Source organism: Eumetopias jubatus, unplaced genomic scaffold (assembly GCF_037043125.1).
Source record: "Eumetopias jubatus isolate StellerSeaLion01/CBP00866 unplaced genomic scaffold, mEumJub1_p1.0 scaffold_1, whole genome shotgun sequence".
Lineage (NCBI taxonomy): Eukaryota > Metazoa > Chordata > Mammalia > Carnivora > Otariidae > Eumetopias > Eumetopias jubatus.
In genome coordinates this window covers 114,647,716-114,719,804 of record NW_028274807.1, presented here as the reverse complement: position 1 = coordinate 114,719,804, position 72,089 = coordinate 114,647,716, and the positions used below count along the sequence as shown (strand labels likewise).

Genomic DNA, 72,089 nt, shown 5'->3' with positions numbered 1-72,089 from the left:
CAGTGTAAAGGTTTTCACCTCCTCAGCTAAATTTATTCCTAAGTATTTTGTTGTTCTTGATGCCATTATAAGTGAGATTGCCCTCTTAATTTCTCTTTCAAATAGTTCCTTATTAGTGTATAGAAACCACTGATTTCTGTGTGTTGATTTTATATTCTGCAACTTTACTGAATTTGTCAATTAGTTCTAACAGTTTTTTATAGGAGTTTGTAGAATCTTCTATATATAGGATTATGTCATCTACAAACAGAGACAGTTTTACTTGTTTTTTTTCCCCCAGTATGAATGCCTTTTATATCTTTTTCTTGCCTAACTACTGTAGTTATTAGTTCAAATATTATGTTGAATAGGACTGGTGAAACTGGGCTCTCCTGTCTTATTCCTGATCTTAGAGGAAAAGCTTTCAACTGTTCTGTTGAGTGTGATGTTAGCTATGGGCTTGTCATATATGGTTTTTAAAATGTTGAGCTACATTCCTTCTATACCTAATTAGTTGAGAGTTTTTATCATGAAAGTATGTCAAATTTTGTCAAATGCTTTTTCTGCATCTTTTGAATGATCATATGATTTTTTATTTTTATTTTACTAATGTGGTATATCACATATATTGATTTGCACATGTTGAAGCACCCTTCCATCTCTGAGATGAATTCTATTTGATTATTTTAATATATGTTTCATTTGGTTTGTTAATATCTTGTTGAAGATTTTTGCATCTATATTCATCAGAGATGTTGACCCATAATTTTCTTTGTTTGTAGTGTCCTTAGCCTGGTTTTGGTATCAGGATAATGCTGGCCTTATGAAATGAGTTTGGGAGTGTTCCCTGCTCTTCAAATTTTTGGAAGTTTGAGGAGGATTGTCATTAAGTTTTTTAAATGTTTGGCAGAATTTACCAGTGAAACCATCTGATTCTGAGCTTTTCTTTGTTGGAATTTGTTTGATTACTGATTCAATCTCCTTACTAGAAATTGTTTAATTCAAATTTTCTATTTCATCATTATTCAGTCTTGGTAGGGGTTGCATGTTTCTAGGAATTTATCCATTTTAGGTTATCTAACTGATAGCATATCATCATTCCTGGTAGTCTCTTATGATTCTCTGAATTTCTGTGGTATCAATTATAATGTTTCCTTCATTTCTGATTTGATGTATTTGTCTTCACTCTTTTTCCCTTAGTCTAGCTAAAAGTTTGTTGATTTTGTTTATCTATTGAAAAAGCCAGCCCAGTTTTATTGATATTTTCTATTGTTTCTCTGGTTTTATTTCACTTATTTCTTTCTGATCTTTGTTATTTCTTTCCTTCTTCTAATTTGGACTTTGTTTTTTTCTTAATTAATTTCTTTATGTGTATAGTGAGGATGTTTATTTGAGAGTTTTCTTTTTTTCTAATGTAGCTGTTTATTGCTATAAACTAGAACTGCTTTTGCTGCATCTCATAAGTTTTCGTATGCTGTATTTACAATTTCATTTATTTTAAGATATTTTTTGAACTCTTATTTTTTTGGCCCTTTGGTTATATAAAGTGTTTTGCTTAATTTTCATAAATTTGTAAAATTTCCAGTTTTCCTTCTGTATTGATTTCTATTTTCATACTTTTGTCATCAGAAAAGATATTTGGTATAGTTTCAATCTTCCTAAATTTGCTAAGAATTGTTTGTGACCTGACATATAATCCATTTGGAGAATGTTCCATGTGTACTTGCAAAGAATATGTATTCAGCTGCTGTTGGATGGAATGCTCTGTATATGCTTGTTAGATCCATTTGATTATAATTTAAATTCAGTGTTTCTTTTTTGATTTTATATGTGGATGACCTATTCAATGGTGAAAGTGGAGTATTGAAGTCTATTATTATTGTATTCGTCCCTTCAGATTTGTTTGTATTTGTTTGATATATTTAGCTGCTCTGATGTTGGGTTAATAGATATTTATAATTATTTTATCTTCTTCATTAACTGAACCCTTTATCATTATATAATTACCATCTGTCTCTTGTTTATGATCTTTGACTTAAAGTTTATTTTGTTAATATAAGTATTGCTATCTCTGCTCTCTTTTGATTTTCATGGAATATCTTTTTCTATCCCTTCACTTTGAGTCTAGGTGTGTCCTTAAACTTGAAGTGAGTTATTTATAGGCAGCATATAGTTGAGTTTTGTTTTGGTTCTCTCAGCCACTTGATGCCTTTTTCTTGGACACTTTAATCATTTACATTTATATTAATTATTGATAGATAAGGAATTTCTAATGCCATCTTATTGTTTTCTGGCTATTTTATACTTCTCCTCTTGCTGTCTTCCTTTGCAAATTGATGTTTCATAGTGCTCTGCTTTGATTTTCTTTTCTTTATCTTTTGTGTATCTACTGTAGGTTTTTGTTTTGTTGTTACTAGGAAGCTTACATAAAATAGCTTATGGCTATACCAGTCCATTTAGAACTGATAACAACTTAACTTCAATTGCATATAAAAACTCCATACTTTTATTTCCCTCCCTCAAGTTTTATGTTTATGAAGTCACAATTTACCTCTTTTCATATAGTCTAGCAAGTTATAGTTATTTTTAATCCTTTTGTCTTAACTTTTATACTAGAGTTAAGTGATTAATACACTATCATATTACAGTATGAGAATATTGTGAATTTGATTACATACTTACCTTTACCAGTGTGTTTTATATTTTCATAAGTTTTCATGTTACTAATTAGTGTTCTTTCATTTCTTTCACTGAAGAACTCCTTTTAGCATTTCTTGTAAGGCACGCCTACTGGTGATGAACTCCCTTAGCTTTTATTTTTTTGGGAAAGTCTTTATTTCTCCTTCATTTTTGAAGGACAAATTTTCCAGGTGAGGTATTCTAGGTTGGCAGTTTTTTCTTTCTGCATTTTGAATATATCATCCCACTCTCTCCTGGCTTGCAAAGTTTCTGCTGAAAAAGTTGCTGGTAACTTTATAGGGGGGGTTCCCTTGTATGTGAGTTTTTTCCTCCTGTTATTTTTATAATTATCTTAAAAAATTAGACAGTTTTATTGTAGTGTGTCTAGGAGAAAATATTCAGAATTGAAATTTTGGGGGAATCTATGAGCTTTATGAACCTGAAGTCCAAATCTATCCTCGGATTTGGGAAGTTCTTGGCCATTCTTTAAATAAGCACTATGCCCTCTTCTTCCTTTCTTATAGTTCTGTCAACCCAATTAGGGATTCTTAGGCTTTCTCAGACCTTTTCTATGGATGTGCCTGCTTCACATTTCTTGTTTCTTCTTGGTGGTAATCCTTAAGGTTGTATGCTTTCTCTTGATGCTACAAAGCCAGGCCATGTGCTGATAGCTTCCTGTTTGCTTTCCTTAGGTCAGAGCTGAATGCTCAAGTTTGTGTGATTCTTTTTCCGATTCCACATAGTTGTGCCTGTTTTCTTTGTGCTCACTAGCTATCTGGAAAAGTTCGCTTTTGCCAGTCTTGGGAGTATGCACAGGGAGATGGTCACGAGGAGGGGATGTGTGTGTGAGACACATGAAGCGTTGGGGGTACCTGTGGGCCAGTTGGGAGGATCTGTAGGGGAGCCATCCCTAGTGACTTGTGAATGGGCTATAGATGGAGTTTGTGACAGAGTTGGTGGGATTCATGTCCTTTGATACCCTCCTATAGCCCTAGATGCAGTTCTCCAAGTTGCCTCTTCATTGTTCTACTCAGCATTCGGGATAAGTGAGAAAGAAGTGGGTCTCTTTGGCACATCTGGGGAAGCTGGAAACTCACCTGTTCAACTTTCCCCTGTGCAGAAATCATGAGCCAAAAAGTTCTCTCTTGACAGTGAGCTCTGCTGCCTTGGGGGAAGGGTGATATGGGTAAAGTGAAGCTATTTCTCTTACCCTCTTCAGTGTGTCTAATCTCTGATACGTTTTTGCTCCAGAGGTGTGCCGGAGTATCTCTGCTGGACTCCAGGACTGAAAGCTCAGTGGGATCTCAAAGATTTGTCCTAAACCCAGGAAAACCCAGGCATCCTCTCCAAAAAGGCAGCCAGCTTTTCACTTATATGAGACTAGCAGTAATAACGCCTCTGCAAATTTTTAGATCATTTTGCCTAAAGATTATGGTTTTCTAACATAAGGTACAAAATCTCCATTAGATAGGCCACAAAGAGGACCATAGGCATTAAAAAGGGCAGAAGCTATTTATGGTGACTGAGAGTTGGAACACTTCAGTCTCTGGAAGCTCCATGTGAAATGGCTACCTGGGAGATGAATTAGACGAGGCTTGATCCTCTATCTGGCTCACATCCACAGCCTCTCAAAGTTGTAGTGAGGAAGGGATAGGATACCCAAGCAGCCATGGCAAAGAAACGTTCCATCCAGAACTTTGACGTTAGTTAGTTCTATGAATACTTCCATGTGTATTAGGATATAAAGCTAGTGATTCTCTGCCAGTCCTGGTCCCTCCACTCCCAATATTGGTTTACTTTTTTGCAGCTTGTGCAAGGGAATATTCTTGAGAAGTCCCCCTTCATAAGCCTTCAACCAAATTAGCACATTGAAAACCTCCCCATTTTCTGGACCAGGAAGGTGCAAATGAGCAATCCCAGAACTGTACCCTGTAGGCCCTAGCAACCTTGCATCATGGGTTGCAGAAAACAGAAATAAATGATTAAAAGGAATATAGAAACATTATGTTTTACTTAAATTCTAGTAGTTCCAGAATTTTGAAAGAGATGTTACCTCTTCACAAACCTCTTTATCCAAAGTTGCCCTCTTAATTTCCTTTTTTTCAGTCATTGAAAACAATAAGCTATGTTTCCTACTTATTCAAAATTATAAGGTATATAGAAACCTCAAAAACCAGAATTGTTAAAGGGTTATATTCATACCATGAGCTATATCTTAACCATCTTAAAAACATTATAGAGTCTCAATTTTCTTACCTATAAAATATACTTTCATGTTTCATCTAGTTATACAATTTTCTAGTTGTGCATATACTCTCAAATACTCCTTTTTGAACACTAAAGGAAATTCAAGTATTCCTGTTTTGGTATGTAGAAATCAGGCTGAATTAAAATTATGAGTTCACAATTTAAAACTTTAAGAAAACTAAAATTTGGAAAACAAAACTATTGAGTGTGTAAGTTGGTTAGTAAATAAATATACACACATATATAATTATTATTACCTGAATCATATATCAAAACCTAAACTTATGTCACAAATATGCATTGTAGTCTAAGAGAGGACTTCTTTCTTCAATGTGGAAAACACCAGCTATATCCAATGCTAAGAACAGATAAAATTATTCTTAAAAAAAAAAATAGTCTCTTAGAGCATTTTCAGCAACATCTGAAAGTCATTAAAAAATGCTTAGAGTGTAACATCATCTGAGTTGAGAATCGGTGCATTAACAATAAACATTATAGTAATGATAGTAAACAATGTTTATTTAATCCTAACAAAAACCTTAAAAAAGGAATTATTGACTTAGAGAAATAAATCAAAGCTTAGAGAGGTTTCATTAAGATTTTTATCCAAAAATCACACAGCTAGAAAATTCAGGAGCTGAAATTAAATCCTGATCATATTTTGATTTGATAAGCAAAATGCTATAGTTTTACCTATTTCTTACCTGCTCATTTGATTGAATTTAATTATCTACCAGTTACTCTTAATTCCTTAAGGCCACATGAAGTCAATTATTTTAAAGACTTCTATCAACTAATTCGCTAAATATCAACTCCATAAAACTGAAGAGGCATGGAGGTGAATCTGGCATGATTTCTTCAATTGAAAATTAGATCAGTTCCACCCTTCACAGATGGAGATTTGTGACAATCCAATAACACAGAAGAGTACAGAAAACCAAGCATAAAAAAAAGAGAGAGAAATAGACTCCTTATTAAATTGGGTTTTACAGATCTTTGTTACTTTAAGACTGAGACTTGAGTCTTAAGTGGTATCACCTGAGCTGGGAGATTGTCCGATCTTTTGACAGAATTCCAGAAGAATTTGTTCCATAATTTGACCCAAGGGAAGACTTACATCATTTTTTTGGTCTTTAGACCCTATATACATTAACAAAGAGTGATAAGAATCAACTCTTATCTTTTAAGTATGTGGTTTCTGTCTTTTCAGCAAGATAAGAAAAGGTAATAACATCAGTTATCAGTTTAGATCTGTTTCTATTGCTGGAAACATCCAGTTCTTCTTACTTCAAATCCTATTTCCCTCCTACATTCATAGAAAACATTATAAATACTGGCCACAAATATGCCAGTTTTGGTGAAACTAGAGTCAATACCCTGCATATAAGTACCAACTGCCACTTTTACAGCAGCGGGCAGAGCAATGTTTTTCAGTTTTATCCTGTGAATACAGGCACAGATTTAAATAAGCAAAACTCATTTACAAAATACAAGCTGACTATTGTTTCGATTGGCCTTCTTCTTCCTTAAATTATTTATCACTATGATGCAACTAATACTTATTAAAAATTCAACATTGCATATCTTAAAACACTTCATAATTTTTTTTTTCAAAAGGAATACCACTTTTCGAAAGACAATCCCAGAAAGTCTCATACGTACAAACACAAATCACATTTGGAAGCAAAAAAAAGTGTTTTTTATTTGTTGATTTTTTTTTTTAATTGGAGATGTACCAAGGAAGGGGAAAATGGGCATAGAGGAGGATATTCAGTGTACTTTCTTGCCCTGAATGAACAATGAAGACCTATCAGATAAGGACAAGTTGATTGGCTAGTCATTTTGAGAAAATAAAAATCCCACATTTATGAAATAATATACTTAAACCATTTTTTAAAGATTTTAATTTATTTATTTGACAGAGAGAGAGAGACAGCACAAGCAGGGGACCGGCAGGCAGAGGGAGAGGGAGAAGCAGGCTCCCGCTGAGCAGGGAGTCCGATGCGGGACTCGAACCCAGGATCCTGAGATCATGACCTGAGCTGAAGGCAGACACTTAACTGACAGAGTTACCCAGGCGCCCCGATTTTGATTCATTGTAAATGTTAAGTATGTGTTGTAAAATGGAGGATAACCAATGAAAGAACACCTTTGCTTCAGGTGCCCTGAAATAATATATTTAAAACACATTCTAACAATGGAATTTAACAATGGTAGAAATGTTAAATAAATGTTGAACATCCTAAATATGTGTACTTACATGATTCCCTTAAGTCTTACCTTTGGGGCGCCTGGGTGGCTCAGTTAAGCTGTCTGCCTTTGGCTCAGGTCATGACACCAGGGTCCCGGGATCTAGCCCTGCATCAGGCTCTCTGCTCAGCAGGGAGCCTGCTTCTCTTTCTCCCTCTGCCCCTCCCCCCATTCATTCTCTCTCTCTCAAATAAATAAAATCTTTAAAAAAATAAGTCTTACCTTTTAACAGCATAGTAAATGATGTTAACGAATTTATATGCCTATTAATTATATGTGTGTGTGTGTGTGTGTGTGTAGTTATGTGTGTTCACAGAGAGAAATATATTTGCTGTTTACGTTTTCAAATTTCTTTCCCCAAGAAATATTACATTTCATTTGCTAAGGCAATGGTTCTCAAGTCTGGTGCACAGATGAGGAGCATCAGTATCACCTTAGAAAGTGTTAGAATGCAAATTCTCAGGCAGTACCTGAGATCCACTAGTCAGAAATTCTGAGAATGGGCCCAGCAATTTGTATTTCATCAAACCTTCTCAGTAATTTTTATGCATGCTAATGTTTGACAATCACTGTGCCATAAGATCCTTAGCTGATGGGTTAGGTAGAATGGGTATGCTTGTTGCAAAGTGAAGTAGAAATTTTATTTTTAAGCACTTTTTTAAAAAGCAAAGCAATTGAATAATTTCAGGGAAAAATTGAACAATGTAAGTATGATAAATAATCTCAGATATCAAGCTAAAAATAGTATCTCACTTTAAAAGATAAATAATAATAGGTAACACCATTGTAGTGCTTACTATCAATGTGCCAGGCATGGTTCTAGGAACTTTTCATATAATAGCTCATTGAATCGTCACAACAACCCATTGGTGTGTATTGAGAGTATTTCAAGGTGTAGCCACAAGTGAATGAACTGGTCCCCCCTATTACTATGCCCACCGAAACATGTGAGACACTGAGACATAGAAACGTTATATGATTTGTCCAAAATACAGAACTGATAGAAGGAAACAAGTCACAGAGCAAACAAGTAGCAGACATGGGGTACTAATCTAACTGGAAATTGCCATATTCTCACTTTTTTTTTAAGTAGGCCCCATGCCCAGCATGGAGCCCAATGTGGGGCTTGAACTCACGACCCTGAGATCAAGACCTGAGGTTTTGGTGATGCATATTTATTAATTAATATTTGTTTTCTTCTTTAGTTTCTTTTTTCTGCTTTACTGAGATATAATTGACAACATTGTGAAGTTAAAGTTATGCAATGTGATCACTATATATATATATATTTATATATATATAAATGATTACAACAATATGGTTAGTTAACATATCCATCACCTCACAGTTACCATTTTGTGTGCGTGTGCGTGTGCGTGTGTGTGTGTGTGTGAGTGAGTGATAACATTTAAGTTCTACTCTCAGCAAATTTCAGTTAACTAGAGTCACCGTGATGTACATTGGATCTTCCCCCCATTCTTTTTTTAAGTATTTATACTAACTGAGACTCCCTGTTCTCCATCCACCAAACCCACAGGTGGCTGAAACTTCTGGTAATTACAGAAGGACAAGGGCAGCAATCTAATTAAAGCCTGCTGTGACTGCTCTTATCACAGTCATCAGGAAATATACACCTATTTCTCCCAGGCCTGGGTTTCCCCCTTTGGTAGAACAGACTAGACAACATGTCCCCATTTATTGCAACAGGCCCAAACAGTCATGCCCTACATGATTTGTTAACTACACTGATTCTGATCTGAGTCAGCAGGGGAAACAAGAGGCTTGAGATGCTTAGAAACCTGTGAGCCTGCAAGTCAGGGCACTTTGCATACTTCAAATACTTTCTCTGTCTCTCCCTTAATTTCTGAAACAATTTTCTCCTAAGACTTTCCCTTAGGAGGATACCAGTAAGTCCACATGTGACTACACCTCTAAATACTTGTGAACTTAGTGCACGTAGATTTCCCCTATTATAATGCCACCGTTACATGATGTGGTGGGTGCCCCATTGCCACGGTCAGGGGAGTGAAGCTTATGTAGATTCAGCATGACTGAGACCTTACCCCAGCATGGCCAGATTCCCACTACATTCTAACACTCCTGCAAGCATTCTTGGTACTGCCTCCTTTCTCTCTTTGTTCTGCCTCACTCTCTGGCTAATGATTATCCATTCTCATGCATAATGAACTTAATATTAACTTAGTTTAATTAATTTAATCTAACAGTAAGTAAAATAGATAGCTGTCCCTATTTTTATACAATAGCAGATTGTATAATCCATATAGTACCATTTGCATTAATAGTATCTCTAAAACATTACTTATTTAAAAAAAATAAAACATTACTTATTTAGGTTCCACTTATATAATGTGTGAATATAAAGTAAAAACTATTCTACAAGTCATAAAAAGCCATCATACATTAGGTCCACACAACATATACTTCAGCCTCAAAACTTCTACTTTCCATTATTTTTTCTAATAAAAACCCTCAATATCCAATGATTTAAAAATATGCACTGTGTATCCTAAAATATTTTACATAAAATTGATAATGTTGGAGTAGGTAACCTACTTAAATGACAAAATTTGACAAACTTCTAAAGTTTATTTTGACTACCATATTTCTTTCTTACCATGATTTAACTTGCTTACTTCCAAAGTAAAACCAAGAAAAAATGAACATAACTAATAGATACCTGGTAAACTACTAAAGACTAATTCATTTTAACAAGACATTAAATATCCTGCTGTGGCATGCTCTTCCCCATTGTCTGCTCTATGGTCCATGGTTAAAAAGCAGATATTTAAAGGGACCAAATCAAAATAATCTTCAAGAGAAAATACACTGTCAAGGAAATTTGAAGGGAATTACTGATATAAAAATATTGAGCATTTTTTCACACATATATGAATCAGGAGAGGAGGACAGGAAACAGAAAAACATCTGTGAAAGTTGATTCTGGTAAAGGTAAGTATCAGAAACCAGGGAAAAGATAACAATTTATTGATATTGGAGTGCTTATTTATGTAAAATAAAATTAGGTATCTCTCACACTATACCAAAAAAAAAAAAATCAGTTCCAAGTGGATTAATGCCCTATGAAATGCAAACCTGCAAAATAAAAACAAACACCTCAAAAATGCAAACCATGAAAACAGTAGATAAATATGGCTATTTAAATTTCTGCACAGGGGTGCCTGGGTGCCCTCAGTTGGTTAAGTGTCTGCCTTTAGCTCAAGTCATGTTCTCAGGGTCCTGGGATCAAGCCCTGCTCCAGGTTCTATGCTCAGCAGGGAGTCTGTTTCTCCCTCTCCCATGCCCCTCCTCCCCTGCTCTCTCTCTTTCTCTCAAACAAATAAATAAAATCCTTAAAAAAATAAATTTCTGCACAAAAAAGACATCACAAATAATGTGAAAGAAAAGCCACAATCTGGGAGAAAATATTTGCAAGGCATATAACTTATATATATTTTTTAAAGAATTTATTTATTTATTTATTTGAGAGAGAGAGAATGAGAGATAGAGAGCACGAGAGGGAAGAGGGTCACAGGGGGAAGCAGACTCCCTGCTGAGCAGAGAGCCCGATGTGGGACTCGATCTTGGGACTCCAGGATCATGACCTGAGCCGAAGGCAGTCGCTTAACCAACTGAGCCACCCAGGCGCCCAAGGTATATAACTTATAAAAGATTGGTAATCTGAAAAAGAACTGCAAATCAATAGGAAAAAAATTAGCAAACCAACAGAAAAAAAAAGATCCAAGTATGTAAAAAGGTAATTCGTATTAGAGGAAATATGAACATCCAACAAACAAATGAAAATATGTTCAAACTCACTAGAAATCTCAGAAATGCAAATTAAAACAATGAAATTTCTTTTAAAAATATCAGTTGACAAAAACTGAAAATATCAAGATGTGGGGGGTATGTAAAGCAATAGCAATGCTCATATGCTACTGTTGAAACAATAAATCAGCATAACTGATTTGGAGAGCAATGTTAACAATATCTCATGATAATGAAGATGCTCATAATTTTAGAACTAGCAATTCCAATAATAGGAATAGCTCTAGAGAACCTCTTCCATATGCATATAAGGAAACATGTATAGAAATATTCTGTAAGATTGATAATAGAGAAAAGTTAGTGTATTAGGATTCTCTAGAAAAATAGAATAAGGAAGAGGGATGGCAGAAGGGGAAGGTGAGAGGAGGGGAAGAGAAATTTTAAGGAAATTGGCTCACATGATTGTAGAGCCTGGCAAGTCCAAAATCTGTAGCGTAGGTCAACAAATTGGAGACCCAGGGAAGAGATGATGCTGCAGTCTGAGTCCAAAAGGAGTATTCGGCAGAATTCCCTTTTCTTTGAGGGAGGTCAATCATTTTTAGTAAAGGTCTTCAACTGATAAGATGTGGCCCACCAATGTTATGGAGGGTAACTGGCTTTAATCAAAGCCTACTTTAAATGGTAATCTCGTCTTAAAAATACTTTCACAGAATCATGTAGAATGTTTGACCAAATATCTGGGTACCTAGGCCTACCCAAATTAACATAATATTAACTATCATAGTTAGCAACAACGAAAATGCCCATCCAGAACAGAACAGGTAAATACATGGTATTATAGTCATAAAACAGAATACTATATATGACCATAAAAATGTACAAACCAGAGATACAAATATCAACATGGGCAAGGTACAAAAGAAAAAACAGTGAATGAAAAATTTCAATTGCAGAAGGTATATATAGGACGATGCCATTTATATCTTTTTAAAGCCCATGAAAAGTAATACTATATGTTATTTATGGATATTTATATGGAAATATGTATACATAAATATATACATATATTCACATGTATAATAAATATCCATACACACAATGGGAAGAATAATGGCCCCACAAAAATATCCATATTCTAAACCCTGTGTTATGTTACATAGCAAGGGTGAATTAAGTTGCATATAGAATTAAAGTTGCTAATCAAGTAACCTTAAAATAGGGACATTATTCCTGATTATCCATCATGGCCCAATGTTATCCCCAGGGTCCTTTAAATGTGGGAGAGAATGCAGAATTGGAGTCAGAGGTAGAAATGCTACAAAGGAAGCATTTGCTAGTTTTAGAGATGGAAAGAAGCTATAAGTCAAGGAATATAGGTGGCCTATGAAGATGGAAAAGGCAAGGGAAAGGATTGTACCCTAGTGCTTCCAGGAAGAATGAAACTCTTTCAATGTCTTGATTTTAATTTGGTATATTAGTCTGCTTAGGGTACCATAAGAAGATATCACAGACTAGAAGGCTTAAACACAGAAATTTGTTTTCTCACAGTCCTCAAGGTTGGAAGTTCAAGATCCAGTCGCCAGCATGATTGGTTTCAGATGAGAGCTCCCTTCCGATGACATGATTAAAGAGATAAACTGGCCAAGTCCCCACAGTCTCGGACTTCAGACTACATTGAATTGGGGTATGGCCTCACAAGATTTACAGTGTTTGCTTAAAACTGACCCTTAAACAGAACATCCCTACTCCCAGGCTAACAAGCACTGAGTGGAAAGAACAGTGAATTACAGCTGGTAATGCTCAAGTGACAGATTCTGAGGAGCAGACATTTAGTAAAACCCTCTGGCAAACTAATTCACATCTTGAATACTAGAAGAATTTGAAGCTTGAGGTGCACTGAGAATAAGCGTAACAACAAACTACAAACTAAGCCCATTTCATAACCAGATAAACACAAGTACTGGACAACAGGCATACCACAATGAAAGGTGAGCTCACTGAGCATTAAAAAAATTCCGTGAGCTCTCCCATATGACATAGATCCTGTGATGCTGCCTCTTACTGCTTCTGATCAGGTGTTACTCAATTGCACTTTGTCCCATTACTGATGATCACTTCAATCACTTGATTATGGTGGGAGCTGCTAGGTTTTGCTGTAAAATTACTCTTCCCCCCTTCAAATTAAAAGGACTTTGTGGGGGTAGTGATTTGATACTATAGGCCTCTTACTTCTCATCAAATTTTAATTTGCACATTTATTTCTAAGTGTATCTGTAGGGATGTGTGGTATCCTATTTGATTCAATAGGTAATAATGCCTCGCTATTAATATTTTGATGCTCAAATTGTCTTTAATTTTGCTGGTGAGAGCCCTTTCATGATCGTTCTTTCATCCTTTAGACATGGTCCATCAAGTACCTCCTTGCTTTTCCGTAAGTTGTTTGAGGTTTGTGTTGTTCTTTTCCCTGACACAACTCTGGGATCAACCATTTCTTCAAGGGCCCAGTTCAACTGCAGAGTGTATTTGGAAGCCAAAATTCAGAACTTGATGGACAGAATGACAGCCTGAGATGTGATGTTTTCCTTTGCTCTCTTCGGGGTAGAAGACAGGCAAAAAGGACCCCTGTTCTGAATGAGTCCATGACACTACATTTCTACAGGTCACATCATTCTGAGGGAAAGAATCTCTGAAATGGTATGGTCTCCACTTTAAAGCAGGCAAAGGAAAATGGGGGGACAAGGCCCCAAGTACCTTTATAGAATTTACTTTTTAGTCCCACATTCTTCTTCCTTTAAAAAATGCTTGTGATTAAAGAATACTGAATTGATTGAACCCTATTGGTGAAGTAAGGAAAAATGAACCAGACTGGCAACATCATAGAAGCTAGGCCACAGAAACCCTTCTACTACAGCTTAAGAATGTTTGCCATAGGACAGGCATGTGATAATTGTTTTATGAATAATCATAAATAGGTTATTTTGATTAATTTTGTCTGCTATGTAGTAAATCCATTCACCCAGAGACTACAGTCCATTTTGGTTGCAAATATATTTTCTTATATTTTTAAAGTATTCTCTTGGCCCCATCTGATTTCTGCTTTTGAAATTCCTGTTGTGTATCAATTAAAATTGATATATCTGTTCCTCAGGAATCACCTTTTCCCTCTACCCTTTGAGTTTGTCTGACTTCCTGGAGAATTTCTAAAATCCCTTTTACTTTATGTGTTATTCTTCTACTTTATGCCATCTATTGTTCCAGTGTCTCCATCAAATTTTTCAACATTAAAATTTTGTCTCACCAGAATGTTCCTTTTTCTCTACTGCCTTTTCCAGAAATAAATATGCAGCATTCCTTCAAATCTCATTGAAATTATAAACTTGTGTACAAATGTCAGGACATTTGTTGCAATTCCTGGTAATTTTCTCATTTAAATTTCTAACTTTTCATGTGTGATGATTTTTCTCTTTATTAATGTTTCATGATAATATATTTTTCTAGTATTTGAACTTAAATGAGTTCTGCAGAGTGTGTGGGTTTCTGCTCAACACTTCCTTGCACATCCTTGAGGAAGGAAAGAACTGTTTAGATCAGTTGTAGTTTTACTTTGCTTAACTAGAGTTCCTGAATCTTATGCAAAGAACGGGGAGGAGGAGTAGGAGAGCAGAGGGAAAATGAAAGTAAGATGTAGCCTCTAAGAAACAGCAATGAAAGTACCTTCACTTTATCTGGCATGCTGTCTGTACCAACTGTAAACTCAACACGAGTGTTTCAGTTACACCTCATTATTGGAATCTGGCATGGCGGGGGGGGGGGGCGGCTGTCTGGGCTAATGAAAGTTTGTTGCTTTCCCTGTAGCTCCCCTGCCATCCCAATGTTCTCAACACTAGGGGCTAAGTGGTGTTGCTGGAGTTCTGCTAAAGATGAACCAGAGTTTCTCCCCAAAGTCCTTATTTCCTAAACACACTTTTTTTTTGCATTAGTTAAATTGTGAGTTAGACATATCCTCTTTCCTACAAAATACAGTATATAAATTCCTTTATATTCTGACAGGTAGAAATATTACTTTACAGCACCGGTATGGATTTTAATAAAGATCATCATATGCTTTTGCTCCTTTTAAAGGAGATGTGAAAGGGAACAGGTGGTAAATGTGTAATGTTTAGAATACCATCGAAATTGACTAATCACAGTTTATTTAAATACCAAATATGCAACGAAATGTATCAATAATTTTTAAATCAGTTATTTGATTGTTGGTGTAAATAATCTAACAGACCATTACTGAAGTTTCTACTCAGATGAATATATATGTTCTATTTAATACCTGAGTGACCTCATAACTATTATGCTCTATGAATGATAAAATGAATACAGGAGCTAACCATTCATTCCATGTGTAAATAATTACTTCAAAAATTACAACAATGTTCTAGTTTTATAGTGAGTCTTTAAATGTGTTCTTCTTTAGGACATATCTTTTTCATTGGAAATCATTAAAACATCAGTAATTTACTGTCTTGTCAATATGAAAATCTTTTTATAGTAGCAGATTAGCTTATAAGAGAAATTAAATATACTGTAATTTGCTGAACAAAAAAATACACATTTTATGTTCCTTGGTAATATGAATATTAAGTATTATTTTGACATAATTGTAAAGGAAACTGAAATTATATTGATTTTTAACATGTGAATATATGGCATTTGCAAAGTAACAATAGTAGTTACACATGTGAAGTAAATTGGAACTATATTTAATAAAATCTAACTTTTTATATTAAAATTACTTCAATAAGGCTTTAAATAATTTTCTCTAAAAATTGAAAATAAAAGAGATTACAGTTCAAAACAATTTACCATGGGAAGTTTCATGATTAAATGTAAAAATTCCCATGTCCTTTCTCCAAAATACATAAAGAAAAAGAAAATGTATGAAATAAAAAATGCATAAAAACATTTATAAGTGATATAGAAAATAAACTCATAATTTGAAAAGTCATATATGACAGGAGCTTCAGGCATCACAGTATAATTCACATATGCTATAAGTCATTTCAGTAAAGAAAAAAAAAACAGTGAGCTTTTCTTTTACATAGTCCCAATCAATACACAGACTTCAAACTTTCTGAGGAGACTTTCATTAATCCACCATCACGCTCCTTTTATTCTCAGTTTCCACTGCTTTCAAAAAACATGAAGTCCTAGATAAAAACAAAAATACAGAAATGAGTTTTCAGCAACAAAGCAGGGAACATCTGGGAAAAGTTGAGAGCTTTCTAATATAATAACATATAAATCCTGTAATTCTATTCACTTACTGATTACCTGCATGAATTTAATTTATTCTCTGGTAATTCTTCTAAATTTCACTTTTTCTCATGCCACTCAGAATATTCCTATTTTTGATCTTTCTTCCTTAACTTTTTGTACTTCTTCTCTAGTAATACAACTTTTCTTAAGACTGGAATTCAATGTACAACTTTCAGATTTTCTCAGGAGAATGACAGCCATCTTAGGGGTAGCATGCATCTTAGATTTTTTGGTCCCAGTTTTATGATTTCTCTCGCAAACTTGTCCACTGTGTTCCCCAACTTGTCTCACTACATCAGTGTCTAACCAGACCCCCCTTCCCTATGACTTTCATCAAATCCTATGGATATTCTCTCACATCTATCATTTTCCTTTAGCTGTTTACACAGAAATAATTTAATCCTTACCATCATTTACTTGAAATTGCACTATTGTTAATTTTACCTCTCATCAATCCATTTCTTACATAGTCACCAGGATTTATCTTTCTGAGATTTGGATTTATAGCTTTTTATTTATACCTAGTTTAAAACCAACCAATTAACTAAATAATTTTCAGTGTCTTCCCCACATCTACAAGAAGTTGTCCAATCTTTAAAAGTCCTTTAGAAGAGGCCCAATGTGCACCATAGTCATTTCCTAATAACCCCACCACAACTCCCAACCCCATTTCTCATCTATCCAAACACCCCAGACTGTCCTCTCTTCCCTTTATACACCATATCTTTGGTTATTGTGTGTGTACCTCTGGTCAAATCATTTCCTAAGGTTAAGTCTAATTTTACTTTTCACGTGAAATAAACAGTGAAAACACCGTTTTTAAACCTAACTGTGGTTATATTTAGAACTTTATACAGAAAACATCGAGCCTATCCCAAATTAGATAGAATAGCAAAATAAAATCCTAATGGCCACTCACCAAGTTTTAATAATTATTAACATGACCAATCTTGGTTCATTAATTACTCTATCTCCTAAATCCCCCTTGCCCTCACCCTCATTATTTAAAAGCAAATCTGTGATATCCTACCATTTTATGCTGAAACACTTCAGTGTGTGCCCCTAAAAATTTGGACTCTCTTGTTTTTATATAAGCCCGATGTCATTAGCAAATTTTTAAAAATAATAATTTATTAATATCATCAAATAGCCAGTCAATGTTCAAATTTCTCTGAATTCCTTCTAAATGTCTTTTTATATTCATTTGTTCAAATCAGTATCTAAATACGGTCTACAAATAGCATTAAGTTGAGGTCTCTTAAGTTTCTCTCTCTTTTTATATTATTTTTATCTTTTCATTTTACTGACACTTATTTGTTGAAGTAACTGGATCCTTTTTCTGTATATTTTCTCACTTTTTAGTGTTTTTGGCATTGCATCCTCACGTCAGTGTTTAAGATGTTCATCTAGTGGCTCCAAACCTTCCTTGCATACTGGAATCACCTGATGCTCTAAACAGCTTGCAGGCTTGGTCCCACTTCAGATATTTTGATTTACTATCTGGTTGCAGTCTTGACAAAGGGAGTTTGATAGCTATCCAGGTGTTTATACTGAGCAGCTAGGGTTGGAAACTCTTGCTCTGTCCCAGGAGTCCTTGATTTTGGCTGCATATGGAGTCACCTGGGGAGCTATACAAACTTCTAATTCTGAGCCTCTAATTTAGTTAAATTGGCGTACAGCCTGATACTTGGTTTTTTTTTTAAAGTTCCCTGGCTGATTAAATGTGAAGATAAGTTCAGAATCACAGCTCTATCCCACGTAATTCCTTTCAAATGGCAGTTCTACTTAATGGCTTGATTGGATGTTTACTCTTATTACAGTTTGCACTCCTGTATTAGATGATTTAATTTAATAATGAATCAGGACAAAATCTTGTTTTACTGAGCCTATTCCATGTAAGCCCAAATTCAAACTCTTTTTCACAGTACTGACTTCAATTTTTAAATAAAAACCCCAAAGACCAGGGCCCCTCCTTAACACATGAGGTCTTTCTGTTACCAAATGAAACTGCATAGACTCTCCAGAGAAACTAGTCACCTGCAAACCCAGAATACCAGGAGATAATGAAATTTCAGAGCTAGAATTAAATGGGCCCCCTTGGAATAAAACCTATAAATTTAACAAGGTCATTTAAAAATGTACAACTTACTAAATCATTTCAGAATGATACTAGAAAAACCATCTAAACCCAAGATTAGCAAGAATAGACTCACAACGAGAAAACATGCACCGAGCATCACAGCTTTCATTTTCACATCAAGGTCTAAAGGGAACTGGATGCCAAAGTTATCAGCATCTGTAAATGCTTCTCTCATGAAACCAGTCCACTGCTTGGAAATCTTTCCAACCACATTTTCTTCATCAAGAGATCTAATCTAAAATGAAAAAAAAAACCATTCTTAATGAATTCTAGAAAACTAGTAACAAACTAAAAGTTGAAATAAAGTGAAATACTCTATCAAAATTATGTGCAATACTTAACTATGAACATTATATCACTCATTAAATGTATATAGATTCTTGTATCTACTTTTAGATGCATGAAAAAAGAAACCTGTTTCTTTGCTGCAGAGAACTGAACATGAAAGTAGTTTTGCTTAAATATTTAACATTTTCTATTCTACATTAAGATAGTAATAGATGAGTTGATCTAAAACAAAATATAAGCAGAAAAAAATACAAATATAAAATGTTTCTTTGGTGAAATTTCCAGAAGCCATCAGGAAGGTATTAAATTAATCCCCCATGCTGTAAGAGAAGCACAGAGAGTTTACATAAGCTGTGTTTAAATGTGATGGGAGGGTTCATTACCACCATCGGTAGGAAAATATGAAATGCAAAGAGCCTGGAAAAGAAGACTGGCAGTTTTGAGTAAAGGAAAATAACCAATAAGTAACTTGATGGGATGTCACAGGTCAAGAGTTGGGGTAAGACTGAACAGTGAGGTGGATGGACAGTGAACAACAAAAAGAAGGGCAGATGATAAAAAGAGCTCCAAAGTAAAATTTTCTAATTTTACAATTCTGCCTGAGGAAAGCCCAGGGCCATCTTAAAGAGTTGAACATTTTGTGGCTGGACAAATGCACCTCACCCAGTAGGTATGTGGGGGGATGAACGTAGCCCACACTTACCATGGTATGTGCATGCAGAGTTATGTCAAACCAGGAACAGAAGTGTCCTTTTCAAATGGGCACAAGGTACCACAAGTGCCAGCAACACCCACAGAAGCCCTAGCTCAGGCTGAGAACAGCAAAATAAATGTGGGGAAACCAGGGGTACCTAGGTGGCTCGGTCGGTTAAGTGTCTGCCTTTGGCTCAGGTCATGATCCCAGGGCCCTGGGATCAAGTCCCACATTGGGCTCCATTCTCAGCGGAAGCCTACTTCTCCCTCTCCCTCTGTTGCTCCCCCTGCTTGTGCTCTCTCTCTCTGACAAATAAATAAAATCTTTAAAAAAATGCGGGGAAACTAAAAACAGCTGACTCATTTTATTTTGGCATGGGTGGATGGGTTCTTTACAAATTTGAAATAAACTGCTAACTTGACTGTGATAGCATAGATTACTGTTCAGCAAATATTCATGCACTACCCTCCCCCGCCATTTGAAGGCCCAGTATATGTCCCTGTACACTGATATTTAGGGTTGGCCATATGACTTAATGACTAATGGAATGTTAGTAGATGTGACATGAACAGAGGCCTTAAACATGGTTAAGTAGTTTGGCCTGGCTCTTGCTCTCCAGTGATCAGCCACTAGAAATACATAATCCAGGTAGCTGCATTTGCTACAGTTCCAGATTGAATATACCTGGAGTAGACTTGAGGCCAACTTACAGCCCAAATCAGAGCCATCTAGCTTCAGCCTGGGTATATTCCCTGAGACACAATTGACCTGCATAGCCATTAGCATGAGAATAAATACCTGTAGTTTTAAGCCACTGAGCTTTAGGGGTTATTTGTTATGCAACATTATTGTGGCTAAACAAACTAATACAAATTCCTCTTGCATACCTGTGTTTTTTGTTTGCTTTTAAAGATTTATTGATTTATTTGAAAGAGAGAGAGCATAAGTGGGAGGGGCAGAAGGAGAGGGAGAGAGAATCTTAAGCAGACTCCACACTGAGCATGGAGCCTGAAACAGGGCTGGATCCCAGGACCCTGAGATCATGACCTGAGCTGAAACCAAGAGTCTGATACTTAACTGACTGTACCACCCAGGCACCCCTGTGTTTTATACATTAATAGCTGTCATCAGCATTTGAAGCTAGTAATAAAACATTATATTTATTTTTAAATTTAGTCATTTTTAATTTCTGAATTGTTTTTTAAATGAAATATACAAAAGATAATTTATAAGCCACCATAATCCTACGACTAGATTTAACCAATATTGACTTTTCTCCTTTTTATTCCTACAGTAAGAAATTTAAAAATTTACCAAAATTTATGTAAGAAGTAGAACATGTAATTTTTTATGAAAAGGCTCAGAAATGTGAATAATGATTTATAACTGAAAAGTAAATAGGATTAGATAATTTTTAGCTAAATTCTAGGTATTTAAAAATGGAAAATTTATACAATAAAATGATTGCAACTTCTAGAAATATTAAACTATTATATACCTATACATTTATACTGATGATAGTGGTATTCTAAAAATAAATCTATAGGCTCATTTATAATATAAATATAAATGCAAAAAATTCAAATAGAACATTAGTACCTAGAACCTAGGTAAGTAGTAAAAGAATATAGTGTAATAAATTGTATAATGCTAGGACATCATATAATTCAAAACATATTGGTATATCAGATGCTGAAAAAGTATTTTATTTATTAGCTAATTAAGCATTTATGTAACATTTAGCATATGCATAACATATAAATGCTTTATAAGTATCAGGTGATTTTTCCCCCCTCACAGTATCTTTACAAAATATGTACTATTATTAAACACAGTTTTCATATGGAAAAACTGAGGCAAGTAGAGGTTACATAATTTGTCTAAGTTCACATATAAGGAGTCATGGGGAGGACTTCAAACCCAGGCACTCTGTTCCAGAATCTATAAACATGACCACTATGATACCCTGCTTTTAGATACTTCGGTATCAATTCTTAATAAAAATCTAGGTAAGGGGTCAGCAAACAATGATCAGTGGGCCAAATCTAGCCTACCCACCTTTTTTGTAAAAAAGTCATACTAGGACACAGTTATATGCAGTATTTATATATTGTCTGTAAATATTTTCATGCAACAATGACAGACTTGAATAGTTGCACACAATGACCATATGACCCATAAAGTCTAAAATGTTTTCTATCTCATCTTTAAAATTTCTTTTTGCTAATTCTTACTCTAGGTAAAATAGGACTAGAAAAACAATATGAAAAATAATAGCCAATGTCTTTTTAAATTGTGAAACATTTCAATTGAAGTCATCAACTTGGCAGGTATTCTCACAATTGGCATTACTGTTCAGTTTTGCCACTCAAGTAGACTAGAAAAGAAAATGAGCTAATTGGTAAATAAACATGAGAAGTTAAAATGATTTCACTTTGCTCTGTAATTTTTAACTAGAAAAAACAAGTATAAATAAGCAAAAATGTTTCTTAAGTTAAATACCAGAATCCAGTCAGAAGAATGGATAAAAGGTAAAAAAATAGCCTTTTTCAATATTAAGAATAAGTATCTAATACATCTATATTCCTTCTTAATAGTGATAATGCCTATAAATTACTTAGGAAAATTTTAACAAAAAAAGATAGAGGTTCTATATAAAGAAAACCATTTGATCTTATGAAGAATATAAAATTAGATATGAATGAATAAAAAGACATAACACTTCTGGGATGAGACAGGTTTATCATCATAAAAATGCTACTTTTTGAAAAATAGTATACAGATTTAATACAACACCAATAGGATTCTAACTTTTGAAAAATTGCCTTAATATTCACAGGAAAGGAAAAATCTGATAGTAGCAAAAAATATGATAAAGAAGAATATAAGTGGCTGTTTGGCTATGACTAGATATAGAATACATCATTAAATTGCCATAATTGAATCATAAGGCACTGTTGTAAGAACAGATAATTAGATCAATGAAACAGAGGGGAATCTAGAAATAGATTCCATTATTTATGGGAATTTAATGTACAGTATTTCAATTCAGCAAGGAATGGCTACATAATAAATTGTCATGACATAGCTGTCTGGCCATCTGAAGGAAAAAAATGTTTGATTCTGTCTTCTACAAATAAAATTCCTGGTAAGTTAAAGATTTAAATATAAAAAGATTAAAGAAATAAATAAAATATAAAGTTGGGGATAACTTCATAATCAAGACAGGAGAATGAGAAGATATTAAAATAGACATATGCGACTATATATGACACATATTTGTATATAAATATAAAAATATAAATACATATATATATATAAATTCCACAAAGAAAGGGTAGATTTGTGGAAACTATTTGCAGGTCAGAGGACAGATGCAGGGTCAATGTCTTCAACATACAAATTACATTTATAAATTGACAAGAAAAAAGTAAACAACCCAATAAAAATATAGGCAACAGATATGAATAGACAATTCAAAGAGAGAAAACACAACTAGCCAGTAAACTTAGAGTAAAATGTTCATAATCCCTAACGTTCAAGGAATTACATATTAGAGATAACCTTCCCCCCCTCCCACTTCCTGATTTTAGGTTTCCCTTTTTAGTTTGAAGTTTGCAGTTCAAGTTGTATCTGAGTGTCATTTCTTCTAACTCAAAACTCCTTGTACTTTTTGAATCTGAGAAACCAGGGCATTAAGTCTGCATGATTTTATCCATTTATCTCTTTGAATATTATCTTGGTACATTCTCTGTATTCCCTTTTTCTGTGACTTCTTTTTGGCACATGCAAGAGTAGTTTATTCTAGCTTTCACAATTCTTTAAATTTTTTTGGTCCCTTCAAATTTATCTTTTCCCACCCTCCTATTTATTTTCCTCATATAGATCATCCAGTTCATTAATTCCCTCTTCACCTGTATCTAATTTTCAGCTCAACCCAAATTGGGGTTTCAGCTCAACCCTTCCAATGAGGTTTCATCAATGAGTGTTCCTTATTTCTGGAATTTCTATTTGGTTTGTTTTCAGATCCTCGTGTCCTTTTTCAAATAGTCTCATTTTCCCTTTATGACCTTTTTTTGTTTCTTCTTTAGCCTCTTTAATGTTTATTTAGATATTTCTTATATGATTGATTGCAGACTTTTGTATTATATGCAGTTTGTTGGTGGTGAACTAATTCTTAGAACATTATGTAATTTTTGATCTGTTCTTGTGAATATCAGCTTTTTCTATAGGAACAGAGTGTTTTGGTAATCAGTCTTTGGTGATCTCCTTCTAGTGTGCTTTTGCATTTAATTCCATCATCTGTCATCACCAGTCAGGATCAGTTTCTATGTTACGACGTTCCTCATCCATAACAGTGGTATGAATTCAGACTTCAGACTCATAGAGGGGACTATAATGTATTAGCAGTTTCATGGGTTTTTTTTTTCCCCCTACTAAAAGTCCTGGAAGTAGACAGATTCCCTTATTGCCTCCATGGGATAAAAAGTCTACTTGTCTTTCTTCTACTCACCCTTGGGACAATCTCATGGCTTCAACTACCATCTATATGCTGAACACATCCCAAACTTTTTCTCTACATACCAAAAATCCAACATAACTCAAATACAAATTATGAGGTTCTCACAAATCAACTGTTTCTTCTCCAAGTTTGTTAACCTGGCTAATGGCATCATTATCCATTCAGCTTCTTCTTCTCCTTTTTTTTTTTTTTTTTTAAGATTTTATTTATTTATTTGACAGAGAGAGACAGCGAGAGCAGGAACACAAGCAGGGGGAGTGGGAGAGGGAGAAGCAGGCTTCTCGCTGAGCAGGGAGCCCGATGTGGGACTCGATCCCAGGACCCTGGGATCATGACCTGAGCTGAAGGCAGACGCTTAATGACTGAGCCACCCAGGCACCCCTTTCTTTTTTTTTTTTTTTGAGAGAGAGAAAGAAAGGGATTGAGAGAGCAGGGCTGGGGGTGGGGACAGGGAGAGGGAGAGGGGGAGAGAGAATCTTAAGCAGGCTCCATGCCCAGTGTGGAGCCCATTGCAGGGCTCAGTCTCACGACCCTGAGATCATGACCTGAGCCGAAATCAAGAGTTGGATGCTTAACTGACAGCGCCATCCAGGTGCCCCTCATTGAGCTTCTTAAACATCAGATATTAGGACAATATGAATCAGAATCATCTCCAAATTTTCTTTCATGCTCAGCTGGCATCAAAGCCATGAATCAGTCCCACTTGGTATACTTATGAAATGTCTCCGAATTATTTCTCCCTTTAGGATGGTTCCTGCTCGTTTTGTTCAGGCCATTGTCTCTTTTCTACTCTGTTTCCATACCATCAACACTATGACGGAGTCCATGTTCCATAGTGGTTCCTCGTACTGATAATTCCTGCTTCCAAACTTTTCATTACCTAGCCTACAGAAAATGATTCAAGGGACTACTTTCTCAGCTCCCTCAAAGATGTTACCTAGTTAGCACCATTCTAGATGCACAGGAGAGTAGTTCATTCATTACATATAATGGATGCTTTAAGGCATCCACTGAGAAGGGTTGCTGGGAGATTTCTAAATTCCTTAGCATTAAATATTAAAGTTTCACAATCCAATTCTGCTTGTTCCACCAGTATTTTCACTTACTTTCTACAAATAAAGTATATGTCAGCAAAAATTCTATTAATATTCGCTGAAAGAACAATTACCTCTCAGTCCTCTGGCTCTTTCATAGGAATGGTAACTCCTACATAGAGAACTTTTATTATACAAAAACTATAAAGTCTTGGGGCGCCTGGGTGGCTCAGTCAGTTAAGCGTCTGCCTTTGGCTCAGGTCATGATCCCGGGGTCCTGGGATCGAGCCCCACATCGGGCTCCCTGCTCAGCAGAGAGCCTGTTTCTCCCTCTCCCTCTGCCTGCCACTCTGCCCACTTGTGCTCTCTGTCAAATAAAAAAAAAACAAAAACAAAACTATAAAGTTTTTACACATGCATAGTATACATCCCCTCAATTCCCCCCTTACACTATGTATATGACTTTGAAAGAGTCTTTATAAAGTCTCTATCACGTGTTTTCTTAGAATTGCCTCTCTCATTCAACTCTGAAGTCACTGAGGGGAAGGATTAATTTTTATATAATCAGGGTCTAACAGAGGAATTGGAAATCATATGATTAAGAGAAGCCAGGCAGATAATACCAAGAATGGAGCTGGACAGTGGAAAACTGTAGGAAGTCAGGGGACAGTGTCAGATTTCATACATCTTATCATAAGGGGGCAGCCCTGCTCAGTTTTAGATTTTTGTCCCTTTTTGTGGAAATGTTGGTCCAGCTTAATATATTTTATGATTTTCCAAGAGAATCATGAAATCAAGATTAAGTTAAAAAACCTCCCTATTTTTATACATTTGCAACTAAGTAATTTGGGCTACGAGGCTAGGCCATCTATGGAAAAACTGCTGTAATGAAATTCCTCCATGTAGTAAATACACAGATAAATTGTGGTTTACAGTGACCAAATTTAACACAAGGATAAAAAGAGGCATAATTGGGAAGTATATCTTACACTCTCTTTCTTAAAACTCTCTTTGCATAAGTGAGCTTTTTGTAGGAACTGGAAGATGTCAGAACTTCTGAAGAGAATCCAGAGCACTGGCAACCTGTATTTCAGACTAGGGAAGGATTCATATGCCTTGGCAATCAGACCTAGATGACGAGGTTCACATTTTATTTAAAATGGATAATATATGGAGCATCCATATAGACACCACCATGTTCAAATGTTGGATGTTTTGCTTCTATCTATTTATTTGACTACAAGTCTCTGCTTCTCTTTTTTTCCATTTAGTATAATCAACACTGATGCTTCATCAGAGCATTAATCACCTCTCTGCCCAAAGTTAAATATATAAGCACACTGTCTTCCTCTTGAAATATCAGGACACACAAATTTATTTTATTTGTAACATCCTCCCAAATTACATTACCCCTTACAAGGAAAGTAAGACGTGTAAACATCATCACATCTCTTACCTCAAAATCAACATCTGCACAACAGCTGCATAGAAGACATGGAGCAATAATTTTTAGTACATCCTCTCTCCTCTCATTTTGAATTGTAAACCTTGGCAGGCACGGATGCCAGATCTGTGTAACATAACCTATAGGTACACCAGGAGGAGCATAGATTGCTATCTATAAAAGCGAGAGAATATATATAAGTCATAATAAGTATAATGTTTAGTAATAACTCATTTATTGAATACTTTTGAAGTGTCAGACACTGTTTTAAGCACCACTTAATTCATAACACATCTCTAAAAGGCTGGTACTATTATCCCTATTTATAGAGAAAGTAACTGAGGAGCAGAGAAGTGAATTAACTTGTATCAGATTCCCAACTACAAAGAAGAAAAGATGAGGTACAAACCTGGGCAGGCTGCATGCATCGTCTCCACTAAAGCTTTGCTCCACTGGCCTTTGTACATTTTTTAATCTCCATATTTATGAAAAATGCCTAAATTGTTAAGGAACTCTTTTCTTAAACTTTTTTTTAAAAACAGTGGTTTAGATGTAGGAACACAGCTCTGGTCAGTGGTACAGTTACTAAATATGAGTAGCAATGGTGCCAAAATGGAAAGAAAATGAAGCCTGGAATCTTGGCTCTGCTACTTAGCTAGGTGACCTTGAAGGTGCCTCAGTGTGCTCATCAGTAAATGACTTCCTAGCTCTGTTTTTTACAATAGTGTAATATATGTTACTGTACACTTTATATTGTAGAGCATATTACATCAAACTCCCAGTTTTTCCTCAGATATTCCTGGATAAATATTACTATATCTAACCTAAATGATATGGAAAATAAATAATTCAGCATGAATAACTTCAGTTAACCTTTTAAAATATGTACAGTACTAGATTTCAAATATTCATGTGCTTGTAACTGTGTCTGTCAGGCTAGCACAGCTCCCTCTGTGGAATGACTGAGTGGCTCTGGCAGGGCTGGTCTCAGGCCAATGGAGACACAGGCAAAAATAAACTTCCCTATAAACCCTCTGTGCCCCAGCATCTCCCCTGAGATCCACATTCTCTATTAGTGGGCTGCCAAGTAAATGAAATAGACACCTGGTCTTTATGGAGCTAAAGGTACTCACAACTAGTGTATACTCTTATAGGGGGCTCAAATACATTCATAATTTCTATGGATATATAAAAAAACAGGCACTGAAATTTTTCAGAGAGGGCCTCTCTGCAAGGTTGGCCCAAACTGTGGGATGAACACATGTAGGATATTCTAGGATATTCTCTATGGTCTCACTGCTCTGGCTTTGGCCAGGCTTTTCATGTTCCTTGTAGGTCAGGAACTTGCACTACCTTCTTAGCTCTCCATGAAGATCAAGAAGCCTCGTCTCTGAGATCGCTGATCTCAACCTCATGAGACACACTACTCATGGCCATGGGGCTAACTGTTCATTGTTTTCCACTGCATTTCTTCTTGGACAATTTACTCTCAAGTATAAACTAAGAGCTTACGGACCAATTTTCCTTTAAATCTCATTTGATTACATAATTCAATGAAAGGGTAAAAATCCTTGCTGACCTACTTTACAAATGACACTGGTAATTGCTCACTGACCTCCTGAAGACAGCAGGGGCAACAACAGCTGCCACACCTTAGTGGTCTCTCCAGAGTTATAACTTCTCGGCCCATATTATCAAGAATCCTCATGGTAAAAGGCCTAGAAGCCCCACAGCAATTTCGGGTACAGAAATCCGTATCCTCTGCCGCAAAGTAAATCCTTTGTCCAAAGCTGTTCTTAATTTCATATCTGTTATTACTTTCAAAACCTGTTAAGACTACAAACATAAAAGAGGAAATCATTATGACCATTATGCTAAAAGAATAATGAATCTATCCTAAGATACTATAATATGTAGTTATGCCATTTTCAGATGATACTTCAAGTAACACAGGAAGAAAGAAAAGGAAAGGTGTTTAGAGATGATCTAGACAGAGGATAGAAGGGAAAGGGAAAGAAGAAAGAGAGGGTGTTAAGGCATAGAGAAATGAAGAGTCCCTATGTGATACATGGAACAGAAAACAACTCATATCTGCCTAATTCCACAGAAATGTCAGAAAGTCAGACTGCTGCTGAGGGATGGTGCAATAGTCTTAGTTGTGCTAGGTGTATGCAGAAAATATCCACAGGTATAGTTTTCATATATTCAATTACGTAGGGGATGGTTGCTACGTTTACACTCTTATGAAATATTCTATCAAATAAATTTTTTTATATACCATATTCATGGCTTATGTTTTTGCACTGTGTGAGGGAAGGTAATGAGAGGGCTTACTCTTAATGCACACATGTAGAAAGGGAGAGGGTGAAAATGGAAGGTGAATTAGAACATCACATTAGACCCAGAACACCCTTGTTTAGCTCAGCAGTAGTTACTCAGAAGTGGGAGATCGGTACTAGACAACGGGAAGAGGAGCTTGGCAACCAAGGCTGCAACTCATAGGCTATGTAGACCACTGGCATCCTAAGTAAGCTCTCTACTCTAGAGGGGGCTAATCTCTTCACAGGGAGACAGAGGTATGCTAAATGCTGATGCCCATGTGATATCTTATCAATGGGCTTCCCATACTGAATCACACATTGCAAACCTCTCCGTGCTTAGAGCCAGAAAGGAACAACAAATGGTCCCACTAGTCTATAGTCCTCATTAACGTGGGTCATGGGATGTCAGGCTACCAAAATAATGATTAAAAGATATATATGGGACAAAAAACACTCTCTAATGTCTGTGTGGATACTTTTAGTCAGATAGAGATGTACTTCATAAATTCTATCATCATGACCTCCCTTAAGTGCCTTTGCTCTGGCTCAGACAGGCTTTGGACTCTTTCTTTAAAAGAACCACCCTTGACCTCAACATCTGACAGTCACATTTTTTATGAGAAAAAAATTAAACTGATTCATAACATGAAATCTATTATCTGAGTGTTTCCTTAAGTAGTTTAATCTCAAAATTCTTCAGCTAGTTTATCTGTAAAATGAGATCAATGTGTTTACACAATCTCCAAGTTACCTTCTAGTTACTCAAAAAATGAGAAGAAAACAAAAGATCTCTATGGTCATCATTATTGTCTATGAAGTTTTGACTTGGTAAGTGTGTAAGTGCCTGTCGTACACTCAGATGCTAAAAATAAATGGAGTAATCTTCATCTCTTTAGGCTACCATAATCTTACCATATACACTTTCTTTTTTTAATTTTTTAATTATTTTTTTTAAGATTTTATTTATTTATTTGACAGAGAGAGACAAGGCGAGAGAGGGAACACAAACAGAGGGAGTGAGAGAGGGAGAAGCAGGCCTCCCGCTGAGCAAGAGAGCCCGATGCGGGGCTCGATCCCAGGACCCCGGGATCATGACCTGAGCTGAAGGCAGAAGCTTAACGACTGAGCCACCCAGGCGCCCACAATATACACTTTCATTGAGATGAAAAGAAAACAAGAAAATTAAAGACATCACTTTTAGAAAACTAAAGAATTAAGAACTACTAAATTTGGAATTTACGTTTCATGATCAATACATACATATTTCACCAATATATATAAAAGTTGTACATTTAAAAACTATAAATGGAATGCTGTTTAATGTACAGTGTCTGTTTTGGTTTGGTTTGATTTTATAATGTCAAAAATAAATTTCTTAAAACATTAAAAAATTCAAAGTACAAATTATCAAACAACAAAGAACAAGTTCGCAGAGAAAAGTTAGTATAAACAAACTAACAAAAACAAGAACACTATAAATATCTAACAGTGTACAGGATAAGCAATTTAAATAAAATAGGCAGCAACTATACATTCTAACCACATCTATTGCTCTACTCTTAAAATTGATGTTACAATTTCTACCAGTGGAAAGGGACTTTGCAGAGAGGTGAAGAAGGACTTAACAGATATATTCTAAAAACTAGATGAATGTTCATTAAACTCTTTATATCTAGAAGAAAGACACCACAGTTCATGAATCCATCCAGGTTCTCTTTTCCCTGGCAAGAATCCTGAAATATCTAGTGGCTTCCTAAGTTTACCTTGCATCTCAGGAGTGATGTACCCAAGGAAATATTTATTGGCCATTCACATGAGCAGGAGTGCCGTTCTAAGAAGCCAGGCCTCCAGGTTGCTGGTCAGCATCCTCCAACACTGCATTAGCCCTGTACCCAAGGTGATAATCCACAGCCCACAGAACAGGGGTCTTACAGGGTTCATATGAACTCCTAATAAAAATTGTGGGCAAGAGGAGCACCTGGGTGGCTCACTTGGTTGGGTGTCTGCCTTCGGCTCAGGTCATGATCCCAGCGTCCTGGGATCCAGCCCGTCATCGGGCTCCCCACTCGGCAGGGAGCCTGCTTCTCCCTCTCCTCCCAGCTTGTACTCTCTCACTGCCTCTCCTCCTCTCTCAAATAAATAAAATCTTTAAAAAAAATTGTGGGCAAGAATACAATTTTCCAAAACATACCCATCCAAACTGAAGAAGTTTACTCGCTTTAGAAATGTACTAAGGTAACTGAACTAGTGCATTTGGTTCTGTGTCAATATCAAGATCATCATAGGCTGGGGAGGAAACAGCTGAAATGATTTCTAGAGAGAAGTGGGAGAAAAAGTAAGTTTTGATTGGTTTCCTTGTAAGTTAGGGTCTGTAGCATAAGAACAGATGCTCAGAATAATAGTATTTTACCGGTTGACTCCTAATTTGCAGAAATGAGCTACTGATAATTACCACCATTTCATTATCATGAAGAGAGACATTTATAAATAATCAGTAAAAGTGTTACATTTGTGGTTGCTGATACGCCTTTATCTGTATAAACATCTTCTCTTTCTAGAAATATGATCAATACAATGAATACATACCTTCCAGAAGCTCAGTTTGCTGATGAATCAGTATCTGATCTATCTATTACAGTAAAAAAAAAAAAAAAAAAAAATTAAGCTATATTTCCATGCTTTCTACACCAACCAAATTAATATTAGTGCTTTTATATTTTAAGGAATGCATATAATCAATTATCAATATTTATCAATATTTAATAATAGCATACTTACTTCTAAACTTTTATACCTAAAAAGGTATAAAATTAAAATTAATATATCTTTAATTGAAAAACAATCATCGAATGTGTTCACTATTAATGTGGGCAAATTCAGGTCAAATAAAATTGACTTACACTGGAATCCCTCTAAATTTTTTTTTTTAAAGTTCCTTCTTGAAAAGACTTAAGAAATATTAAGACTCTTTATCCACTTGAAGAGATTCTTTCCAAATCTAAAAAAAAAATTTTAAGTGTGCTTGATATCATCTTTTGGAGCAGGTAATAACTTCCCCTATACATTCTGTAAGGCCTTGATTTTAAAAAGAATCTGTTTAAGGTATTTGTCAGAGAATATATGAACTACAAAAAGTTCTTACAATACATGCTGCCCAAGTGCATTGTGGGAAATTAAATTAGTACAGAGAGTACAAGAGAGCCAATTCATTTACTGAAAACTGGTTGGTTACCACAGGAATATATTTATTTGTTTATTGATCAGACACATAGGATTTCATATTCCTACTCTACCTACCAGATTTCCAACACTGGGCAAATACTAACACTCACATTGCTAGGATATGGTATCATGCAGTACACCAAAATCCAGGATTTTTTTTTTCTTACTTGTGGCGTTAATAAAATTGGTTCTTCCAAAGAGCAAAGCATCATAAAATACAGTTTTATTAATGATAATAAAAAGTGTATCATGTTATACACAAAATATTAACTCTGTTTTTGGTACCACTTATTGACACTCAACACCAAATTTAGTTTAATGTTTCTTTTCACCTTCCAGGAAGTTACTTGGTGTTGGGATTAAAGACAGTGAGATCCAGAACCAAGGCTCTAGAAGTAAGAAGCCATTCCCACTTTCTTAGTGTTTTGGCTCTGAGTCAATTATATAACTTCTCTGGACCTCAGTTTCCTCTTGTGTAAAATGATGATAATATTAGCACCTATATATCATAGAGCTTCTAAAAGGATTAAATAAGTTAATACATGTGTTATACTTAGGAACAAAGTCTGGAAAATAGTGCTTAATAAAGGTTTGTTATTGGCCATTACCACAGATTATATTCAAAAATCATAGAAAACACAATTTCCTAAGATATTTGTATTTCACTTTAAAAGTAAACTTCACCTAGAAGTATAGTAATTTGTCAGCATTAAATGTTGTTTTATCATTTCAGACTTTTGTGAATTAATCATTTGTTAATTTTATTAAGCGAACTATAAGGACAGTTTTATTTTTTATGAGTGTTTCATTTATTTGAAATTACCTGACTTAAATATTCCAATCCAGGTGGACAGTCTAATGGAGGTGGTGGTTCTGGCATGCATGGTACCCCTGCAGGTCCACCTGGCTGATTATACACTGGCTGGTGTTGGACAGGAAAGCCTACTGGGCCAGCACCTGAATAATCAGCTGGCGGAATTGAGTAGCCAGCCTGAGGGCCAGGATAGCCAGCCTGAGGGCCAGGGTAGCCAGCCTGAGGGCCAGGGTAGCCAACCTGGGGGCCAGGGTAGCCAACCTGGGGGCCAGGGTAGCCAGTATGTTCTGGAGGTCCTGAAATAGAAACAGGTGAAGTAATTTGTAACTGCACAGAAAATGAAACATGAATTATTTTGGGATTACTCCTAAAACTCTGCAAACTGAAATTTTAGCTCAGAAATCCTGTTTCTATGAAGCTTAAATGTTGTGTTTTTATCTTTCAGCAAATTTTCAATGAAATATCTGTGGTTTCATATCCACTCCTACAGGGCTTGGGACTGTGAATAGAGTTGGCCCAAGCTTTATCCACTGTTCAAACTCAGTTGAAAATACTCTTGAAACCTAAGAAAGTGACAGGAAATTAACAATGATCTAGAGTCACCTACATAAAGAGTCTGGAATACTTCAATAGAAAAGAGAGATGTCATTGTGTCAAAGGCCCAAAATAAAGGCTTTGAGTCAGCATTTCTAAAACCAAAGCACTCTATAAAAATATGATAATTCTGGAATTGTAGGAAACAGTACCTCCCTTATGTAAAGAACTACAGGGGGTTTTATCCCCTCAAGAAATATTTGGCAAGGTCTGGAGCATTTTTGGTTGTTTCAGCTGGAACAGAGGGTGATACTGGCATCTGGTAGTTGGAGGGCCAGTAATGCTGCTAAATATTTCCTGAAATGCCAGAAAGTGCCCTGAAAAAAAAAGAATTATACATCCCAAAATATTATAGTGCTGCTGTTGAGAAACTCTGGTATAGAGGTAAAAGCATGTTGTTACTTCCACTATTGTCCAGGTGCTTATCTGGGTTAACAGTTGGCCTGAACTTTTAACCCATGGCACATTCCTGTCCTAAGACCTCCTACAAGAAAAAAAAAATCCATTATGATAGTTAGGTTACAAATTTAAATTTCATAATTTACTGCTCTCAGCACTCTGAAAAATACAATTTGAGAACCAAGGAAGGGAAAAAGTTACAATAGGCAAACTTGTCCTAGGTATTTAATAAGCACAGGAGAGGAAGAAATTTAATAGGTATATATTCTGTATTCCACGTAAATCTGTGATTACAATGAAGTTTCAAAGCTTACATGAATAGTGCACAGAGTAGCAATCCCACAGCAATGGAATATAATTTCAAAGGAATGTGTTCCATAATATTTTAACAGGAAAGGCTATGTAAAATTTATTCTTAGATTATATAATTTATAAATACTTTAAAAAAAAACACTGATGGCAAAATACATATACCATTATAAAAAGATTTAGAAGACAGACTAAATCTCATACTAATACCTTTTAAATATAGTTTTTATCATTCATTCCTTCTTAGAATAAATAAATATTTACCAATGTTCTACAATGTGACTGGCTCTGGTCTAGAATCAGAGGACACAGCTATCAACAAGGCACCCTGTCCTCAGGATGCTTATAGGGCAACTTTTGGGAAAAAGTAAATAAATTCTTTTTAAAAGATTTCAGATTGAACTCATAGAGAAAATGCATGGTAGAGAGGGAAAGGTATCAACTAGTTACTTTAGATAGAAAAAAAAAAACTCTGTTGAGATCTAGAATATGAGAAAGGAAAAGCTTTATGTAAAGATCTGGTGAGAAACGTTCAAGAGGAAGGAAAACCAAATGCAAAAATCTTCAACTTTAGGAATAAATTTGGCATGTTTGAGAAAGAGAGAAACATCATAAAGGAGAGGAAGAGTAGAAACTGCTATCAGTGAAGAAATAGGAGCAGTTCATCTAGGGAGCCCATTCATAAGGAGTTTAGATTTTATTCCAAGTGTGATTGACAGGCCTTTGAGGATTTTAAGCACACAAATGAGTTCCATAATCCGATTTATATCTTACAAAGTTTTTAGGAGTGCTGAGCACTGGGATTTAAAATGAGAAATGCAGATGCAATCCCTTCCCTCACTGCCTAATGGGGAAGATAACTTTATATTTATCCTTTACTCTAGGGATCCACAACACCAGTATGATCAGTTGATTAACGAGAGTCGAAGACAAGCTCTTTGAAAGAAGGGACCAGATTTTTATGACTATATATGCCAAAAGAAAGTGTTGGGATGGGGAGAGAAAAAAGGAGGGAGTTGGGACAGCTTCCCTGAGGACCACCTTTCAGCTGAGATCTAAAGGATACAAAGGAGTTGAGTAAACCAGGGGCATAGGGAAAAAGGTTTCAGGGAGAAGCCCTGGGACAGCAACACATACAGGGTTTCTACTCATCTGTGAAAAGGCACATCGACTTGAATAGCAGAGAGTCAGGCTTAACAGACAGTTAAAGAGAATGCAGGGGAGCCCCTCGGGTCTAGTGAACCAAATCAAGCATTCTGGCCTTTATCATGAAAGCAACAAAAAGCCAATGATGTACACATTGAATACTGTCTGTAACATGAACAGATATGCATTTTTAAAGATCACTGGCTACAGTGCAAAGATCAGATCACAGGCAAACCAAATGGGGATATATGAGTTAATAGGTTACATTATTAGCGTATTTCAATCTTCTCAAGACTCTTGGAGAGGATAGTTGATTATTTCACAAATCAATGAATTAAGCATACAGAATTACCTGAAATTTGGATAATATTTTCATTTGTATAAAGTCCAATTGATTTAATACATTATTAGTATAATAGTCAACAAATATTTGTCACTTATTATTTGTAAATCATTGTATTAGGTGTTTTACATATACTCTCATTCAATCTCCAAACAAAACTGAATTGGAAAATATTAGCCCCATTTTATAGATAAGAACTGAGGCTTTAGGGTGCCTGGATGGCTCAGTCTGTTGGGCATCTGCCTTTGGCTCGGGTAGTGATCCCAGGGTCGGGGGGATAGAGCCCCACACTGGGCTCCCTGCTCAGCGGGGAGTCTGCTTCTCCCTCCCCCTCTCCCTCTGCCGCTGGCTCATGCTTTCTCTCTCTCACTCTCTCAAATAAATAAATAAAATCTTAAAAAAAAAAGAACTGAGGCTTAGAGGTATAGAGCAACTTGTTTGAACCACCATACAACTGTTAAGTATAGAGGCCAGAACTTGAAGCCTGATACATCCTCTCTATGCCTTTTTCCCACCTGCATAGTGGGGACAATAGTACTGACCTCATAAGATTGAGAATTAAATGAGTTAATCCACATTATGCACAGTGAGCTCTCAATTTTAAACTATCACTACTGTTAGCATCATTGTCATATTAAGACCTGAACTATATGTGGCCTTGGACTTGAGAAATAAAATTAAGCTATTTTTCTCACGAACTCTCAAGTCTGATTATAACTGAATTTAATTATGTATCACCCACTTTTAATTATCTGTGGGGTGGATTAAATCATTCTCCAAGTGCCTTGGATGAATATTACAGCTTGCTAATAATTCTTCAGTCATCATATAAAAATTTAGAGCAGCAATCCTCAGCCCTGGCTGCACATTAGAATTACCTGGGAAATTAAAAAAATTACTAATCCTTGGGTCCCACTACCTGAGCTTCTGCTTTAATTTTCCTGGGATAGTGCCCTGGTATAGTGTTTTTAAGAGCTTCCAAGTACTACTTAAGTGCAGGCACTCTTGAGAACTATACCTTAGAAATTTTCTAGCTCACATTCTTATAACTGCAAACATCTGGATGAGATCCAGGCCCTACTGCAAAATTTTTGGCTAGACAATTAAAGAGGCCATTTAGTTCCAAAGCAGATTTATTTGCTCAGAGGAGAAAACAAACTAGATACACCCTTCTGTCCAAACCTGATTCCTTTTGATCCTAAATCCCTAGGACGGTCTCAAGATGGTAGTAGCCAGACTAATTGTAAATCTGGGTGCACCATGACCTTTGCCGTTTAGTAAAGTTCTAGTAATTTTGATAACTGCATTTGTCTAAATGAAAATCTCTTAAGTCCTCTATTCATTGGTTCAAAGGGAAAAATGTATTCCCTAGTATGGAGTGATATGATTCAACTGCTTTTCTTAGATGTAAGGCATGATTCAGGATGTATACAAAAGCAAATACAAAATGAAAATGAGAATTATCCCCAGGTAGCTGCATTTTTATTACTTACAGCTTCCAGTTTTAAGCGGTCACCTCTTTTCTGTGACCCTCACTGTACACAATTACCCTCAGCTAATATCTGACTCAAAAATACTCAGGGATAAATCTCCTATGTGCATGATGACAATTTTCAGAGATAAAGAATCAACGAAATCTTTTACTTAAAATGTGTATTTTGGGGTTTAATTTATGTCAAACTTTATTTGCTAAATGTAAACTCACTACTGTTTTTATTGACTCTACATCTTTATTATCCTGTATAAGTAAAAATTACATTCGTGTTATTTATGATAATACATAGTCAAGCAAAAAAACTAAGAACTAGGCTGCCAATTTCATTACTGCAGTTTTAGTCAAAGACACTACTAAAATATACACACACAGGCAGACACATATACCCTTTGGGGAATATCAATAATTGAAAAATTGGGAGTTTTTGTTCTTTAAACAAATGTTTTACCTTGGAATGCTGCTGAAGGATATTCAGGGAGATGTCCAGGCGGTAAATTTGTTCCTGGATGAGGAGCATTCATTTGCCCACCTGCAATTCAGGGAGAGGTAAACATATATCTACTTTAATAAAATATATGTCAGAAAGAAAAATACATTGTCCTTAAAAAGAAAAATACATTGTCCTTAAATAATTTTCATTTATATGATCTTGTGCTGTACTAAAATTGGTAAAGTGAACTCTTCACTCAACAAAAGCAATGCTTGCTATCAGACTTAATTTGCAGTAGAATCCTGTTTCAAACAAATTCCTTTTTGGATAAAATGAGAAAGCTGAGTGGCTGGGGCTGAATTTCTAGTTTTCAAATACGCCTGATCAATGTTTGCTTCCATATTTTGATTTTGTTGGTATTAGGAAAACAGTGTTTTAAAACCACATACAGTGAAGAAAGATGTAGGGATCGTAATGGAAAGATTATGGATGATTTCAAAGATATCTATAATTACTCCTGTAAGAATTATTTTAAAAATATGTAAAATAATGCATACATTTCAGTATTTCAATATCCTTTTTATGCTTACTCTGCAACTACCCCAATAAGGTTGAACCATAGGAAATTCCTAATATTTGACTGATTTTGACCTACAAAAATCATAACTGACTGAATTACAAAAAACTAACATATTAAACTTCGTTGAACCTCCTAGTTCTTCATATTTATGTTTTCTAGTCACTTATTTAGTAGCCATCCCAGTCAGACAATAAATATTTGTTGAACACCTCCTATCTTGCCTCTGAGTTGAGCTCTGAGGCTATACTGCCTCTGTCTTCAGGCAACTTATGGTCTAGTGGACACTACACTTAAACCATGTTTCATTATGGCTTGCTAACTATAAATTCAAAATAGTTTCTTACTGAATGATGAGGGCATGGCATTAATACAGAAGAAAAAGTAAGTCAAACTTTCAATCTGATATATTTTCTATGTACTTCTTTACCACAGGCCTTCAAAGACCACTCAACTCATGTGATTTCAGCAGGAAAGCTGGATTGTGAGCCACCGTCCTCCTCCATTCAATTGGTTTCATAATACCTTCAGCAGAATGGAGTCCATGGAGACTGTGCAAATTCAGGTAACAAAGAATCCTCTACTTCCATCTGGGCTTTTCTCTGAACAGATAGTGCAACATACCCTGATTTATTACAGATCTCTGAATTACCACAGGTCATTCCATCCCAACCATTCCCTTGTTTGTTGGCTTCAAGTGGGTGGCCTACCTCTTAGTTCTCTAGCTCTCAAGGCCCTGCCCACAGCTCCCACTCCCAACCTGAGTGGGGTCACACTTACCAGATCTCAAGAAAACACACTGCAAGTCTGACTAACAGATCTCCTCTTGAAGGATATGTCACATTTGGCACCTCTTAATAGGTACCATTATTTGAACAATAGTAAATACACATACATATCTGGGAGCTGATAGATTCAAGAAATTAGAAGCTCATAATCTCTGAGGTTTTGGCTCCAGAGTGTTGATCCTAGTTTTCGGAATTTCAGCAGAAATTCATATAAAGGGAAAACAAGCAAATGGGGAAGTGATTAAATAGACCAAAGAGCATATGAATGATGAATGGATTTCTGCATTTGTGAAATGGAACTTAAAATAATTTACAGATATCATAGGAATGTCATGTTATAAAGAAAATTAATTTTTACTTCTATATATATTTACATACTTATATACATTTTATTTCTATTTATGCACATTTACACACACACACAATTATATATATGAAGATGAAGAGTTAAAAGGTGACTATGACCTTGGCCAAAAGAATATTTCTAAAGTGATCTGAAGCATCCTAATGCTGCAGCAGATATAGCAGTGTAATACTGTATCAATGTACATCTAAAAAGTTTTGTAAGTAAAATTAAATTAATATAGCAAACATTAAGAGAAGATCATGAAACTTCATGAAGGAAAGCTGAGGTTTCTAGTCCTACAGAGTATCTAATGTATCTAGCAAGGCTGACACTGTGGTGAGAGATAAATGTCTCTTTGGTATCTAAACAAAAATAAACAGAATATAAATCTTCTCACAAAACAGGATTTTGTTTTTCACACTTTCCCCCATATGTACTGTTTTTCTCTTCAGAACTTTAGATTTTAAAAAAAGACAAAGTCTTTTATTATATGTTTGGTCAATACCCATCTTATTTAGAATTTTCCTTTTTTTTAAGAGAGATTTATTTATTTATTTGTTTGTTTGTTTATTTATTTATTTATTTTAGAGATAGAACAAGAGAGATAGAAAGAGAGAGAGAGAGAGAAAGGGGAAGAGCAGAGGGAGAGGGAAAGCAGACTCCATGCTAAGCATGGAGCCCAAAGAGGGGCTTGATCCCATGATTCTGAGATCATGACCTGAGCTGAAATCCAGAGTTGGCCGCTTAACCGACTGAGCCACCCAGGCACCCCTAGAATTTTCTTGATAGTAAAAAGCCATAACATACGATTGGTATTCATTTAAACCTGTTCACATCTGAATGTTATGAAATATATAGCAAGGATATATCTGAAGATTTTACTACAATGGACTGACATATTAAATTTATTGTCTGTTAATTTGAGTTAAATGTTTATGTATATAAAATGCATATTAAAAGGGAAAAACTGATCTAGATGGAATATAGTATAAATTATATAACATATTTCCCAGTAAGACTAAAATTCCTTAGGCTTTTCTAAGTTTTTTTTTTTATTTTTAGAGGAAAACTTAGTGATAGTGGATATATGTGTAGATTGTCTCTATAGTCAAAACAATGAACTAGACTCTGGGTTCTGAAGCATAAACAAAACAAAGGAAATTACATCTTTTCAGAAACTGAATAAAACACTATGACAAAGAACGTATTAACAACAGATTTAACATTATAAAACGAAAGTAAACACTTAAATTACTTACTTTGTTTTTCCATGATTTAAAGAGCTCTGAAAAAGAAGACCTGATATTACTACATTGTCTACAAATTTATAGGCCAAATATGACTATTGAAACAAGATATTCTGAAACTATACATACACATAGGATATTCTTCTATTCATCTCATCTACCAGAATGGTCATTTAAACCCTTTGGTCTTGATCCCATTCCCCCTTGATGTGGTTCTGAGTACAACTTAAGAAGTTGTGGGTCACCCAAGGATGGTGGACATTTTCTACAAACCTTTGTGGAGAGAGGGTCCTATGAGGCAGAAAGCCAAAAAGAAAACACTGTGATCTTAAGACTCCACATTGTAACCAAATTAAACTCCAAAACTGGAACCTTACAATCTATACAAAAGGAGTGTGTGATCCAGCATCCAGCCTTAGGTCTGGGCTCTAGACATGGTTCACCAGGACAGACGGGTTAGCTATCGGATCACACTACTGCAAATACCAGGGGATTCCAAGTTCTGTGGATATGTTCTGCCCAACTTGAACAGTAAATCTGAAAAGGCCTGAGCCTTTGTTCTATGTTTCAAAGTACACTTTTAGCCAGAGAACCCACTCTCAGGGGTTGTCATAGCTGCAGCATCATGACAATTGGACCAAAACTTTGTGTTTGGCTATTTCTACAAAAAATAACAACAACAACAATAACAACAATAATAAAAACATTGCATTCAGTGCTTCTACCTTCCAGCTCCTTGAACCCTTTTCCCCTGATTTCTCCACTTAAAATCCCAACCCCCTTTCTGCCTGCTAATTACAATTAACACATAAGGCAAAACCTCTTGTACAGAGATCCAAGGAAAGGAAACTAAAGAGACTCTAAAGCAGAGCTTATTTGTCCATATTTGTTCTTTTCTTTCCTATTTGGTTACATATTTTGAGTCTGAAACTACAGATTTGTGAGAATAAATCCCTCATGGCAAAACTACTACAAAACAAAATCTGGGTCCTCATTGTGCTGTAGGTTTTAGAATCTTTGCAATTACACAGTATCCCAAGCATGAAAAATGGTGTAAGTTCAGGTATAAAATGTTAAGTGACAGTTGTACCTGTATGTGTGCCAGGTAAAATAAAGCACTTGTGAATAAGGATGATACTCACCATGTTACCCTGTCCACTCTTGTTTGCTGTTTTAAAGATCTTTTGATTTTCTCAAACTTAAGGGTCTATTAACAAGAGGTAATGCCTCTCAGTTTTGGAAATGACTAGGCTGAGTCCTGGGTGAATTAATTAATTAAATAATGCCCCCACTACTCTTCCTAAGAAACAAATCCTAGAAAAACTTCCAAGAAAGAGAACACCATATTTATCCTGTACTAAAAGAAAGAAAGTCTCTAAGGAAGTCAAATATATTGTACCACTGGAATCTTAATTACTTCAGGACAAATATATAACTTCAAATTATAATATGATTACCACACACTTCTTCCTAATTCTGCTAAATGAGAGCTTCTGAGGAGATTAGTGCATCATATTCTATATTCATTTATGTGTATCTCTGGTAAAATTATTCTGTCAGACACCATAAGGCCCATTGCTGCTCTGGGCTATTTGAAAATTATAAACCTCTTCCATCAGGGAAGAGAAATATTGCAAGTGACATCAGTCATGGCTCCACAACTCATATTACAGTGAAATCCTAGACCCATCTCTTGGGGTCCTGAAATTTCTATCTTATTGCTTAAAAAATATTAATGTACAATCGGGAACCCAAGGGAAGCATCCCTAATTTTGGAAGATCCTAAGACTACTATGCCTATAAACTAGGCACAAACTAGATTTGAATTATTTATCCACATTTACTTCTTAATTGTTTAAGAACAAACCAGTTAACATTTTTCTGAGTCCCAAGATGTGGATATATGTTCTGAATTATTTTAGCAAAATGTTACTGCTCTAGAGACAATGACAGAATTCTATGTCCCTAACTTCCATTGAATCTGAGAGCCAAAGGAAGTCTAAAATCAGCCAGGCCATGGGTGGGGGTTGGGGAAGTGAGGAGGGAACAGGTAGAAGGCCTGTGGCTAGAGGGAGCTTGACTCACTTAAGGAAATGAGAGGTTTGTGGATTACAGAAAAAAGAGGGAGAGATCATCAGACGTGAGGATAGAGAAGTGTACAGGGTCAGTTCTTACTCATTAAATGTCTCTCTACCTGCATTCTATGATCTTAAGGGCCAGAATATGGCCTGTCTTGTCCAGGACAAGGCACTTAATGGGTGTTTGTTGACTGAACAAGATGTGTACAGTATTATTTCACTCCTTTCGGTCACAAGGAACAGCTCCCTTACAAATGTGAAGGTTGTTTAGTCTCTGATCCAGCCACTTATTTTACATGTCACTTTTCTATCCAACAGCAGACATCCACTCATTTCCCTTTTCATGTATTCTTCATTCCTTGCATCTATTCAGTGTTCAAAGCCTTGCAGTTGTCGTACTTGCAGGCATGGTATTAAGAGAAACTTCCGCTGTTAAGAAAGTTAAATGATGAAAAAGGAAATCATGAATTGATTAACAATCCCCACTAAGTGATACTCGTACTAATGTTTCTCAAACTGCTAAATTAGGAGAAACAATGCCTGCCTGTTTTTGGAACTGGGAAATAGACATTCTAGGACTTCCAGGAATAGCTGTATAAATAAAACCACACGGGAAGCAGATAATAATCTTGGAGAAGCAGGGATTTTACTATTAAAAATATTAAAAGCTAACCTTACGGAGTACTTGGAGCAGTGCTAGACACAGCTCCATTAGCTTTACACTAATATATACCATATTCTAACTCTAACTGTAACTCCTTTTTGATCTTTACACACAAAGATGAGGCAAGGAGGACAGATGAAGAAACTGGTTCTGAGTCCACAGAAATTAAGTAGTAGAGGCAGGATTCAAATCAGGCAGGTGGACTCCTGAACTAATGGACTTAGCCTCTAAGCTATAAACCACCTCTATCTTTCCAATTCATCTGGTGTTCCAGAGTGGCTAGCACAGTTTTGGGGTCCATCCATACACCTAATTAATACTTACTGTTAAATGACAGCTAAGAGGGTCTATTAATACCCTTCTAATACCCCCTTCCCAGTAAACGGGCGGATACCCACGGATCAGGTTCTTGCCGGGTTCTTCAGCGCGGCCGGAGAGGTGTACTGTACTAAGGGGGCACTGAGCCTGCAAGGAGGTTTCGGGCAGGAGACACCTGCCGGGCCAAAGAGGGCCCCACGCGAGTCGCCGCTCTGCTTCCGGGGTCGCTCCCTGGGGCCGCCGGGACGCCGACCGTCACCGTCTACTCACGCACCCAGCGCAAGCACAGCCCGCCAGCCCTCGCGCCCCGCCCCCCGCTAGTCGCCCCCAGCGCCGCGCACCCTGCCTGGGAACCCACGCGGCTCCCGCGCCCGGTGCGCACCCAGCTGTGGCTGCCGCTGTGCGGATGCTGCCTCGAGGCGAGGTACGGAAACCTCCCAACGACCTCGGCGCCGCAAAACTCTCTCGGTTTCGTTTCCCGGTTCCTCCTGTGGTCACCAAGCGCCGGAGTGGCCGCCGTTGGGGTGGGGTTGTGGGCACTAAATTCTCGGGAACTTCCGTCTTTCTGTCCTTAACTACATCCCTTAGATTTCTGTTGCTTTCAAAGCTTGAGAGCAGTGGCGGTTCAGAGTACAAATGAGGAGGAGTCAAGCTTGTTTTTCTTCCTGGTGCTTTTTCTCTTTAGCTCTCTTAGTCTTTGCCGCCCTGTTTCTGTCTCTGTCATTCTCTCTCACTCTCTCATTCTGTCTGTCTTTCCTTCTGTCTCTTCCTCTCCCAATCCCTCATTCTCCCCCAAACGCTGTTAACAACTTTTAAGAGTCAAACTGACTAGATGTGTTTAGAATGTTTAATTTTTCTCACCCTCCCCCGACTGGCAAACAGGCTCAATAAACAAATATTTGTTAAACTGAACTGAAAGATTCATTGATTTTTTTCTTTAAAATATCTTATTTACGAAAGTAACACAGGATCTTCCGAACAATAAAGCTGAATATGGAGAAAAGCAAAACGTACCTTCTGCACCTTCTCTCCCCTTTTCTTCCCATGACTCAGGCAACAGACACTTGAAGATTTAGTAAGAGAAGAGATACGTGGGAGGAAGGAAGAGGGGATGGGAAGGGAGGAGAATAGAAAATGAAATTGAGAAAAGAAGTAAAAAGGAAGGAGGAAACCAGCCACTTAGTTTGAATCCCTTCTCATCTCTGTGCCTCTTTTTCAATCTGTCAAATGAGGGTGTATTAGTAGTATCTATCTCAAAATTTTTCTGAGGATTAAAGAAGTTAAAATATGCAAAAAGTTTAGAGTGATATACACTGTACATAGGGTTTCTTTCCATAAAGAGGATTGTTTCATGCAGACTGTTCTCTGGTGCATTGTTTTCCCTCCAGAATGGTCTCGATCTAATCATCTGCGTGTAGTGTATTTCCTTTTTTATAATTAGAAATTATGCTGTAGTCATCATCCTTGCACATATCCTTGTGTATACACTATAGAAAACCCATCATTCTGTTCTTCTACCAATAAAGTATGAAAACGCTTGTTTTAACACATTTCTCCACTTCTTGACTATCAATTCTAAATGTTTGCTATTCTGATTCGTAAGTATGACCTTATTATTGTTTTTGTTAATTCTAATTGTTAGTGACATTGAGTAATCTTTCATAGGATTTCTGAACATTTTACCATTTTGTTCTATGATATGGCTGATATTTAATACAGAGTTTTCTGTTGGATTGGGATATTTTTCCACTTTCTGATTTGTTGTGCTCTTTACATTTCGGGGATTGAATCCCTCATTTGTTAAACAAGGGATTTTTTTTTTTTTTTTTTTTTGCCTATTGGGTCTCTGGATTATATCTTATTTACAGTTGCTTTCACAACTCTTTCATTTTAATCATCTTTTACTGTATTTTTCACTTTTTAAAAAATATGGAATGCTTCACGAATTTGTTTGTCATCCTTGTGCAGCAGCCATGCTAATCTTCTCTGTATCGTTCCAATTTTAGTTTATATGTCACCAAAGCGAGCACCTGTGTTTTTCACTTTTGACCTCTGCATTTTGCATCTTATTTTAGAAAGCCTACTGTATATCAGGACATCCAATATGATTCCATCTTAATATCTGCTTATTCCTAATTGTGAAGAAGTTAGAATTTTCTAGTTATCTTCTTGTTATTTATAGTGTATTGTGGTCCAAGAACATACTCTGAGTGGTTTCAACCATTTGAAATTTTTTGAGACTTGCGTTATGGCCCTTTTGTACACAGCCATTTTTTGTACATATTTTATATATACTTGAAAAATAAGTGTACTCTTCAATTGTTGAATATGGTATTGTGTTTTTTTGTATTAGGTCAATTTCTTAATTATGCTGTTACTTTAGCTGGTACTTTGCTTATTCTACTGATGAGAGGAATATCGATATCTCTCAGTATAATGATAGATTTGTCTATTTCTTCTTTTTTTAATGATTTTATTTATTGATTTCAGACAGAGAAAGAGAGAGAGAGAGCACAAATGATGGGGAGGGGCAGAGGGAGAGGGAGAAGCAGGCTCCCCACTGAGCAGGGAGTCTGATGTGCGGGGCTTGATCCCAGGACCCTGGAATTATGACCTGAGCTGAAGGCAGAGGCTTAACCAACTGAGCCACCAACTTAACCAACAGGTGCCCCTGTCTATTTCTTCTTGTTTTGACTTTTTTCCTTACATTTTGTGGTTGCATGATTAGGCAAAAACTAAAAGTAGTTATATTATCCTGGTGAAATGAACCTCTATAAATAATGAAGTGTTTCTCTTTATTTCTAGTAATGCTTTTCCTTCAAAGTCCATATTGTCTGAAATCACGCTGTTATTGATAGCTTAAAGATTTTACATTGACAGATAGATAGATTCATCTTTCTAATATTGGGCACCAAGGTCAAGATGGTAAGTTTTCTCTGTGCTCTTCTCTCCTACATGGTGGGTTTTACTTCTCTTTCATGTTATAAGGTAGTAATTCAATGAACCCAGCTTTTAGTTGGGGGGGGTCTTCTCTTAGTTTTTCCTTCTTGGTGGGCCTGAAACTTATCTTTGGTTTTAACACTTTTATGGTTTTAACACTTTTATCAGAGTTGATGCCCAGAGTCTTCAGTGCTTGCAGAAGCTTCTGTTTATGGTTTAGCTTCCTGACTGCTGAACTTCTGCTGTAGGTGGGGCAGTAAAACTGTAGAGATCCAATAGATTCCATTTCCAATGTTATTTTTCAAACTTTCTGCCTTGATGAATATTGTTCTTGAGTCCCTAGATATTTCCATTCTGTTTTAAACAGAAGTCTTCTACACCTTGCTTAGGGTGGTACATACCATTTCCATATTCTCTCAATGGAGTAGTGAATGAGGAGGGGTGAATAGGCTTCTGAATATAGGCTTTCAAGCATTCCTCACTTTATAATTTTCAATTTTATCCTTCCCTTTATTTGGCATCACTAAGTGCTCAGTCTCTCTGGGATTCTGTGGAGGTAAATTGAATCTCCTTATTCTTACATCCTTCTTGACACATTTTATAACTTCCTGTGTCTTACAAGATAGTTATTACATCTGACTCTTATTTCCATTTTCTCAAATTTGTTGAAATCTTACTCCGTCTGTGGAAAGAGCTCAAGAACTTGATGACACTGATGACCTGCAGCACTGATCCTGGACTTATATAGTTCCAGATGACTTATTCTGTGAAGGTTGGCTTATGGTTATGGACACACCAAGGATATTTATTTTTGTTTTCTACCAGTTTTGTACTCAAAATAAGCAAGCTTCTTTATTGCTGTCCTCTTCTGCACAGTGGTGTGTAGGATTTTTAAATTTTACACCTCGGTTGTAGCTCTTTGTGATTCAGGCTTTTTACTTAAGCTATTTAAGGATATTTTTAGTCAAAAGCATTGTACCACTGAGGATCTTAAATGTATTCTTTCTAAAATTCTCCACCTTGCTCTTAGCTCTGTTTTCTTGTCTAGGCTAAGTGCCATAGACATTAGCTCCATGAGTCCCACAGCCCCAAGGACAATTGATACAGTGGAAGAAGCAAGAGAAGTTTCTGACATCTGGGTGCTTCAAGTTTATTTGTATTAGGACAAAACTTTATGTGTTGAAATATTAACCTTAGCAAAGATTTTTAATTTTCCAATTAGATTACCAAACACAAATTCTTTAGTTGTCAACATTGGGCCATATTATTTGAGATAATGCTGGTGGCATTATCAACCTCCACCTCCAAACTTCAATGACACAACAAAAAGCCTTTTTTTTTTTCTTTTTACATAATGGACCAACCGAATGGAAGTGTTCCCCTTTGGTGGGGTGGGGGCTCTGCTTTACAGCATGACTGAAGGACCCAGGCTAATGGCAGCACTGGCATCTTTAAGATATGGCTTCCAAGATTTTTCTGGGCTTTGACATTGAGTTTGCGGAGAGAAGAAAAGAGAAGTTGGTTGTACATGGTAAGTTTTTATGGGCCAGGCCTGGAATTGACACACATCATTTCTGGTAACATTTCCTTGGTTAGAACTTTGTTGAATGGCCACATGGAAATGCAAAGCAAGCTGGGAGATGCTATCTGGTGTCTTCCCAGAAAGATAAGGAAATGAATTCCTTATTAAGCAAAAGATTTTTATATCATCTTCTACAGGTTTTTACTAAAGATAAAAACAAACCAAAAGTTCCTCTGTAACAAACTATACATTGCCAGATGTATGGTCACAACTGTTTATAAAATCTTAAATTTGGTTACCTTACTAACAATATTTTCAGAAATTTGTATTAAGAATCACTCCAAATGAGCCAGGTTTCATTTTAAATACTCATATTTTTCCAGTCCCACTGAGAAGAGAAATGGGCATTTTAAAAGTAAAAATGTATATAACTGAGTCTATCAAGATTTTCCAAGCACGTCTTATAACAGGAAAATATAGAACATACAGAGAGGATATTTATCCAGAAATAAGAGTTCTGTAATGGCTTTCTGTACAAAAAGATTTTTCATCTAAATTTTGAAAGAAGAGTAGGAGATAGCCATGAGCATAATAAGGCTGAGACATATGCAAAGTTAGGCCTCGGTGTCTTTCAGGAATACAAGTGGTTAAGTATGCTGCAGTGTAAGAGGGGGCAGGACAGGGAGTTGAACTCTTGATGTTGATGCAAAGACAATGACCTGTTCGCCAACATTTGTGTTTTCTTTTTCTTGGGATAGAATTGTTGCTGCTAAGTGTTCAGCTGACATGTGGCCATGTGGCAGAATGGCAGCCAATAGCTGTGAGAAGAAACAAATGTGTTACTTCTAAGCCAAGGTTCTTAGGAAGTAGGTGAGTCTTCACCATGCTTTTTCCCTCCCATTGGCTTGATGCTGAAGATGATGAGACCCTATGAGATGGTGGAGCTACAAAACAGAAGGATCTTGTGGCCCTGAAACACCGCATGAATAAGAGCTGCCTGCAGACTAGAAACTCCCACCTTGATCAGTAAGCCAGAAATAGGCTTGTATTGAGAAAAGCCATTGAAATTGGTTATAGTAGTTATGATTATCTAAACTAATCAATCTTGGGCGAGGTAGGCAGGGACCGCAGGTAAAGGCTCATACACTATGCTAAAGAGATTGAGCCTGATATTGGAGAATGGGTTGATAACATAATTTTAATTATGAAAAGGACACTATTAGGTTCTTGCTTTAGAAAAACAAAATTAGTGTGGGTTTGTAGGATAAGAGAAACAAGGATAGCATTTTAGTGACAATTCCAGACATAAAATAATACAATACTGAAAAATATAGTGAGGTAGTGTTTAGTGAAATTAGAAAAGAGGGAATGTATTCCAGGGATAGAAAGAAGGGGGGAAAAAGGAAGAATAGGTTGTGCTTGGTAAGATTTTGGGTAGGGAAAGAGAAGAGAAGTATTTTAAGAATGTTTCTGTAGCGCCTGGGTGGCGCAGTCGGTTGTGTCTGATTCTTGGTTTTGGCTCAGGTCGTGATCTCAGGGTCCTGAGATTGAGCCTCATGTCCTACTCTGTGCTCAGCATGGAGTCTGCTTAAGGCTCTCTCACCCTCTCCTCCTGCCCTTCCGCCCAGCACCCCCCTCTCTCTTTCTCAAATAACTAAATAAATCTTAAAAGAAAAGAAAAGAAAAAAGCAAGAATGTTTTCATCTTGAACAATTGAATGGATGGTAGTGCACACATATAGTAAGGATCACAGAATGAGATTAGGATAGAGACCGGTTAAATTAGTTGAGTTTGAGATGCCTATGGGACAAAGTGGAGGCAACTGATTAAGATATCCCTGTCGAGAGAAACAGAAATGTGCACAGTAATCAAATTATCAAAACAGGTAGACTCACACCACTGAAACTGCAGTATGAGGAATGGGTCAGGCATGGAGATAAAGCAATGTTTAAAGAGCATGGACTTTTTATCCTTTGCCTGACAGAAAAAAATTGAAAGGGAAGACAGGGATATTTCTAAAACTGAAGTGGAAGACTTTTAATGAGGACGTAATCAAAGGTGTTGCAAGCTGTAGGCTGGAAAGGAAGTTGCAGTTGTGGTGGCCAAGTGCTTTGTGTAAGTCACAAGATCATGTTCTCTAGGGAGTTGAACTCTTGTTCAGCTGTTCTCTGGTTTGCACCCAATGATGAGAAAGAGTGCTTATACATACCTTGTGGTTAAACACGATGCCTAATTTATTGTGCCTTCCACCTCCCCAGTTCTTGATGGAAAGGGAGGTCACTAAACAGAAAACATATTCCGTCATCTTATGCCACAATTTGAAACCTAGTCAGTGGATATAACCAGAGCCGAAAGAAAGTAGGATCTCACCCTGTAGTTCCAGGTCCCTCTAATGTGGTAGTTCCCCTTTTTCAGACAAAATACAGAGAGAGACAGAGACTGGAGTGGGAGTGCAGATCCTGTGTTTCATTCGGGCAGAGTGAGAATGACCACTCTGCAGTATCAGGTTGCCCTGGGAGCGGCACAGAGCTGAATCTTTTCACAAGTTTTACCTCTTGTAGCTATGGTTTATCCGTCACCATCTGATAAGCTTATCTGTTTTCGTTCTTCACTTTGCACACATCAAACAATTTTCACTTACTCAAAATCCAAACCAACAAAACAAAATGAAATGATTGAATTGAGGGCCTAAAATTTCTACTTACTTAGCCAATATCAAATGGCTGTCTAAAGAGAGAATTATTTTTTTTAATTTTTATTTTGAAAGATTTTATTTATTTGACAGAGAGAGATACAGCAAGAGGGAACACAAGCAGGGGGAGTGGGAGAGGGAGAAGCAGGCTTCCCACGGAGCAGGGAGCCCGATGCGGGGCTCCATCCCAGGACCCTGGGATCATGACCTGAGCCAAAGGCAGATGCCCAAAGACTGAGAAACCCAGGCACCCCTAAAGAGAGAATTATTATTAGGTTTAGAAGGAAAAGCCAGAAAATCTAACCACAAAAGAGGTTTTTTAAATTTACATTTCTTTTGATTTTCAGTTAAAGATTTAATAGTTTTCATAGAGTCTAACATTTAAAAGGCCATTACCATTCTTAGCAAGGGCAACTTCATTGGAATGGTAGAGTGGAAACCGTATTTCAGTGGTCTGCAGAATAAAAGGCAAGGCAACAAAATATAAACAATAAGTTTAGGATTTTAAAAAAACAAAACTACAACTACTGCTAACCATGCTTAAAAGTAATTATGAGCAAATTAAAAGAAATTATGAGCAAATATCAAGATTATTAACCATGAGGATGTAATGAGAGACCTGAAGGAGAATCGAATTCATTGGACTAAACCTTTGTTAGTTGAAAGCATAAACTTCTCTGGATGTACCAGGAGCAAAAACAAGAGAGGAGACACTTTTATGAATCTCTAGGAACAATTTGAAACCCTGTTAACTAAAGAACTAAATATTCAGATTATAAGGGTTCATGCTTATGAAGTACAAATATTTGGTTACTGGGTCAAAAGCTGAGCTTCCATGTCATACTTTTTTATGAGTATCGAAGGTAAACAAAACGAAGTAAAAAATTACAAACAGAAACCCAGAGAAGGTCAACAATGCCTTCAGCTCCTCAATAAGGCATTATAATAAATATGTCCTATGTCAACCTGAGTTCAGCATATAGATTTTATATTTAAAAAGATCAATGGATAAAACCTCAATTACTTAATTACACTGCATCATGTTTGTCTTCTGCTTGCTCTCTCTTCTGTCATTTTACTACTCATTTGTACCACCTACAATCAAGTTGTCAGTGGAATCAACATTGACAACAAATAGTAACATGGCAACCATGTATCATGGTTGTGTTAGAAATTAGTTCTACTTTAGCCAGCTCAGTACTGGTGGTAATTCAACATTTTAACTACATTCTAAGAAGAAGAACACATAAAACTAGATCTTTCCAATAATAATATGATGTTATGTCTTTTTCAGAAAAAAGAAGAAATTTCTTGTTATTTGATGTTCAGTGTAGGTTTGTAAATTCAGATGGTGAACTAAATTCATTTGCTGGGTAATCTTTTAAATTCATACCAGAGCAGGAATTGCATTTATTTATTTAGTCGTATATTCATCTGTAAGAGATAATAGTGAAGAAAAATTTTCATAGCCATGTGTGATAACTTAAATATAGTGATGTTTTGAGGAATGTAATTTGTGCTTATTAGCCTGGTAAAGAGATTCCAAACTGTTCCTTCATTGAGTATTGAATTTCTAATTTGTTCTTTAGACTTACAGGGTTAATGCACATTGAAACATTAAGTAGTTAGGTTTAATCTGGGGTGTGTAGGTGAAGAATTCAAACCATCTAGGATAGATGCTATATTTTTTAAAGCTAATATTGGCAGAAAATCTTTTAAATGGAGTTAAATATTCATTTATCCCTTTTTTCTTTTGAATCATTTTATAAGGCTAAATTACCAGGTAAATTTCAGGGTCAACATGCTTGATCATTTTAATTCTTTTTACATATCTTGCCAAAAAGCTTTCCAAAAGGATTGTACCAAATTTGCTTCCACCTAAACATTTATTTATATTTCTACTTATAGAATTTCTAATTTCTAATTTCTATTTTTTAAAAAAGAATAGATTTTCTAGGTTAAAACTGCTATGCATAGAGTTTATTAAGCTTTAAGCTAGATGCTAAAATATAATTTTAATGATATAAAATAGTTTTGATAGGGGACCCTGGGTAGCTCAGTTGGTTAAGCATCTGACCCTTGATTTCTGCTCAGGTTATGATCTCGGCTCAGATCATAATCTCAGGGTCCTGGGATCCAGCCCCACATTGGGCTTTCTACTCAGCAGTCTGCTTATCCCTCTGCTCCTCCCTCAGTTCATGCTCTCTCTCTCAAATAAATAAAATCTTTAAAAAAATAAAGAAAAAAATAGTTTTGATAAAAGTAGCCTCTCTATATAATCACTAAAATAATGATTTCCATTTATTTTGGAAAATGAGGAAAGCAAAGTGCTAAAAGTTTAATTTGGCAAGTAATATATAGAATTAGTGGCATAGGTATACATAGCAAACCAATTCTACAGATTGTTTGCTTTAAAAAAATCAAATTGTAAATAATATAGACATTTTATTTATTTTATTTATTTTTTAAAGATTTTATTTATTTATTTGACAGAGAGAGAGAGAGATCACTAGTAGGCAGAGAGGCAGGCAGGCAGGCAGGCAGAGGGAGAGGAAGAAGCAGGCTCCCTGCTGAGCACAGAGCCCGATGTGGGACTCAATCCCAGGACACTGAGATCATGACCTGAGCCGAAGGCAGACGCTTACCAGACTGAGCCACCCAGGTGCCCCAATATAGACATTTTATAAAATATATAAAAACATGTAAAAATTACTAATAACAACCATCTATTAATGACCACTATCACACAATGTATTTGTTTCCAGTCTTCTTTGTATGTGCAAGTATTTTGTATTTATAATAAATTTAGACTCAGTTGATACAATTTAGTATCCTCCTTTCATTTAATATATAGTAATCCTTTCCTTCAAAAATTTATGGAAGGTTTGCATAATATTTCATGTAATAATTGTGCCATAATTTATTATTTATATACATAATGCTGTGAACAATCTCCTACATCAAACATATGAGCCTCTAGAATGCTTTGAGTGGGTTACAATCCTAAATATGAAATTAGGTATCAATGCTGTTTGTCCTTGGTAATAAATATGTGTACAGAATGGGACTGGTCTGCATGGAGAAAAAATATTCAGGCATTAAGTTTTACATTATTTAACTGTAGATACAGTGTAGGAGGAAATATGCACCACACAACTTTCTGTATTTCAGCAGTTAGATGGGCAGTAACACGTTTCAGGTAAAACACTACATGGCATAGCCAGGGCTGATAGTTTGCAGTTGATTGACTGCATGCAAGTTGTACTGATAGGTTGGGCATTTGTATTAGATTTTTACTGCTGCTGTAACAAATAGCCACAAATTTATCAGCTTAAAATAACATAACTTTGTCATCTCAGGGTTCTGCAGGTCAGCAGTCTGGGTTCGCTTGTCTGAGTTCTCTGATCTGGGTCTCACAAGGTTGAATCAAAGTCTTTGCCAACTGGGTTCATACCTGGAAGCTCTGGAAATAATCCACTTTCAAATCCATTCAAATTGTTGGAAGAATCCTTTGTGGTTGTATACAGATTTTAGTTTCCTTGTTGGCTGTCAGCTGGGTGCCTGGCCACAAGGATCCCATACCTCAGAGCTAGTGACTGCCAGTTGAATTCTCCTTATGCTTGGAGTCTGTCTGACCTCCATCTCTGCTGCACCTTCTTACTGCCTCTTCTGTCTTCCTCTTGTGCTTTTTAGGCCTCATGTGATTACGTTGAACCCACCCAGATAATCCAGGAGACTATCCCCATTTTAAGGTCAGCTGATCAGTAACCTTAATAAATTTCACAGCAATACCTAGACTACTGTTTGATCAAATAACCGGAAGATTGAAAACTGGGGGAAAAGTCTTTATAATTCTATCCACCCCAGGACCTATTCTGATTGCCTGGGTCCCATGCCATTCCAGTTATACCTTTGATTTTAATTCCTGAATATAATGCTGATAGCAGTGAGCTATGTCAGAACCTTGGCTGTCAGCCTTATTCCTCTACTCACTATTACTGGTTGAGGGAGCACCAGTTATTCCCCTGCATGACTGTGCATTGGGGTCCAAGCCCTGCAGTTACAGCTGTTTTATCATGTGGACCAGTCCTGATTTCCCCTCGGCACTCTACTAGGGGTTCTGCAAGGCGGACTCCCTCTCCGAGGGGACAGCCTCTCAGGGATAAATCAAGTTAAACTTTACCATCTGTTGTGCCTATAAAAATAGTTTAAGCTTTGAGGTTTGGGGAAAAGCTGCTTGTTTATTTGGTACTTATCCTTGGGCTCATAGATAATAAAAAACATAGGTCTCTTTAGCTCCAAATGAGACAGCAATAGCTCTTAGTATGATGTGCTAGAAGAAGAAGAAGAAGGAGAATCCTCTTATTTTCAGAGAGCTCTCTGTATCCCAGATCCACTGAGCCAATTCTACAGTTACTGAAGCCTCAAACTTCTCTGAAGAATGGATTCTGAATTTTCACTCTAGTCAAAAATAGGTCTCCCACCCAAGAAAATTAATTGAAGTTGAAATACATTTATAGTTAAAAGTAACCATTTTCCTTATTCCTTTTCTACTGTCTCTTCAGATGTGCTGTACTTATGTTTCAAAGAGAATTTGCTCTCCGACTAGTTGCAAAGCCTGGAGATAAATTATACTGCAGACTCTCAATCAATACACAGCTCTTAGCACGTGTGGACCATCTGATGAAAGTTGGAAAGAATAACTTCGGGCCACCACCCGAGGTAGAATCCAGTGTCGTAAGAATAGAACCTAAGAATCCACCACCACCTATCAATTTTCAGGAATGGGATGGCCTAGTAAGGATTACCTTTGTTAGGAAAAACAAGACACTCTCTGCTGCATTTAAGTCAAGTGCAGTACAACAGCTGTTGGAAAAAAACTACGGAATTCACTGTTCGATCCATAATATTATAATACCAGAAGATTTCAGCATAGCAGATAAAATACAGCAAATCCTAACCAGCACAGGTTTTAGTGACAAGCGGGCCCATTCCATGGACATAGATGACTTCATGAGATTGCTACATGGATTCAATGCAGAAGGTATACATTTTTCTTAGGTATCTGGAAAACAGAATTTTCCAAACTCAAGAACAAGAATATATATATTTTTAATATTTTATATATATATTTTTAATAATTTGATAATAAATAAATAATAAATTGAGAAGATGAACTATGCCCTTGCTTCACTGGAACACTATGTGCTTGACTATTTTTGACTTAATACTACTACTGTCACCATTTATTACTCTGAATTTTTATGGTAGTAAGTCAGTCAATTCTAAGTACCCAAATGTTTTTTGGTTGTGGTGTGTTTTTAATATCTAACATAGGGCAGGGTCCAATCTATGCATGATAATCTTGAAGAGCCGCAGGCACGCACAACTTTACACTTAAACTTATCATTTCTAACAGGTTATTGTATAAAGATGTTACTGTTCTATTTTCTGTTATATATTATATGAGGACCTCTGTAGGCCTTTGTCCCTCAAATAGTTAAAAAGTTAAAATATGCTTAACTCAGTCACATATTTCCCATACAGTTTCTTTTCATTCGGGTGCACAATAAAACAACTGCTTATTTTTCTAAAAAAAAAAAAAATCATACAGAGAGTTCTCTGAAAATAAGAGAATTCTCCTTCTTCTTCTTCTCTTTCTTCTAATTCTAATTCTAATTGGGTTTTTTTTGTTTGTTTGTTTTGGTTTGGTTTGGTTTGGTTTTTTTAGAGAGGGAGAGAAAGAGAGAGAAGGGCAGGGAGAAGGCACAGAGAGAATCTCAAGCAGACTCCTGGCTGAGCGCAGAGCCCAACTCTGGCTCCATCTCACAACCCTGAGATCATGACCTGAGCTGAAATCAAGAGTTGGATGCTTAACCCACTTAGACCCCCAGGCACTCCTCTCCATTTATAATTAGAGCTGAACCATTCTTTACAAGTAATACTTCAAGGACTCTCTCACAAATTGTCTGGAATTACCCTTCGCAGAAGAGACAGATCATCTTATTCAAAAAAGAGTACTCATGAGATGTGAAACGGAACACATCGGTTCAGGAAACAGGCTTCACTTATTTCTGCCCTCTACCCTTCTTCCATTCTTGCAAAAAACAACCACCCAGATTAGTTTCCTCTGGACAAGAGTAGCCTGGTTTTTTCCGTGAGTCCAAAACCAGTTACAAATGTTACTTCTCTTTTTAATGGCCAAGGTACACCCATGTTCCTTTCCTAATAGGATATTCAAATTCACCTTTTTCTCATTTGCATTCTCTCTTTCTTTCTCTCCATCTTCTCTGCCTCTTCTTCCCTGTTTTCTTTCTTATTTTTTGTTTGTTAAAATTTCTGAGATTTTTCTCAATTGATCTTTTATACCCTGTTAAAATTTTGTTATTGTGTTTTCAGCTGCTAACATTCCCCACCCCCCCAAATGTCCTTCCTTATAGTTTTCTATTCTTGTTTTGTAGATTGTTTTTTATGTCTGAGAGGATATTAATTATGGGGTTTGGAGTGAGAGTTTTTTGGCTATTTTCTTCAGTAATGTATCTGTTTTTTCCAAGTTTTGCTTTTCCTTTTGTTTGTTTTTATCTCTCTTGTTGAGGCCTTCCTCAAGTATCTGGTGATATTTAGATAGCCCACTTATATAGATGCCAGAGGGAGTAAAATAATAAATTTCAGCAGCAGGCCTTGTTGACTGCTTTGCTTCACTGTATGGTAAATGAGTAGAAAGCTGCAATTTTTTTTTCTTTCAGGTGCCCCCCAAATCTAATTTCTTTTTCTTTGACCCTTCAATTACTTTGACCTTTTGACAGTTTTGTGACCATCTGCATATTGTGAAACTATTATAGCTTTCTTGCATCCTGGATGAGAAAGAGTAATTAGAAGTTTCAATTTATGTACCATACGAGGGAGAGAGAACCTGAGAGTGGAAGAAAGAAGGGAAATGAAAGAGAAAAGTGAATTTGGATATCACATTAGGAGAGGAACACAGGTTTACCTTGTTCATTAAAAGAAGAAGTAACCATTGCAGCCAATGAGTTTGGACTCACCGACAGACTAGGCTACCTAATTCGGAGGGTACTAACCTCTTTCTGTAGGCAACAGTTAAACGTGGCTAAAAAATAACTTCTCTGTAGGTTCTGATCATTGAAATCATGACCAAACAAAGCCACAAGGGAACACACCCTCATTCACACAGCGCTTCATCTTGAGCAGGCAGCCACCACTGAATGAAATTCTCCCGTTTTCTAGGACAGGTAAGTATCTCCAGGATGAGCCTTTATCAGCCATTTACCAGGTCAAATGTTAAGGAATCCAGAGGTTCTTTTTTTTCTTAAAGATTTTATTTATTTGACAGAGAGACACAGCGAGAGAGGGAACACAAGCAGGGGGAGTGGGAGAGGGAGAAGCTGGCTTCCTACTGAGCAGGGAGCCTGATGTGGGGCTCGATCCCAGGACCCTGGGATCATGACCTGAGCCGGAGGCAGATGCTTAATGACTGAGCCACCCAGGCGCCCCCCCCCTTTTTTAAGATTTTATTTATTTATTTATTTGACAGAGAGAGAGAGAGTATAGGCAGGGAGAGCAGCAGAGGGAGAGGGAGAAGCAGGCTCCCCTCTGAGCAGGGAGCCCAATGTGGGGCTGGAACAGGACCCTGGTATCATGACCTCAGCTGAAAACAGACACTTAACCAACTGAACCATCCAGGTGCCCAGGAGTCTAGAGGCTCTATCTTAATTACATACAATGAAATTAGAAATGTCATTTTATCATATTACTGAGAATAAAAAATTACGGACCAAAGAGCTTCTCATGACAGTCTTGGCCCCTATTCAAATTAAAATCGTTTATCACAAAATAGATTATGTTGGGGTTATCTGCATTTGGCTTTATGGCAATTGTTAGTAGCAAATTGGAGAAAAGTTACCAAAAGCGATGTGACTCACTTTACTGAGGACAATGAAGATAACAAAGATAAGAAATGTAGGTGAGCTTCCGTTCTTTTCTTTCCTTCTATTATTTACTTGTCAGAATAGGACCCTAGTCATATTACCAGATTTTTTTGTTGTCATTTGGAAATATCATCAAATAAGTGAGTATATATTGATGTGGAAAGACTAATGGGTTCGAAGCCAATGGCCAAGAAAGAATTCTTGAGATTCTTTGGTGCAAAAAGGTGGCTTTATTAAAGCACGGGACAGGACCTATGGGCAGAAAGAGCGGCACTGGGGTCATGAGGAGTGGCCCATTATATACTTTCAAGCTGGGAGGGGGCTGGGGGATAGAGTAAGCCTCCCACGTATTTTGGAAACAAGGTTTCCAGGATCCTGAGGGGGCTAGCTGTTGTGAGGAAAACGTCATTTATTACTGTTTAGTAAAAACTCAGTCATGAAGCTCTTCAGATGTATATTGGTGGGTCATATGCTTGGATGATGATTGCCAACATGTATTTTGGGGGTAGAGTTAAAGAAAGTTTCCGAAGGAATTGTTCCATGTTAAAATAGACTTACAGGATCCTGGGGGTCAGGCTAAGATGGCCTTTTGCCCTCAGCAAAGTATTAACATCAAGGCAGCTAAGTTCCTGGAGGAATGCCACTCTGCCTATTTCAAGGACTTGTCAATAGGCTGTAGGTAGTAAGGAAATTTAATCATTTTTCTTCTACTTTTGTTTCTCACATCACATATCATTTAGTCCTCTCATATGACAGTGTACCAAAAACATATCTGCTGGAGTAGAAACAACACTGAGTAGTTAAAATAGATTTTTTAAAGAAGTGCTGTATTGAGGTATAATTGAAATACAAAAAGCTGTACATATTTAATGTTTATTTAGCTGGATAAGTTTGGGCATAAGTGTACATCCATGAAACCATCACCACAATCAATGCCATAAACAAGTCTGTCACCTCCAAAAGTTTCCTCCTGCCTTTATTTATCATTATTTTTTATAAGAACACGTAATATAAGTTCTACTCCTTTAGCAATTTTTTAGTATACAATATAGTATTGTTAACTATAGGCACTATATTGTACAGTAGATCTTTATTCATCTTGCATAACTGAAACTTGTACCCTTTGACTAATAACTCCCCATGTTCCCCTTTTCAGCCTCTGGCAACCATCATTCTACTTTCTGCTTCTATGAATTGTACCACTTTAGATTTCTCATATAAGTGGTATTACATAGTATTTATCTATCTGTGTCTGGCCTATTTCACTTACCATAATGCCCTGTAGGTTCATCTACACTGTCACTAATAACAGGAATTCCTTCTCTTTAAGGCTGAATAATTTTCCATTGCATGCCTAAGCCACATTTTCTTTATCAATTTCATCCATCAGTGGACATTTAGGTTGCTTCCATGTCTTATCTATTGTGGTAAATGCTGCATTGAACATGAGAGTACGGATAAATCTTTGAGATCCTGATTTCAACTCCTTTGGGTATATTTCAGAAATGGGATTGCTGGGTCACATGATTTTTTTTTTTTTCCTGGGGACACTACATACTGTTTTCCAGACTGGCTGCACCAATTTACATTCCCACCAACAGTGTACAAGGGTTCTATTGTCTCCACATCCTGGCCAACATTTGCTGTTTTTTTTTTTTTTTTCCTTTTTGATAGTAGCCTTCTTGACTGGTATGAGGTGATATCTCATTGTGGTTTTGATTTGCATCTCCCAATGATGAGTGACTTTGAACATCTTTTCATGTATATGTTGGCCATTTGTATGTCTTCTTTGGAGAAATGTCTATTTAGTTTCTCTACTTGTTTTTAAATTGGGTTTTTTTTTTTTTTTCTACTGAGTTGTATGTGTTCTTTATATATTTTGGATATCAACCTCTTATCAGTTATATGTTTTGCAAGTATTTTCTTCTAATCTATACGCTGCTTTTTCATTTTGTTGATAGTTTCCTTTGCTGTACAGAAGCATTGTCCGACTTATATATTTTGGCTTGTGTTTCCTCTGATTTTGATGCTGTATCTAAGAAATCATTCCTAAAACTTAACCTCAGGAAGATTTTCCCCTGTTTTCCTCTAGGAGGTTTGTGGTTTCAGGTCTTATGTTTAACTCTTTAATCAATTTTGACTTGATTTTTGTGTATGGTATAAGAAAAAGGTCCAACTTCATTGTTTTGCATATGGCTGTTCAGTTTTCCCAACTTTACTTACTAAAAATAATTTAAGGCTAAATAATTTTCCATTGCATGCGTAAGTCACATTTTCTTTATCAATGTCATCCATCAATGGACATTTAGGTTGCTTTCTATCTTATCCCTTGGTGCCAGAGTCCACGGCTAGGCCTAAAATATTTTAAGATATTTTTAAGTCACACTTAAAATTCACATTTAATATTGTCCAATCTCACTTTATGTTTATCATGGTTATATTAGTTTATATATTCTAAAATCCTAAAACCAGACTTTAAATGTTTTTCTATTGAAGTGAAAATTTTTTTGAAAAAATAAAGCTTATTCCTAGCCCCCCCTGAAATTCTTAAAGCCAAGTAAGGAAAATTATTTTTACTGAAAGTCTCTTAAATATCAGAAATTAGTGCTACCTTATAAAATCAAAAGTAATCTACATAATATTTTTTCCTACAGATTTCAAAAATATTTAGATAGGTCATTCTAAGTTTAACATTTCTAATAGGCATAATATCTGATAGCTTCTCATAGATGTTCTTTGGTGAATGCTGAGCCATTTACCTTATTCATAGTATTTCTTAGATAATAAGAGATTTAATGGTGAGGCTTTCTCTCTGAATACTGGAAGAATTGAGACTGTTCAAGGATATTTGAGTACTGATATTGGTCAACTCCACCACCCCAGATATGGCCTTGCTAGTATTGAATTTGGTCCAAAAATTAGGAGAACTTGATGTAGAGGGTCTCTTAAATATAAAAACCTAACGTATTAAAATGAGTTCTTTCTCAATGACAATGTAAGCCCAAGGGTAAAAAGTAGTGGTAGAGCATGAATTTGCTATCCTTCTTAACTCTGCCATGATTCTATGTGAATGGAGAACCTTAAGCAAGTAAATGCTGGGAACCAGGACTGGGGAAGAGACATTAAAAAACATGTGTTTCTATTACCTAGAAACGTCTTTTTCAATCCTAATATTTTTTCTAACTTTTTGTTAGAGTATTCTAATCCCCCACCCCCCATTTTTACGCTATGTTCAGTTTGAAATTAGTTTTTAAAATATTTGTCCAAAGATTCGTTCTCTTTGTTATAATTTGTTGAATATTTCATGTGTGCTTCAAAACAATATTTATTATTTATTTGTTGCACATAGGCAGCAGTTCTCAAAATGTGGTCAAAACTATTTCCTTTATCACAAAGATGTTATTTGCCTTTTCCACTCTCATATGATTATACAGTGGAAATTTCCGGAGGTTTATGATATGTGGTGATAACATCAACACTCCGACAGCTAATGGAATGTGAACTTGTATTTTTTTTTAACAGTTTCTGTTTTAATTTCTAGTTCTGGTAAATGTCACTAGATAAAACCCATGTAATCAAGAGCTCTTTGGGATCTTCAATGAATCTGGCTTCTATTGTTACATTTTCAGAGGTCTTAAATAGCTGCTTTATGTACAATCTAGGTTTTATAGCAATACTAAATGGGAAAGACAGGATGTATTGTACTTAATCCATATTACTTGGATCTGGAATCTTTGTAGTTTTTTTTTAAATTCCATTCTTTTTATGATATACTGCATATTGTATATGTTCATATATATGAACATTATGAATCATGCATCATGTAATGTATTTAATCAGGATTAATTACAGGTACAGATATGTTAAATATTTGACATTTGTGAGCATTTATACTTTGATAATCTTTTTTTAAAAACATTTTGCTATATTTACTTCAGACCCTTCAAAAAGCAATTATAAACTATTTCAAACATAGGAAAAGTACAGAGAATAATATAACAGATACCTACATATTGAGGTGCCTAAGAGCCTCCATTCTGGATCCAAGCTACCTGGCTCTGTAGTGTTACATTAAGGAGGTTACTTAACCTCTCTGTTCCTCTGTGAGTTGTCTTTCTATATCTGACTTATTTCACTTAGCATAATCCCTTTGAGGTCTGTCCATGTTGCTGCACATGTCAGGGTTTCATTCTTTTTATGGCTGAATAATATTGCCTTGTACATATATATATATACAGCACAATTTCTTTATCCATTGATTGATTGATTGATTGATTGATGTTTGGTAGAATTTACCAGAGAAGCCATCCTGTCGTGGGCTTTTGTTTTTTGGGAGATTTTGAGTACTGATTCAATCTCCTTACTAGTAATTGGTCCGTTTAGATTTTCTATTTCATCACGATTTGATCTTGGTAGGTTGTATCTTTCTAGGTATTTATCCATTTCTTCTAGGTTGTTTAACTTGTTGGCATATAATTGTTCAAAGTAGTCTCTTATGACCCTTTGTATATCTGTGCTATCAGTTGTAATGTCTCATCTTTCATTTTCAATTTTATTTAAGTCCTCTCTCTTTTTTTCTTGGTGAGTCTAGCTAAAGACTTGTCAATTTTGTTTATATTTTCAAAGAACTGGCTCTTAGTTTCATTGATCTTTTCTATTGTTTTTGTGGTTCCTGATTCATTTATTTCCACACTGATCTTTGTTATTTCTTTCCTTGTGCTAACAACATTGGGATGAATTTATTCTTCTTTTTCCAGTTCCTTGAGATGTAAACTTAAGTTGTTTGAGTTCTTTCTTATTTCTGAATGTAGGCATTTGTTGCAATGACATTTCCTCTTTGAACTGTTTTGCTGAATCCAATAAGTTTTGGTATGTTTTTTCTTTCATGATGTATAAGGTCTGTTGTATTTCTATTTTCATTTGTTTCAAGGTTTTTTTTTAATTTCTCTTTTGATTTCTTCTTTAATCCATTGGTTGTTCAGTAGCATATTGTTTAATGTTTACATATTTGTGAATTTTCCAATTTTCTTCTTGTAATTGATTTCTATTTCATGCCACTGTGGTCTGAAAAGATGCTTGGTATGATTTCTGCTTTCTTAAATTCATTAATAGTTGTTTTGTGGTCTAATGTATACTCTGTCCTGGAGAATATTCCATTTGCCCTTAAGAAGAATGTTTATTCTGTTGCTTTTGGATGGAATGTTCTGTAAAGGTCTATTAATCTTGTTTAATGTAAAATTTCAGTCCAACATTTCCTTACTGATTTTCTGTCTTGATGGTTTATCCATTGTTGAAAGTGGGGTATTGAAATCCCCTACTATTATTATGTTGTTGTTTTTCCCTTTGCATCTATTACCATTTACTTTATATATTTAGTTGCTTCTATGTTGGATGCATAAATATTTACAAATTTTTTTATCTTGTTGGATTGACTCCTTTGTCATTTTATAATACCTTTTTTTGTCTCTTATTGCAGTCTTTTTCTTAAAGTCTATTTTATCTGATGTGGGCATCAGCAAAAATTGGGGTGCCAGACATGTATACAAACTCCTTTCTGTGATGCTGATGGCTTGGAGTGAGGCAGGGGGAGAGCCTAAAGAGGTGCCTGCTTCCTGTCTCTGGAGAGTATTGCAGTTTGCCTCTTGATGTGTGTTAAAATAGAAGCCTACTCCTCAGGCCCCAGCTATTATGTTAAACTAATAGTCCTCTTTCTTGGAAAGACTGGGCAATTTTCAGTCTGTTTTTTCTTCATTGTGCCCAGGGACTTAGCCATGGTGAGTCACATGAGCTCTTTAACAACTGTCTCTGAGTTCAGAGACTTGTGTGTCTCATGGCTACAAGCCCTACTGGCTTTTATTTTTATTTTTTTAAAGATTATTTCAGAAAGAGAGAGAAGCAGAGGGAGAGGGAGAGAGAGAGTCTTAAGCAGACTCTGTGCTGAGCACAGAGCCAGATGCAGGGCTTGATCTCACAACCCTGAGATCATGACCTGAGCTGAAACGAAGAGTTGGACGCTTAACTTGCTATACCACCTGGAGCCCCTCCTACTGGCTGTTAAAGCTGGATGTTTTGGGAGTCCATCTCTCAGGTAGAAGTATTAAAAGTTTTGGAGCTAGATGTAGGGTCCAAACTCTTTGCTCCTCAGGGAGAAGCTGGGAGTTGTGAGTTCTCTCTTGGTTTTTTGCCCCTGCACTAGGAATGGGGTTTACGGTAAGATTGTGTCTCAGCCTCTTACTTGTTTCAGTGTGTGTGTGTGTGTGTGTGTGTGTTTCTCATTCACCTCATGTGTAGGAGTCACTCAGTGATCTACTGGATTTCTTATATAGTTGTAGATTTGGTGTTTGTAGGCGGAAGTGAATTTAGGAGCCTCCTTTGTGGTCATCTTGAACCATAACCCCTCAATCTTAATCTTTATAATCATTCTTCTCCAAATGTCCTCCAAATTGCCAGTGTTCTTAAAGTTTGAAAACTGTTAGTATAATGTTTATAGAACCCAGGATAGAGGATTATGACTCACATAATGCCATAGCTACCACTTTTGTTATGGACATTATATTTCTATCAATTCACCTTAATAAAACTTTGGTTTTTTAATAGCTACTCGAGCTTATATTTAAATAAGACCCTTATTATTCTATTATATGAAATGTTAATACAGCCTCCAGTCTGAATTCTTGAAGATAATTTTTAGTCAATCTGACACGTTACATGTATCTGTTCAAAATTTTCACTTATCCCACAATAAGAAAATATTTATTGAAATTAATTATATACAAGGCACAGTGTTTTTTGTGTCATTGAGGATAGATACAAAAAATGGTTCAAAGGTAGAGCCTGCCATGAAGGAGCTTATAGTCTAGTAAATAATATGAATCAGAAATGGAAGACAAATACCTAATATGTATAGTACAATGTGCTAATTTGCATAATAATATTACCATTATATCTTGACATGAAGAGAATGGAGAAAGTAAATCAGACTGAACAAAAATTAGACAGCTATTTTGAGACAGAAATGATTTTGGCATTCAAAAATGAAGAGCAACTGGACAGACAGAGAAATATGAAAATGTGCCATGGTGAGGGAAAAGTATAAATAAATGTAGGGAAATAGAAGTGCCTCAAGCATAGCTAAATTTGAATAAAGGACATCAGCCTAAGATTATGTAAAATCTAGATATTTTCATTCTTTTTGCTTTAAAATTAAATTCGAAAAATTTCATAATGATATTTTAACTTCTTAACAGTGAGATTTCACTGCCTTCCTCCTTTGTGAAGCTAATAGATGTGTAGGTTTGTTTTGTTTTTGTTTTTGTAATTGTCCACAATCATATGAAGTGCAGGAATCAAAGTCTGCCACCAATGTGGGGACTCTTGATGCCTTCTCTGCCTTCACTACTGTCCCATTTGCTGTTTGAGAAATTGAAATAAAATATTCCATTCTGCGAAAGGATTAACATTTTGGCATCCCCTGGAAGCTACAACTAGGCATAAACCAGTGAGTGATGCATGCATGCAGATGGTTTCTGCATTCATAAATGCACATAGTAAACCTATTTTATTAGAATAAGGGGATAGAACTATAACATATATATCAAGAATAAAAATATGTTTTACTTCCCACAATAGAGTCATAAGACTTTGTAGTATTACTTTGAGAGTCAATCACCATATCCCTTTTTTTATAATTATTTAATGCACAATTTTTATCCATTATACTTTATTCCTGGTATTCATTGTTGTAAAAATGTATGTTAATTATAATAAAAGGCAATATAATAATGTTTTTACACATTCGACTTATGTAATAGTTGCATAGTTAGTTCATTCATAATGGTTATTAAAAGTAGGTAAAGAGAAATTATTATTTTTCTGTGGGCTAAAAAAATTTATAATATATTTGTTAGAATTTTTCATTTTTTCAGAAATAGAAATACTAAAATCTAAGAAAAGAACTAGCAGTTTAATTATTTATATGGATAATTCATATAATTATATATTGATAATTTTCTTCTTTTCTAATACTATGAAATAATACAGAAAAAGAATTAAGCCTTTTCCTTCTTTTATAAATACACAAATGTGGCTCCTAAGTCTTGTGCCAAAGTGCACAGTGAATGGTACATTTATTAAGTATATGTAAACCAAAAATTCAACAAGTTATTATATGGTTTTGCTTATCTTTTCTCCTTTTGGTTAATGATATATTTATTGCTGTTATTTACCTTTATCTGAGAGTTAAAAGAGTTAATATTTAAAATTTGCTAATTATGCTCCTAATTAAAACTTATAGTAAATATTTTCTGGAAAAGGAGTTAAAACTCTTAGTTTAAATAGAAAAATTCAGATTTTCTTTAGGTTATGGTACAAAATCACAGGGGTCCCAGGAATATAGTAATTACTTTCCAAGAATTCTAAACAGTCATTTGTTTTCATAGCCTGCTATTCTTTAGTGGATATATTAATTTTTCCAATTCCTCAATATACACTGGTGTTTTGTTTTAGAATTCTTTTTTGTTTTCTGGCATATATTTGTTTCTTCTTTGTTCAGCAATTTTTATATATCTTAGTCTTTTGTTTTGTTATATATCTGGTAGTCTTAGTTTATTCATATTTAAGAAAGACAGATGGCTAACTGTTTTCATTTTCCCCTGCTCTTGTATGCTTGTTTCCCTGCTAGCTCTCTCCCACCTGTAGGACTAGGATTAGAAGCTCAGAACTGAAATAATGTCGTCACCCTTAGAGTGAGCAGATGGGGAAACTACTCTGAATGCTAAAATGAGGAAAGGTTTACTTTGTGGCACTGGAAGCCATTCCAGCAATATTAGAAATCATATGCTTATGTTATGCATTAATTAAAATTATTCAAGTGCTATTTTTGGACACCTGAAAAATATAACACTGGGCTGCAATGCTCAATAAGCATAGGGGAAAGGGATGGGTTAGAAGTGAAGTGAGCGTGGGGCACCTGACTAGTATAATATTTCAGTAGACTTTCAATTAACTCTGTTTTTAAGGGGTTTCTACTTCCACCTTGCATGACACTGCTCTTTGAGCCAGGCACCTCCATGAGATATAGTCTTTTCTCCATTATAAGACTGTTCATGCCTTTTGTTTATTCTATTTTTCAACCAGTATCTTTATTTGCTGTAATTTTATTAGACACTTAGGAGAAAGAGGAGATAAGTTCTTATTTTTAATTGTTTTGAACTGGAAGAGACATTCTGAGACACTTGTTTTAAAAAAAATCAATGTATCCATAATATGGAGAATGGATTGTAGGAAGGAAAAGCTGATGCCATAAGTCAGTGGGTTCAGAAAAAAGATAGTGAGAGTAGAAATGGAGATGAAGAGAAGTAAGAGGTAAAAAGAAGATAGAATTTGTAGCATTGCATTTCAGCTTGTCACTGGCTATTGTGAATACACCGGAAAAATAATTTCTTCCTTTTGCATGACCAGTAGACATAATTTTCAAATAAAAACGATATGTAGATCTCCAGGCTACATGTCTCTCCAGAATTATTTTCTAACTGTATACAGAATTAGATTCTAAGTAATAAAACTTGATCTACTGACTTTAACTGATACATTATATTTTCTGTAATCTAATATGGAGCCAAGATGTTTGGATTTACATGTAAAGGGTATGGAGCAATTCATTGGAAGCAGGAAGTCATCTTCTAATTTTTCACTGTTCCACATCTTCTTTTTATAATTTTATAAAATAATATCTGGGGCTCAACCTTTTAACTCATATTAATCAAACATTTATGGTTTTGATTCTGGAAGAACTACCTTGCTCTTATCAAAATAAGAAGTTTATCCCCCTGTTTTTGGTGTATTATTTTTGGTGTATTATTCTATGGGCTTTGCTTACATTGTTACTTTCCATAATGCTTCTGCAGGATAATAAGACCTCCCTAACAGACCTGACATTGTCACCCTCTTCTAGATCCTCATGGTTGCTGATATTTGCTCTCTATATTACTTCCAAGTTACTTCTATTACATTAAAAATTCTTCATTTATTTCCTCTGCTTCCTTTATTTTTATCATGCCCAAATGCACTAATTTAGGACCCTTAAAATTCATTTAATACTACCTTCTTTAAGACCCGATAATATTTGAAGAACTAGATTCAAAGAAAATCACTAAACATGTGTTTTCTTTTGTTGTTTTGTTTTGTTTTGTTTTGTTTTGGTAACTCACTATAGCATCGAGCATGCTCAATTACTACTCACCTCATAGGAATCTTTTTTTCTCTTAATTTTTATAGCATCACACTCCTTTCTCCTGCTGCTCTCTAGGCAGTTCCACTCTGTCCATTGTGGATTCTTCTTTCTCTTTGCAGTTTTGAAGTATGGTGTCCCAAGGCTTTCTTCCACTTTTAACACTCTTTTCTTTATGCAATAGAGTTTCCATGGGTTAAGTCATGCACTCATGGCTTCAGTCCCCAAATTTATTTATTTACTTTTTTAAGAGTTAAACATTGGAAGTTTAATCTTAGACTGTGCATATTATATAATGTTTCTATTTTATTTTATTTTAATTCCAGTATGGTTAACATACAGTGTTATATTAATTTCATGTGCACAATATATTGATTCAACACTTTCATACATCATCCAGTGCTCATCACAAGTGCCCTCCTTAATCCCCATCACCTATTTCACCTGTACTCCCACCCACCTCCCCTCTGATAACCATCAATTTGTTCTCTGTCATTAAGAGTTGGCTTGTTGGTTTGTCTCTCTCTTTTTTCCCCCTTTGCTTGTTTGTTTTTTTCTTAAATTCCACATATGAGTGGTATTTGTCTTTCTCTGGTATTTGTCTTTCTCTGACTGGCTGATTTCACTTAGCATTATACTCTAGCTTCAACCATGTCTTTAGAAATGGCAAGATTTCATTCCTTTTTATGGGTGAATAATATTCCATTAGATACACATACCACATCCTTTTTATCCATTCATTTATCAGTGGACACTTGGGCCGCTTTCATAATTTGGCTATTGCATTTTTTCCCCAAGTTTTTAAATTCGAGTTAGTTAGCATACCGTATAATATTAGTTTCAGGTGTAGAAATTAATGATTCATCACTTATATACAATATCCAGTGCTTATCACAAGTGCCCTTCTTAATACCCATCACCTATTTAACCCATCCCTTCTCCCACCTCCCCTCCAGCAACCATCAGTTTGTTCTCAATAGTTATGAGTCTATTTCTTTGTTTGCCTCTTCCCCCCATTCATCTGTTTTGTTTCTTAAATTCCATACATGAGTGAAATCATATAGTGTTTGTCTTTCTCTGACTGATTTTGCCTAGCATAATACTCTCTAGCTCATTCGTGTTGTTGCAAATAGCAAGATTTCATTCTTCTTGATGGCTGAGTAATATTCCATTATATATATATACATATATATATATTTGTATATATATATATATATACCACATCTTCTTTATCCATTCATCAGTCAATAGACCCTTCGGCTGTTTCCCTAATTTGGCTATTGTAGATAATGCTGCTATAAACATTGGGGGGCATGTATCCCTTTGAATCAATATTTTTGTATCCTTTGGGTAAATACCTAGTAGTACAATTGCTGGATTGCAGGGTAGTTCTATTTTTAACTTTTTGAGGAACCTCCATACTATTTTTCAGAGTGGCTGCACCAGTTTGCAATGGGCAGAAGACATGAATAGACATTTCTCCAAAAGAACAGTTGGCTATTGTAAATAATGTTATTACAAACATAGGGGTGCATGTATTCCTTTAAATTAATGTTTTTGTATTTTTTGGGTGGATACCCTGTAGTGCAATTGCTGGGTCATAGGGTAGTTCTATTTTTAAATTTTTGAGGAAACTTCATACTGTTTTCCATAGTAGTTGCACCAGTTTGCATTCCCACCAACTGTGCAAGAGAGTTCCTTTTCTCTCCACATCCTCACCAACACTTGTTGTTTCTTGTGTTTATGATTTTAGCCATTTTGACAGGTGTGAAGTAATATCTCATTGTAGTTTTGATTTGCATTTCCCTGATGATGAGTGATGTTGAACATCTTTCATGTCTGTTGGCCATATGTGTGTCTTCTTCTTTTTTTTATAATGTTATGTTAGACCTCAACACTCCACTCTCAGCAATGGACAGATAGTCTAAGCAGAAGATCAACAAAGAAACAAGAGCTTTGAATGACACATTGGACCAGATGAACTTCATAGATATATACAGAACATTCCACCCTAAAACAGCAGAATACTCATTCTTCTCGAGTCCACATGGAACTTTCTCCAGAATAGACCACATACTGGGTCACAAGTCAGGTCTCAACTGGTACCAAAAGATTGAGATTATTTCTTGCATATTTTCAGAACACAATGCTTTGAAACTGAAACTCAATCACAAGAAAAAATTTGGAAGGAATCTGTGGGTCTTCTTTGAAGAAATGTCTTTTAATGTCTTCTGCCCATTTTTTAATTGGATTAATTTTTTGGGGGGGTGCTGAGTTGTATAAGTTCTTTATATATTTTGGATACTAGCCCTTTATTAGATATGTCATTTACAAAAATCTTGTCCCATTCTGTAGGTTCTTTTTTAGTTTTGTTGATTATTTCCATTACTATGCAGAAGGTTTTTATTTTGATGTAATCCCAATAATTTATTTTTGCTTTTATTTCCCTTGCTTCAGGAGACATCTCTAAAATAATGTTGCTATAGCTGATGTCAGAGAGATTACTGCCTGTTCTCTCTTCTAGGAGTTTTATGGTTTCAGGTCTCACATTTAGGTCTTTAATCCATTTTGAGTTTGTTTTTTTGCATGGTGTAAGAAAGTGGTCCAGTTTCATTATTTTGCATATAGCTGACCAGTTTTCCCAACACCATTTGTTGAAGAGACTATCTTTTCCCATTTAATATTCTTCTCTGCTTTGTCAAAAATTAATTGCCCATATACTTCGGTTTACTTCTGGGTTTTCTATTCTGTTCCATTGATCTATGTGTCTATTTTTGTGCCTGTACCATACTGTCTTCATGACTACAGCTTTGTAATAGAATTTGAAGTCTGGAATTATGGTACCTTGACTTTGCTTTTCTTTTTCAATATTGCTTTGGCTATTTGGGATCTTTTGTAGTTTCCTGTAAATTTTAGGATTTTTTGTTCTAGCTCTGTGAAAATTGCTGTTGGTATTTTGATGGGTATTTCATTAAACATGTAGATTGCTTTGGGTAGTATGGACATTTTAACAATATTTGTTCTTCTAGTCCATGAGCATGGAATGTGTTTCCATTTCTTTGTGTTGTCTTCAGTTTCTTTCATCACTGTTTTATAGTTTTTAGAGTACAGGTCTTTCACCTCTTTGGTTAAGTTTATTCCTGGGCATCTTATGGTTTTTGGTACAATTGTAAATGGGATTGATTCCTTAATTCTCTTTCTACTACTTCACTATTGGTGTATAGAAATACAACAGATTTCTGTATGTTGATTTTGTATACTATGACTCTATTAGTATATTCAGTCATCAGTTCTAGC

At 35.8% G+C, this 72,089-nt stretch overlaps 2 protein-coding genes and 1 non-coding gene across 11 annotated transcripts; 1 reads left to right on the top strand and 2 right to left on the bottom strand.

Moving 5' to 3' along the window:
- Window positions 1-15,117: 15,117 nt before the first annotated feature.
- Window positions 15,118-44,562, bottom strand: LOC114209055 (phospholipid scramblase 1). Of its 9 annotated transcripts, XM_088025872.1 has the most exons (11): window positions 43,545-43,792; window positions 42,599-42,911; window positions 40,417-40,442; window positions 38,804-38,991; window positions 37,465-37,545; window positions 32,740-33,026; window positions 31,281-31,323; window positions 27,989-28,209; window positions 26,386-26,547; window positions 18,465-18,626; window positions 15,118-16,142 (listed from the first exon to the last, which is right to left on the bottom strand). In XM_088025872.1, the coding sequence occupies exons 5-11, from the start codon at window positions 37,535-37,537 to the stop codon at window positions 16,110-16,112; spliced, it is 981 nt and encodes a 326-aa protein (XP_087881998.1). In that variant the 5' UTR covers window positions 37,538-37,545; window positions 38,804-38,991; window positions 40,417-40,442; window positions 42,599-42,911; window positions 43,545-43,792; the 3' UTR covers window positions 15,118-16,109. The 9 variants fall into 9 exon arrangements, with proteins under 9 accessions (XP_087881998.1, XP_027958896.1, XP_087882001.1 ...); XM_028103095.2 differs by lacking the exon at window positions 38,804-38,991; XM_088025875.1 differs by lacking the exon at window positions 42,599-42,911.
- Window positions 44,563-45,387: 825 nt separating this feature from the next.
- LOC114209166 (U6 spliceosomal RNA) lies at window positions 45,388-45,494 on the bottom strand. Its single transcript, XR_003609265.1, has one exon. It is a non-coding gene; the product is annotated as a U6 spliceosomal RNA (small nuclear RNA).
- A 1,341-nt stretch (window positions 45,495-46,835) lies between these two features.
- LOC114209118 (dimethyladenosine transferase-like) lies at window positions 46,836-55,707 on the top strand. The gene is made up of 3 exons (XM_028103163.2): window positions 46,836-47,935; window positions 48,685-48,796; window positions 55,184-55,707. The coding sequence occupies exons 1-3, from the start codon at window positions 47,863-47,865 to the stop codon at window positions 55,677-55,679; spliced, it is 681 nt and encodes a 226-aa protein (XP_027958964.1). The 5' UTR covers window positions 46,836-47,862; the 3' UTR covers window positions 55,680-55,707.
- Window positions 55,708-72,089: the final 16,382 nt, after the last annotated feature.

Bases quoted from the DNA above. Each gene is read 5' to 3' on its own strand.
- LOC114209055 (XM_028103092.2), bottom strand. The intron at 33,027-37,464 runs GTAAAACATTTG...TTTCTATTTCAG, and splicing joins TCCTTCAGCAGCATTCCAAG to GACCTCCAGAACATACTGGC. The intron at 31,324-32,739 runs GTAATTTCAAAT...TTACTGTAATAG, and splicing joins GATTGGAATATTTAAGTCAG to ATAGATCAGATACTGATTCA.
- LOC114209118 (XM_028103163.2), top strand. From the start codon at position 47,863: ATGGCTTCCAAGATTTTTCTGGGCTTTGACATTGAGTTTGCGGAGAGA. The intron at 47,936-48,684 runs GTAAGTTTTTAT...TTCTTGGGATAG, and splicing joins AGAGAAGTTGGTTGTACATG to AATTGTTGCTGCTAAGTGTT. The intron at 48,797-55,183 runs GTGAGTCTTCAC...CTGTCTCTTCAG, and splicing joins CCAAGGTTCTTAGGAAGTAG to ATGTGCTGTACTTATGTTTC.